The 72,089-nt window shown below is 36.6% G+C and overlaps 1 pseudogene; it reads left to right on the forward strand.

Annotated features, from left to right (window-relative positions):
* The first annotated feature begins 21,349 nt into the window (after positions 1-21,349).
* On the forward strand, positions 21,350-31,438 carry LOC119505182 (annotated as a pseudogene).
* The last annotated feature ends 40,651 nt before the right edge of the window (positions 31,439-72,089 follow it).

Raw genomic sequence — 72,089 nt, forward strand, 5'->3', positions numbered from 1 at the left:
ATCTCCAGGAACACCTGGGAGATTTGATTATTAATGCCACCCTCCCTCCCTAACCACTCAGACACATGCCACACATTCAGGGTGGGCAGCACCAACTACACATGCAAACTTGGTGCACCAATTGGACACCCACAAGACTCACACCCCCACTCACCACAAAGACAAAGTTGGGGAGAATTGTCTGAGGGGAAAATGTGGCTCATGGATGCCACCTGCTGATTACTTAAAGTGCACTCCACCAAGCTGTAGAGCTGACAAATTAGGCATAAGGGTTTGAATCAGTCTACATATACTAAAAGAACGCTATCAAGCTAAGCAAATGTTAAGAGGCCAAAAACAACAGAAAATTTTAAAGCACATGAAAAAAAAACAGATGATATGGACAACCCAAACACAAACACACAAATCAAAAGATCAGAGGAAACACAGTAGCTGAAGGAATTAATCAAAGAACTAAAGAAAAACAATGAAAGAATGGCACAGGATATATAGGACATGAAGAAGACCTTAAAAAAGCATAAAGAAGAAATTGCAAGAATAAATAAAAATAAATGATCTTATGGAAATAAAAGGAACTGTTGATCAAATTAAGATTCTGGATACTCATAGTAAAAGACTAGAGGAAGCTGAACAGTGAATCAGTGACCTTGAAGAAGACAGAACAGAAAATGAAAGAACAAAAAAATGGGGAAAAATTGAAAAAATTGAAATGGACCTCAGGGATATCATAGATAATATAAAATGTCCTAATATGAGAATCATTGGTGTCTCAGAAGAGGAAGAGAAGGGTAAAATTCTAGGAAGAGTATTCAAAGAAATTGGGGAAAACTTCCCTAACCTTCTAAACACCATGAATACACAAATCAAAAATGCCCAGCAAACTCCAAATAGAATAAATCCAAATAAACCCACTCCAAGATATATTCTGATCAGATTGCCAAATACTGAGGAGAAGGAGTGAGTTCCAAAAGCAGCAAGAGAAAAGCAATTCACCATTTACAAAGGAAACAGCATAACACTAAGTACTGACTACTCAGCAGCCACCATGGAGGTGAGAAGTCAGTGGCATGACATATTTAAAATTCTGAGAGAGAAAAATTGCCAACCAAGAATTCTTTATCCAGCAAAGCTCTCCTTCAAATTTGCGGGACAGCTTAAATTTTTCACAGACAAATGTTGAGAGAATTTGCTAACAAGAGACCTGCCAAACAAGAGACACTAAAGGGAGCCAAACCAACAGAGAAACAAAGAAAGGAGAGAGAGATTTGGAGAAAAGTTCAGTACTAAACAGATTCAGTATCAGTATGTTTAAGGACATTAAGAGAGAGAGGGAAAAATATATCTGACAAACATAAACCAAAGGGTAGGATGACTGATTCAAGAAATGCAATCCCAGTAATAACAGTGAATGTAAATGGATTAAACTCCCTAATTAAAATATATAGACTGGCAGAATGGATCAAAAATATGAACTATCAATTTGTTGCATACAAGAGACTCATCTTAGACACAGGGATGTAAAGAAATTGAAAGTGAAAGATGGAAAAATATTTCATGCAAGCTACAGCCAAAAGAAAGCAGGAGTAGCAATATTAACATAAATAAAATATACTTTAAATAGACAAGGCCACTGCATACTAATAAAAGGGGCAATTAAACAAGAAGAAACAACAATCAGAAATATTTATGCACCCAATCAAGGTGCCACAAAATACATGAGAAAAACCCTGGCAAAACTAAAGGAAACAAATGATATTTCCTCAATAATTGTGGGAGATTTCAACACATCACTCTCTCCTATAGAGAGATTAACCAGACAGAAGAACAATAAGGAAATTGAAAACCTAAACAATGTGATAAATGAATTGAATTTAAAGACATATATAGAACATTACATCCCAAATCAACAGGATACACATTCTTTTCCAGTGCTCACAGAATGTTCTCCAGAATAGATCATATTCTGGGACATAAAACAAGTCTCAATAAATTTTAAAAAATTGACATTATTCAAAGCATATTCTCTGACAACAATGGAATACAATTAAAAGTCAATGAACATCAGAGACTTAGATAATTCACAAATACTTGGAGGTTAAACAACACATTCCAAAACAATCAGTGGGTTAAAGAAGAAACAGTAAGAGAAATTGCTAAATATAAGAGGCAAATGCAAATGAGAACACAACATATCATAACATATGGGATGCAGCAAAAGTGGTACTGAGGGGGAGATTTACAGCACTAAATGCATACATCAGAAAGGAAGAAAGAGCTAAAATCAAAGAACTAATGGAGCAACTGAAGAAGATAGAAAATGAACAGCAAACCAATCCTAAACTAAGTAGAAGAAAAGAAATAAGGATTAAAGCAGAAATAAATGGCATAGAGAAAAAAAACAGAGAGGACAAATAACACCAAAAGTTTGTTATTTGAGAAGATCAACAAGATTTACAAGCACCTAACTAGTCTGACAAAATAAAAAAGAGAGAAGACCTATATAAACAAAATAATGAATGAGAAAGGTGACATTAATGTCACCCAAAGAAATGAAAAAAATTATGAGGATACTATGAACAACTGTATGCTAACAAACTGGATAATGTTAGGAAATGGACAAATTCCTGGAAACATATGAAAAACCTAGACTAACCAGAATACAAATAGAAGACCTAACCAACCAATCACAAACAAAGACATCCAACCAATCATCAAAAACTTGTCACAAATAAATGCCCAGGACCAGAGGGTTTCACAGGGGAATTATAACAAACTTTCCAAGAAGCACTGACAACAATCTTACTTAAATTCATTCAAAACATCAAAGAAAATGGAATACTACCTAACACATTTTATGAAACTAGCATCAATCTAATACCAAAACCAGGCAAAGATACTGCAAAAAAAGGAAGACTTCAGGTCAATCTCCCTAATGAATATAGATGTAAAAATTCTCAACAAAATACTTGCAAATTGAATTCAAAGACACATTAAAAAAATCATACATCATGACCAAGCGGGTTTCATTCCAGGCATGCATGGATGGTTCAACATAAGACAATCAATCAGTGTATTACAGCATATTAACAAATCAAAAGAGAAAAAGCAAATCATCTCAATTGATGCTGAAAAAGCATTTGACAAAATCCAACATCCCTTTTTCATAAAAACACATCAAAATGTAGGAATTGAAGGAAATTTCCTCAATATGATAAAGAGCATATATGAAAAACCCACAGCCAGCATAGTACTCAGTGGTGAGAGACTGGAAGCCTTCCTTCTAAGATCAGGAATGAGAAGAGAATGCCTGCTGTCACCACTGTTATATAATATCATGCTAGAAGTACTAGCCAGGGCAATCCAGCAAGACAAAAAATAAAAGCCATCCAAATTGGAAAGAAAGAAGTAAAACTGTCATTATTTGCAGATGATGTGATCTTATATCTGGAATACCCTGAAAAACTGACAATACAGTTACTGGAGCTAATAAGCAAATTTAGCCAAGTAGTTGGTTACAAGATTGATGCACATAAGTCAGTAATGTTTCTATATGCTGGAAATGAATAAAGTGAAGAAGAACTCAAGAAAAAGATACCAATTTCAATAGCAACTATAAAATCAAGTACCTAGGAATAAACTTAACCAAAGATGTAAAAGCCGTATACAAAGAAAACTACATAACTCTACTAAAAGAAATAGAAGGGGACCTTAGAAGATGGAAAAAAATAGTCCATGTTCATGGAAGGAAGACTAAATGTCTTTAAGATGGCAATTCTACCCAAACTCAGCTACAGATTCAATGCAATACCAATCAGAATTCCAACAACCTAATTTGCAGACTTGGAGAAGCTAGTAATCAAATTTATTTGGAAAGAGAAGATGCCTCAAATTGCTAAAAACACTCTAAAAAGAAAAACCAAGTGGGAGGACTTACACTCCCTGACTTTGAAGCTTATTATAAAGCCACAGTAGTCCAAACAGCCTGGTACTGGCACAAAGATAGACATACTGATCAATGGAATTGAGTTGAGAATGCAGAGACAGTCCCCCAGATCTATAGCTGACTTATCTTTTATAAGGCCCCCAAAGCCACTGAATTGGGACATAACAGTCTTTTCAACAAACGGGGCTGGGAGAGTTCAATATCCATACCCAAAAGATTGAAAGAGTTCCCCTACTTCACACCCTACACAAAAAATAACTCAAAATGGATCAAAGATCTCAATATAAAAGACAGTACCATAAAACTCGAGAGGATAATGTAGGGAAACATCATCTAGACTTGTATTAAGTGACCATTTCCTAGATCTTACACCCAAAGCACAAGAAACAAAAGAAAATATAGATAAATGGGAATTCCTCAAGCTTAGAAGTTTCTGTATCTCAAAGGAATTTGTCAAAAAGGTGAAGAGGCAGCCAACTCAATGGGAAAAAAATTGGAAAACATACCTGACAAAAAACTGATATCTTGCATATATATAGAAATCATACAAATCAATCACAATAGTACAGACAACCCAATTATGAAATGGGCAAAAGATATGAAAAGACAGTTCTCTGAAGAGGAAATACAAATGGCCAAGAAACACATGAAAAAATGCCCAGCTTCACTATTAGAGAGATGCAAATTAAGACCACAATGAGATACCCTATCACACCAATTAGAATGGCTTCCATTAAGCAAACAGGAAACTACAAATGCAGGAGAGGATGTGGAGAAATTGGAATTCTTATTCATTGTTGATGGGACTGTATAGTGGTCCAGCCACTCTGGAATACAGTCTGGCAGTTCCTTAGAAAACTAGAAATGGTTACCCTTTGATCCAACAACTGCACTTCTCAGTATACACCCAGAAGCTCAATGACATGAACAGATATCTGCATGCCAATTCATAGCAGCATTATTCACAATTGTCAAGAGATGGAAACAAACCAAATGTCCTTCAACAGACGAGTGAATAAATAAAATGTGGTATATACACATGATGGAACAGTATGCGGCAGTAAGAAAGAATGACATCGTGAAACATGTGAAAACATGGATGAGCCTTGAAGACATAATGCTGAATGAAATAAGCCAGGCATAAAAAGAGAAATATTATATGCTACCACTAATGTGAACATTGAAAAATGTAAAATAAATGGTTTATAATGTAGAATATAGGGGAACCAGTGACAGAGAGCAATTAGTGTAGGGGAAATGATAACCCAGTAAGAACAAATAAGGTATAATGGGTAAAATTAGCATTCTGGGAATGCCCAGGAATGGCTTTGGTTTGTTAATTTCTGGTAGATATGGTAGGAACAAGTTCACAGAAATGTTGCTATATTAGATTATTTTCTTGGGGTAAAGTAGGAACATGTTGGAAGTAAAGTAGTTATTTTAGGTTAGTTGTCTTTTTCTTACTCCCTTGTTTTGGTTTGTTTGAAATGCTTCTTGTATTTTTTAATTTTTTTATATAGTTAATAGTTAATTTAAAAAAAGTTAATTAAAAAAACAAAATCAATGAAAAAATTATGCAGAGCTCCCCTGAGGAGCTGGTGGAGAATGCAGGGGTGTTGGACTTTCCCACCTCGGGGGTTGCTGATATGCTCACAGATATAGGGGCCTGGTGGTTTGATGGGCTGAGCCCTCTACCACAGTACTTGCCCTTGAGAAGACTGTTGCTGTAAATGAGAGGCTAGGCCTGCCTATAACTGTGCCTAAGTATCTCCTCCTGAATGCCTTTTTGTTGCTCAGATGTGGCCCTCTAACTCTACCTAAGCAAACTTGGCAGGTGAAATCACTGCTCTCCCCCTTATGTGTGATCTGACACCCAGGGGAGTAAATCTCCCTGGCAATGTGGAACATGCCTCCCAGGGAGGAATCTAGACCCAGCATCATGGGATGGAGAACATCTTCTTGACCAAAAGGGGGATGTGAAATGACATGAAATAAGCTTCAGTGGCAGAGAGATTCCAAAAGGAGCTTAGTTCACTCTGGTGGGCATTCTTATGCACAATATAAACACACTTTTTAGGTTCTAATGATTTGGAATAGCTACCAGTAATACCTGAAGCTATCAAACTACAACCCAGGACTCTTGAATCTTGAAGATGATTGTATAAAAATGTAGCTTATGAGGGGTGACAATGTGATTGGGAAAGCCATATGGACCACACTCCCCTTTGTCCAGTGTATGGATGGATGAGAAGAAAAATGGGGGGGGGAGGCACCCAGTGTTCTTTTTCCTTAATTTTTAATTTTTCTTCTTATTATTTTTGGGTGTGTGGTAATGACAATGTTCAAAAATTAATTTTGGTGATGAATGCACAACTATATAATGCTACTGTGAACAACTGAATGTATGCTTTGTATTATTGCCTGGTATGTGAATATATCTCAATAAAACTGAATTTAAAAAAAGGAAAAATGCATATGAATGTAAGGGTACTATATGAGAACTGTGTAATATCTGCATGATTTTTGTATAAATATGCAACTGTATCAATTAAGATAAAAATAGTAATGAGTATTTTAAATTTCTATTTTACTCAGATGAATTTGACTTTTTCTTGCTTATGTTATCATAGGAATTGAATTCTTTGCTACTGCATCAGTTTTTGTTATGAGTTCATTGTTTTATTTCCACGAGTGGTCAGTTATCCCAATAATTTTTGTATTAGCTATCAAGTTTTCCAAATCATTTATAAAGTTGCAGTTAATTTTATATGTGTGAATGTTAATATAATCTTTTTAGTAAACTTTCCATTCTTATCTATGGATTTCTTTATTGTAGAAAAAGAACAAACATATTATATTGAAATACATTAAATTTTCCTTATGTTCTTGGTCAGAAAAGTCAAACACCATCAATATTATATGCTTTAAACTAATGTATTGGTTTATGATATCTGAGAAGCATAGCTTACATAATTATATTTGTTTTTTTTTAAAAAAGTCCTAGTGGCCATTTCATGCTTTTGTTCTCCCTCAACTTCATAGGACCTTCACAATATTTTTAGCTTCAAAATATGACTATGTTTCATAAAGATTGAGATCAAATAAACTTATTGAAATATCCATAAAATTTAATCTCTGAACATAAGAATACACTTATCCCCCTTTGCTAAGTAAAAGATATACATATTTAGAAATACAAGCTTTTATTATTCAGTTACTTTATCATTATGAGAACAAAGTTATATGTTGACTCTTTTACCATGTCTCCTTGGGGCTTACACACATATAATCATTGTTTCCTACAGAGTAAGTGTGGCTGACTAAAGGCATGCGATATTTTCACAGACTATAAAAACATCAATAAGAGAGGAAAATTTTTGTCATAATCAAGAAACCCCCTTCTTTGCAAAAAGTATAGTGTTCATTCATTTTATCTGCAATAGGTAATCATTCACTTTGTCCAACAAAAGAAATAAATCCAAAGAATTGCAAGAATTCTCTTTGGAGAGAAGCTATATATACCATAATGGTTTCTCACATTTTACTTTTTTAATTCATTTTCTGTGACTCTTCTTGTTGTAAAGTCAATAGCACAGAAAATGGTTCTGATGAAGGGGCAAAGGTCATGGCCAATTGGGGAGGCTACTAAAAGGGAATTCCTTGAATTTGGCTATTTGCTTCAATTATTTGTTTGTCTATTTGTATATTTGTTTTGTCAACTGCTAATGGTCAATAGGAGACAATATGAGCTATAATAATCCCTAAAATCTCCTATGAGACTTTTGCCCCTTTCTTAATGAACATCGGCATGTAATTCCCAATCTTAGACATCTCTTTACTTCTATTTCCAATAAGTTTCACTGAGTTGTATATGTGAGCATATATGAACTTCACCATCTTGTATATTTCCTTTTTCCTATACTCTTATTGTGGCAATATGAATGTTTTTGTCAACACAGAATCTATATATATATATATATATATACACAGCATTTTTTATTCTTTTAAGGCCAGAATTTTGGAATTTCAGCTTATTAAATTCACTCTAAATTTCAGTCAAATTTGGTACCACCAAATTTTGTGGTATTAATTAAATTTAAATTAAATAATTTAAATAAAATATTAGCTTCTCAATCATAGAAGTTCTATTTCTGCTCTTGCAGAAAGTAAGCTTGCACAGTGCTGTTGATAATCTAGTGCTATGAAAAGGAATGTCCCTACTTTCTGCTCCTTGGGATACTCATTCCCTTTATATTGTTCTGTGGCATCATTTTTCCTAGAACCTGGGCCTTTCCCTCAGCAAGCACATGTTTGAGATCAACCCTGGAGGTCATTTAAGTTCTGCTTTTAGTAGCTATCTCTGCTGAGACTGTTACTAAACTTATATTGCTTTGCATACCTTTTCAGCCAGATAGAGAATTGAAAATATATCTTTCATGAAACTTTGTTGCCTGACTTACCACTTGCTCCCTTTTGCCAAGTTATGTACCAGTTAGTGTTTTAGAATTTATGAAAAAAAAATACTAAGGAAAAATCACTGTAAGGTGTATAATTTGGTAATAATAATCTGATGATCTGTCGTCTGGAGAAAAAGGCATCAAAGATGCTCTAAGAAATGTAATTTTGTGTAAAATCTCCTTATAGTATAAATATTTTTTCTTTTGATCTCATGTAGTAGAGAGACTATGGGCTTATGGAAATATTTCAAATTCAGGTGATTCATCAACTGGATTAATAAATTTTGGTAACATATTACCAAAATGTAAACCAAATGAAATTTTGTAAGCTATGCTTCTCGGATGTCATAAAGCAATACAATAGCTAGCAGAATCAAAATCAATGTTGAAATATTGATTTGAAAATAGACAGGTACCAGGAAAATTCCAGATATCTTGGTTGCTGCAGATAAATGCCTTCAAATGATGTCACAGATATAAATTAGTCCTCAGTGATTCAGACCTTGTGGTATTTTGTTCTAATTTGTCTTTCCAGGATTAGGAAATACCTAAGTTGAACTAAATGCTTTGAAACCTTATTTGGCAGATCCAGAAATTAAACCCAATTACAATGGAGGTACTCTGACCAGAAGACAAAATGCATGATGTAATAAATACAATACACTTAGTCAACCACAGACACCTGCCACCCATTTGTTACCCAAATTTATTAATCCAGGTTATGAATCATCTAGATTTGAAATATTTCCATAAACCCATAGTCTTTCTGGGCTGGATACTTACCCTCTTATCTGTGGCTCTGGCTGCTCATTCTTTGTGGCTTTCTGGGCTGGACACTCACCTGTTTTTCTGCAGCTCTGACTACCCCTTCGCTGGTGGCTTTCTCACCCACTTGTATGTGGCTCTGGCTGCTTGTTCCTGATGGCGTTATGGGCTGGACACTCACTTATCTATCTCTCTTGAATTTTTGAAGTTAATACTGTCCTGAGGTAGACAGTTTTCTAACTTGTCAAAATATCCACTACTTCTCTGTCTCTTTTTTCACCTCTTATTAATTGTATTATATGCCCTTTTCTGTAACTGCCTTATTTCACGTATTATAATGTCTGAGAGAGTCTTTCATTTTGTTCCTTGTAGAAATTTGTCCATTTAATTTAAATTTTAAAATTGATTGGCTAGAGTTGTTCATAAGATTTTTGTTTCCTCTGCATTCCCTCATCAATGGTATTCCTTTTTTTTCATTTATGATATTGGATATTTCTGTCATCCTTCAACCAGCAAAGAGTGATCTTCTGGAAACCTAAGTTTTGGCTTTGTTTCTCTCTTTGTTAAATGCTTATTTTCTATTTTCTGAATTTCCAGCCCATAAAGCCATGGGGAATGAGCAGCCAAAGCCACAGGCAAGCAGGTGAGTGCCTGGCCCAGAAGGCTGCCAGTAACAAGCAGCCAGAGCCACAGATGAGTGGGTGAGTGATTGAACAAGAAAGCTTCTGTGGAAAGGGCAGCCAGAGCTTCAGATGAGCACAGTAGGTGCCCTTGGCATGCATCTTAGTACCTGTCATGGGTGATAACCCTACACAGCCCTGTGACCAAATGTCTTGTGCCAGAACTGGCCATTGCAACAGGCAACAAGTGCAGAAGGGGGTAGATTTCCATGCTTCATGCAGCCATCTGTGCAGCTGGCTGGGAGACAGCCCTTCACAGTGCCACAGCTGAAGCTTCCTTGAAGGAATTCAAGATGCAGTGGTCTTTTGATGGCATCCACTCTTCCTCCATGGAAGTTGAGGGTGTGCACAGCCTAGAGACAGAGTGCTACATGGAAGTGCCAGGAACCCTCCCCCAATCCCAAGGAAACATGGGTTCCCCACAGATAGGAACTGTGGGACATTTGAACTAGAAGGGGAGACATCCAGGACTTAAGCCACAGAATATGACACATGCAGCTCTGGGAAAGCCCAGGATAACTGTGTCCTAGAATCATCTCCATGCCAAATTGCATAGGGCACACACACCACCCACAAAATGCTGGTGGTCCCCACTGTACACAGAAAATTGGTGCACTGATAGGGCTTCCACATTATCTGGGCCCCCATTTAGTACATAGACAAAGTTGGGGAGAATGGGCTTTAGGATAATAGGTACCTCAGGAGAGCCATCTGCTGATAGGTCAGGGGAAATGCACTCCATCAAGCTGTAACTTTGTCAAACTATAGACAAGTTTTCCAATAAGCCTGCATATACTGAAAGAACCCTATCAAGATAAGCAAATGCCAAGAGGTCAAAAACAACAAAAAATTATAAAGCACATGAAGAAACCAGAAGATATGGATAATCCAAATACCCAAATTAAAAAGCCAGAGGAGACACAGAATTTGGAGCAATTAGTCAAAGAAGTACTCACAAACATCAATACCATGGCTCAGGATACAAAGTATATGGCCAAGACCCTAGAAGAGCATAAAGAAAAATTTTCAAGCATAAATACAAACAATAGGGGACCTTATGGAAATAAAGGTTCTATTGATCAAAATAAAAATATTCTTGAAACCCAAAAGGCCAGAGTTGAAGAGGTAGAGGGGAGAATAAGTGAACTCAAAAATAGTGTGATGGAAAGTGAGAGTAGAAAAGAAAGAATGGTGAAAAAAATTGCAGTAGATCTCAGAGAAATGATGGGCAACATGAAGACCAAAAATATAAGAATCATTGGCATTCCAGAAGGGAAAATAAGAGCAAAGGGCTAGGGACATTGTTAGGGAGAACTTCCCAACCTTCTAAATGACATAAATATTAAAATCAAAGATTCCCAGTGGGCTCCAAATAGAATAGATCCAAATAAACCCACTGAAAAATGTATTGTGATCAGTTTGTCTAATCCTGAAGAGGAGAAAGTTCTGAAATCAGCAAGAGAGAATGGGTTACCACATGCAAGGGAAACAATATAAGACAAACTAGTGACTACTTAGCAGACACCATAGAGGTGAGAAAGCCAAGAATACTCTATCCAACAAAGCCATGCTTCAAATTTAAGGGAGAGCTTAAAATTTTCAAAGACAAACAAATGCTGAGAGATTTTGCTGACAAGAGACCCACCCTACAAGAAATACTAAAGGGAGCTCTACTGGCTGAGAAAAATTAAAGGAGAGGGAGTTCTGGAGAAGGGAACAGAACTGAATGGTTTTAGTAAGAATATCATAAAGGAAATAGAGAGAGGAAAAATACATTTGTCAAATACATGCAGAAAGATAAGTTGGCTGAGTCAAGAATTGCCTTCACTATAATAACATTGATATGAATGAATTCAACTACTCAATTAAAAGATATAGATTGGCAGAATGAATTAAAAATGTGAACCATCAATATATTGCTTAGAGGAGACTCATCTTAAACCCAGAGACACAAAGAATTTGAAAGTAAAAGGATGGAAAATCAATATTCCATGCAAGCTTCAGACAAATAAAGCAGGGATAGCAATATTAATCTCAGATAAAGTAGACTTACGTGCAAGAATTCCATAAGAGACAAAGAAGGACACCATACACTAATAAAGGGGACAATTTAACAAGAAGAAACAGCAATCATGAATGTTTAGGCACCAAATCAAGGTACTCCAAAATACATAAGACATACATTGGCAAAACTGAAGGAAGCAATAGATGTCTCCACAATAATTGTGGGAGACTTCAATAGATCACTCTCTTCTAGAGATAAGTCAACCAGGCCAAGGACCAGTAAAGAAACTGAGAACCTAAACAATGTGATAAATTAATTAGACTTAATAGACATATGTAGAGCACTATATCCCAAATCACCAGGTTTCACATTCTTCTCTAATGCTCATGGAACTTTCTCCAGGATAGATCATATGCTGGGACATAAAAAAGCCTCAATAAATTTAAAAATATTGAAGTTATTCAGAGCACATTCTCTGATCACAATGGAATACAATGCGGAGTAAATAATCATCAAAGGACTGCAACATTCACAAACATCTGGAGTTTAAACAACATACTCCTAAACAATCAGTGGGTTAAAGGAGAAATTGCAAGGGAAATTGCTAAATATCTAGCAATGAATGAAAACAAGATCACAACATATCAAAACTTATGGGATGCAGCAAAGTTGGTATTGAAGGGAAATTTAGAGCTTAAAATGCATGCTTTAAAAAAGGAAAAAAGAGCTAAAATCAAAGATCTAATGGAATAACTGAAAAAGCTACAAAATGAACACCAAACTAATCCTAAACCAAGTAGAAGAAAAGAAATAATAAGGATTAAAATGGAAATAAATGATATAGAGAACAACAACAATAGAGAATAAATAAAACCAAAAGTTGGTCCTTTGAGAAGATTAACAAGATTGAAAATCCCTTAGCTAGACAGACAAAGTCAAAAAGAAAGAAGATCCATATAAATAAAATAATAAATGGGAGAGGGGACACAAATTGTAAAAACTCATAAGAGGACAGTCTGAACACTCTACAGCAAGAAATTAGATAATTTAAAGGAAATGGACAATTTCCTGGAAACACATGAGCAACCTAGACAGATCAGACAAGAAACAGAAAACCTCAACAAACCAATTGTAAGCAAAGAGATGCAATCAGTTCATCAAAAAGTTTCCCACAAATAAAAGCCCAGGGCCAGATGAATTCACAGGGGAATTCTACCAAACTTTCCAAAAAGAACTGACACCAATCTCACTTAAACTCTTTCAAAAAATTGAGAACATGGAGCACTACCTAACTCATTTGATGAAGCCAACATCACAATAATAACAAAAAACAGATGAAGATAGAACAAGAAAGGAAAACTACAGACCAATCTCCTTCACGAATATAGAAGCAAAAGTTCTCAACAAAATGCTTTCAAATCAAATCCAAAAATGTATTTAAAAAATCATACATGACCAAGTGGAGTTCATTCCAGTCATGCAAGGATGGTTCAAGATAAGAAAATCAATCAATGTACTACAGCACGTTAACAAATCAAAAAAGAAAAATCATATGATCATCTCAAAAGATGATGAAAAAGCATTTGTCAAAATCCAAAATCCCTTTTTGATAAAAACACTTCAAAACATAGGAATTGAAGGAAACTTCCTCAATATGATAAAGAGCATATATGAAAAACCCACAGCCAGCATAGTACTCAATGGAGAGAGGTGGAAAGCCTTCCCTCTAAAATCAGGAACAAGACAAGGATGCCTGCTACAACCACTGTTATTCAACATTGTGCTGGAAGTGCTAGCCAGGGTAATCCAGAAAGACAAAGAAATAAAAGGCATCCAAATTGGAAAGGAAGAAGTAAAACTATTATTTTCAGATGATATGATCTTGTATTTGGGAAACACTAAGAAATCAACAAAAGAGCTACATGAGACAATAAACACATTTAGCAATGTGGTGGGATACAAGATTAATGTACATAAGTCAGTAATGTTCCTATACTCTAGAAATGACCTAACTGAAGGGACACTCAAGCAAAAGATTCCATTCTCAATAGCAGCTAAAAAACTCAAGTACCTAGGTATAAACTTAACTAAAAATGTAAAAGACCTCTACACAGAAAATTACATAACTTTACTAAAATAAATGGAAAGGAACCTAAAGTGATGGAAAAATATTGTGTTTACGGATAGGAAGGTTAAATGCTAAGATGTCAATCCTACCCAAACACATCTACAGTTTCAATGCAATGCCAGTCAAGACTTGGAAAAGCTAGTTATCAAATTTATTTGGAAAGGAAATATGCCTTGAATTCCTAAAAATACTCTAAAAAAGAAAAATGAAGTGGGAGGACTTAGACTTCCTGACTTTGAATCTTACTATAAGGCCACAGTTTTCAAACCAGCATGGTATTGGCACAAAGATAGACATACTGATCAATGGAGTTGAATTGGTAACTCAGAAGTAGACCTTCAGATCTGTGGTTGATTTATATTTGATAAGGATCCCAAATCCACTGAACTGGGGCATACCAGTCTCTTCAAAAAATGGGGCTGGGAGAACTGGATATCTATATACAAAAGAATGAAAGAGGACCCCAACCTCACACCTTACACAAAAATTAACTCAAAGTGGATCAAATTCCTCAATATAAGAGACAGTATCATAAAACATTTAGAACATAATGTGGGGAAACCCCTTCATGACCTAGTATTAGGAGGTAACTTCTTAGACATTATTTGCAAAGCACAAGTAATGAAAGAAAAAAAAATAGATACATGGAATTCCTCAAAATTAAAAGCTTTTGTGCCTCAAAGGACTTTGTCTAAAAGGTTAAGAGGCAGCCAACTCAAGGGGAAAAATTATTTGGGAAACATGTATCTGAAAAATACTGATATTTGCATATACAAAGAAATCTTTCAACTCAATGACAATAGTACAAACAACTGAATTATAAAATGGGCAAAGTATATTAAAAGACATTTCTCTGAAGAGGAAATACAAATCTCTAAGAAACACATGAAAAACTGTTCATCTTCACTAGCTATTAGGGAAATACAAATCAAGAACACAATGTTATCTCAAAACAATTAGAATGGCTGACATTAACAAACAGGAAACCACAAATGCGGGAGAGGATTTGGAGAAATTGGAATTCTTATTCATTGTTGGTGGGACTGTATAATGGTTCAGCCACTCTGCAGAACAGTCTGCAGTTCCTTAGAAAACTAGAAGTTGAATTATCCAACCTTTCAGCAATTTCACTTTTTGGTGTATATACAGAAGATCTGAAAGCAGTGACATAAACAGATATTTGCACACTCTTGTTCATAGTGGAATTGTTCACAATTGCCAAGAAATGGAAATAAATAAAATGTCCTTCAACAGATGAGTGGATAAAGAAAATGTGGTATATACACATGATGCAGTAGTTTGCAGCAGTAAGAAGGAACAAGGCTGTAAAACATATGACAGCATGGATGAACCTTGAACATATAATGCTAAGTGAAATAAATCAGACACAAAAGGAAAGATTATTATATGTTACCACTAATGTAAACTCTATGAAAAATGTAAAATAGTGTCTTATATTGTAAAACATAGAGGACCCAGAAGTAGAAAGCAACTAGTGAAGGGGGATGTTAATCTAATAAGAACGTATAGGTCATTGAGGGTAATCTTAAAGATATTGGAATGCTCAGGAATGACTATGGTTTAATTTTCTTGGGGCATGGTAGGAACATGTTGGAAGCAGTTTAAGTTATTTGTTTTTGTTGTTACTTTGTTTTGTTTGAAATGTTTTTTTAATTCTTTTGATAAACAAAGTTTAAAAAAATAAATGAATAATAGTGAGGGATGGGGAATATGGGATTTTGGGATGTAATTTTTTACTTTAACTTTTATTCTTATTCTTTTTTTATGTGGTAATGAAAATGCTTACAAATTGATTGTGGTGATGAATGCACAACTATATAAGGTTACTATGAACACTTATTGTACACTGTGGATGATTGTAAGGTATGTAAATATATCTCAATAAAATTGAAATTTAAAAAATCAAGAGAACTTACTTGAATGGTGGAGATATTCCATAGTTGATCTGGGTGCTGTTTCCAAGGATATATTCATTGAACTGTACACATAAGATATAATTTATGTATTTTAGATCAATACGAAAGGTGAAGAAAAATTAATTCCTCTGAGAAAACTCTGAGAATTTTGAAGACTCTCTATTTCCTCCCTATATACTTTTCACATGAAATGGCCTTTTTTTTTGCAGATTATGGCAAATAATTGTTTGCTAAATTGTTTAATTTCCTCTATAAATTCTAATTTGTTTACATAGAATTAATTCTCTTGTAAGATCTTCAGATCTTGATGACTCCACTTTGTGTTTCTAATTTTTTTCTTGATTAGATCAGAAGAAAATTTATTCTATATTATTATATCATTGATTAATTCCAAAGGAGGAGCTAATAATTATTTTTCTCTCCTTGTTTTCTAATTGCATAAATACAATGGTGTGCTGGGTTGGATGTATTATGCCCCCACAAAAGTCATGTTCTTTTAATACAATCTTGTGGGATCTTTGGATGAGGTTGTTTCCATTGAGATAAGACTCACCCAACTGTAGGTGAGATATTTTAATTAGATATTTCCTTGGAGGCATGGCCATGCCCATTCTGTGTGAGATCACTGGAGTCCTTTAAAAGGCTCAGGAAGAGAGATAGGAGTGGGAGCTAACAAATATGCTTAGAGATGCTTGGAGATGTTGGCAGAAGAACATTTGGAGACACTAAGCTAAGAGATGAAGCCCAGAGTTTGTCCCAGAGAAGGTAAGAGAGGACCCCCAGATGCTTAGACAGAAAAATCCTGGGAGAAATAAACAGACACACAGGAGCTGAGTGAGAGGAACTAAGACATCTCAGAGACATTTTGGAGAAAGCCATTTTGAAACACAATTCAAGAGTAAAGGACCAGCAGATGCCAGTCATATGACTTCCCAGCTGACAGAGGTGTTTCCAGACATCATCAGCCTTTCCTCAATGAAGGTGTCCTCTTATTGATGCTTTAGTTTGGACCCTTTTATGGCCCTAGAACTGTAAATTTGCAACCTAATAAATCCCCTTTATAAAAGTCAATCCATTTCTGGTATCTTGCATAACAGCATTTCTAGCAAACAGAACAAATGTTACTCTTTATTACTTTCACTTTCCTTCATTTTTTTCTATCATTTTCTTTTTCTAACAGGTTGATGCAGAATATTGTTTTTTTTCTCATATTTTATTACTATTAGAACAAGTATTAAAGTGCATGTTTTGTTCTCTTTGAGGTTTGCTTAACTTCTATTATGTAGTTTCCAATATATATGTTTATAATTGTTTCTAGACATTCTATATATGTTCTATGAGAGTTCATAGGGCAGTTTATAGTTCAGAACAAGGCTTCACAAGCAAGGCATTATTGCCATTTTAGAACATGTCATTCTTTGTTGTGGGGGACTAACCTGAACACTGTAGGATGTTGTAGTGGTGGAAGCTATGTGTCCCAGAAAAACATGTTTTTAAACTTATTTTATTCTTGCAGATGTGTATCCCTTGTCAACAGGAAATTTTAGTGAGATTACTCCAGTTAAGGTGTGCCCACACAGAATGCGGATGGGTCTTAATACTTTTACTGGAAGCTTTTATAAGAAGAATGAAATTCAGACACATAGGGAGAAAGCCACAAGTTCCATCCAGAAGCTGGAAGTCAATGGAAGCCAGAGAAGTGAGGTAAGGCCAACATGTTTCTTGCTATGTGACAGAAAAGCCAAGTACCAAGGATTACAATAAGCCAGCTCCAGAATGCCATGGCCTCTTGGGAGAAAAAATTGAATTGATGTTGCTTTGATGATGCCTTGATTTTGGACTTCTAGCCTCAAAACTGTGAGCCCATACTTTCATGTTGATTAAGCTAACAGGTTGCATGTTATCTAGGTTAAAAGAATTTGATAGCCTGAAGTAAAAATGTTTTGGACTTTACAGACCAAATGCACAAAGAACATTTTAACCCTAAAGTTTATACTAATAAAATGTTGGCAAAGCTGTGATATGATAAGGCATGAAGCAACCATAGAACATCTGATCAAGATGTGAAACCCAAAAGAATGTATGACAAGATGAATTTAATTTTGAACATATGCAAATGTAATTTCTCTGCTAAGATAGAATTAACAGAGTATACCCAATTTCTCTCTAGTAATTAAGGACCAAGTGGTCCTGTAGGGTTTCAGGTCTTAATATAATAGTAAGCAGAAATTCAATCACCACTAAAAACTTTCTAGAAGGTATTCAAAGCAAATTTATGCATGTAATTTGACACCATTTTATACTAGCTTTCATTCTCTATTTAATTTTTTATAGCCATACCCTTCTCTTATATTCTTTCACTAAAATAAGATAGTAAATGTTACACATGAGATTAAGACCTTGGAGCAGTACTTTAGCTGCATCCCACAAATCATGGTGGTTGTATTTTCATTTTATTTCAAATCAAAATAATTCCTCTTGAGCACATGGATTCTTTAGATGTTTTCTATTTAATTTTGAAGTGTAGAGAGGTTTTCATTTTGTCTTTCTATTATTGATTTTAAGTTTGATTTCATTATTGTCAGATAACATATTTCATGTGATTCCAATTCTGTTAAATTTCTTAAGGTTTGTTGTACTAACCAGGACATGTTCTAGCTTTGTGGATATTCCATGTTAACTTGAGAGGAATATGTGTTTTGCTGTTGTTGGTGCAGTGTTTTAGTACTGTCCCTTAGATACTAGTTAGTAGATGGCAGTGTTCAGATTTCTTATATACTATTAGATTTTCTTTATACTAACTATTGCTGAGAGAGAAGGTTTGAAATCTCTAAATATAATTGTGGATTCATTAATTTCTCCTTTCAATTCTGGTAGTTTTTACTTCATATGCTTTACATCCCTCATCTTAAGATTAATTCTTTTTCATACATTTTATCATTATGCAATGCCTCATATATTCTTCATAGTTTATTTGTGATAATAGATCTACTCCAGTGTTTAAAATTAGTGTTTGCTTTGTATATTTTTCTTACTTTCACTGTTAGCTAACCTGTAGCATTATAATTGAAGTGAGTATTTTTGTTGTCACCACATGCTTGAGTGATTTTGTAAATCTATTTTGAGAATTTCTGCCTTTCAATTAGTAATACTGGACCTTTTTCATTTGATGTAATTATAGATATATGCAGATACAGATAACCCTTTATTATGTTTTATATGTAAATTTAAAATCATTTTTGTAGAAATTATTTTAATATAAAATTCATGTACATAAATTAAAAATAGAAAATATGACAACTAAGACACTCTGTCATGTATACATTCCTGAATTTGTCTTGAAAAAATTCCTATCCAAACAGTAACAATTTACTAACCAAAGGGGACAAGCAACTGAGTATCTTTCCTATTTATTTGTGACTCCAATAAATCTGTGTGTGACACATGACAGGGAATCAGAACCAATAGGATATATATTATGAGATTTTTCTATAAGAATTGGCTCAAGTGACTACAGGGAATGGCAAGTCCAAATACCATAGCACGGGCCACAAGCTGGGCACACCAATGAAGTTTTCCCATAAATTCCCCAGTAGAAGCTAGCCTGTAGCTTCTGAAGTAGGGATGGAAATTTTCCTTTCTGACTGCTGAAATCATCACTTCTCCTTTGGAGTACTTCAACTAATTGGATGAGACATCTCTTATTGTTGAAGGCAATCTCTAAGTTGATTGTGGATATAATTCATCATAGATTCAGTTACCTTACTGATGATTTATGTCCACAAAATATTCTCACCATAACAATCAGTTGAGTGCTTGCTTGACCAAACAACTGGACATCATTACCTGGCCAAGGTGACACATTACCTTAACCATACCATCAAAACAGTGGATTTAAAATCTTGACTCCTAGGCTTCAAATCCCAAGAAGACCAAGGTCTCCTAGGAAAACAAGCAACTTATCCCCATTTTTGGCCAGTTATATCACAGTCTAATTAGCCACCTGGGAACTCCAGGATATGCACACATCTTATGATCCTTTAAATCTAAACATTTAAGGGGGGAGAAAATGCAGTTTCATACAGAATTAGTATCTAGAAAGCACTAAAGTAATACAAGACAATCATGTTCATCCAGGACCAATTTTCCAAGGGGGGTTGTTTTGTGAGTATGAATAACATTATTCCAAACCCTGCCCCAGGTCTACATTTCATAAAGAATGCCCTAAAGGGAGAGATGAATTCAGAGACTCTACAAAATTCTAGAGGGTGAGCTAATTTCAGTCCTTCATTATTAATAGCTTCTTTACACCTTGGGCTTGTCACTTGCTGCAGTCCAAATGAGAGCAGAGTACTAGGGAAAGACATGATCAATTTGAAAATATACTTTGCCAGTTGGTTATTCCACCTGCTCCTTTCTCCTTAATATAAGATGATATACTAGGAGGTGACTCCACACTCATATAGTTGGGACAATTTTCAAATAAATTCAATGCAGTATATTTTACCAAGTCTGTGTCTGACAAGCTAGAATATCCTTACTAATCTTTATTTTTCCATTGACTAGATAAGTCATATTTGCCCTTTATAAGTCCTAAAATTCTGATCATATCTGATCCTGTCTGATATTTTCACTTGGTAATTGAAATACTAATTCCATTATTGTAGCTCATAGAGAACAAGGCCCACTACCATTTTCAAGGGGTAAAGAGGGGGATTAGATATGATATTTGGAAAGTTTTCCAACAGCACTCTCAAATACAAGCCCACAAATATACAGATAATCCATTTATAGTTCCTATACTATATAAATGTGTGCATATACATACATGTACAGACATATTGATATAACTCTACACAGTTATAGATTTTAAAGGATGGATTTACCCCGTGTGTACCAATATACATTTTCTTTATTTTGTCATCTAAATTCCTTGCAACATTTTACACAGCTCTGAAAAATATAGGGCATTTCCCTATTCTTGAAAATTTAAATATTTTCTTCTGGGAATCAAGAACAGAGACACATTTACCTAAGTATTAAAAAAGCTTTATAGGTAAAGGAAAACATAATTTGTTGATCATTTTGGTAAAGAAATTTAACTCTTGCATGTTCAGAATATGCTCCAAAATAATTACCTCTGCTTTCCAGTGTCTGAAGACACAGCAATGAAATAGCCCTTCTGTGTTCATGCCCAACTCACTGGCAGATATATTAATGTTTATATTATAATTTTTAACCCCAAATATTTTAAAAGGAATCTATTTCACATGTTAGAACTACTCCATGTGGTATTGATAACCCTAAGCACATGATTCATAACAGAATAGCATTAAGGCCCCAGCAGAAGAAAACAGGTGGAGGTCTGTGAATGAGAATGTTGTGTTGTGTTTTAATTTTCTGTTTCTGTAGCATAACTGAGAAATTTACCAACATGACTATCATAAAAGAATTCATGCTTATGGGATTCCCTGATGACTGGTTGGTACAGAGACTCTATGCCACACTCTTCTTGCTCACCTACCTGGCAGCAGTGATGGGAAATCTCCTCATTATCACCCTCACCACTATTGACCAGCATCTCCAAGTTCCCATGTATTTCTTCCTGAAGAATTTGTCCTTGATTGATATCTGCTTCATCTGTGTCACTCTCCCTAAATCCATCATGAACTCTGACCAACAGCAATTCCATCTCCTTCCTAGGTTGTGCCATGCAACTTTATCTTGTTTTTGTTTTGGTGGTACAGAGTTTGCCCTTCTAATAGTGATGTCCTATGACCACTATGCTGTCATCTGCCATTCTCTGTGCTATGAGACCATTGTTCATAGAGATGCCTGTGTGGAGATGGTGACAGCATCATGACTCAGTGAATGTGTCTATGATTCCATTCATGTAGCAGGTACATTCTCTGTCAGTTTCTGTGGGTCCAATATATTGCATCCATTCTTCTGTGATGTTCCATCACTGCTTACATTTGCTTGCTCTAGGGAACATATTTTAGAAGAAGCATTTATTATTTTTAGCTGTTGTTTTGCTTTTCTGTGTTTTATTTTAGTGGTTGTTTCGTATGTTCTAAGAATCCCAACTGCAAAGGGCAGACTAAAAATTCTTTCAACCTGCCTGCCCCACCTCACTGTGGTGACATTGTTCCTGTTTTCAGGGATTTCTACATATTTAGCAAAAAATTCAAATCTTCACTGAAATTGTTGATGTCTGTGCTTTATGCTGTGTTACCCCATACTCTGAATCCTCTCATCTATAGCCTGAGGAAAAAGGACATTCAGATGGCATTAGGAAAAGTGTGTCCGGCGCTTCTCCGCCCCGCCTCGAGTCCTCGGTCGGCCGGCGATGGGGACCAGAGAGATAAGGGGAGAGAGGGTGCGGACAACGTACCCGGAGCACTTGTGATCACTCAGGACTCGCGGTGGTAAAGCAGATAAACTTTTAATGGGACTAGGCAATCATCATCTTTACAGGTTCCACCCGGGGCGAGACACCTCGGGGGAGAACAACCTCGATGCGGCCGTCAGGTACGGCTCCTTGTGGGCTGTCTCCCCGAGCTTTGCCCGGGAACTTTCTTATAAACCTTGCGTGTATCCAATGGGCTAACGCCACGCACACAAGCATGATTGGTGAATACAGCGGGTGGTTACATACATCAGAAGCCGGAAGCAGGATGTGGGCGCCATCCTGGCACCACTCGATGGGCGGGGGGAACTCAAGGGCAGGCTGCAGCTTGTCTACTAGGCCAAATCCGGAAGGTGGCTGCTCACAAAAGTGATAGCTTATAAACATAAAAAATAACTTCTTGATTTTGAGATTCAATATTTAATTTAAATGAATTACTTTTCCAAATAAAGAGATGCTATAAATTATACTATTTCTAGTCAACATATTTAAAAATATATGTTATCTAAGACTATAACACATCAAAAATTTATTATTTTATGGGTAGCAAATGAGTAGCCTGGAAATTCTTGACTCAATGGTTCTCTTTTGAGTATCCATTTCATATCACTATCTTCTGCTCGGGAGCAAAATTTAGATTTATTATGTCCACTTTCAGTGTTTCCAAATACACTGCAACCTCCCAATCTTTCTGGGTTGTCACAAAAAAGCAATTTTTACTTCTTTTCTGGAAGTAAATTTTATTTTTAAGGAGACAGTAGTTAAAATGAGGATGCATAAATATTTGACTTTATGGGTTCTGTTGGTTCATGCTATTAAGTATTTACTTGAAGTGTTTAGAACAGAACCCTCATAGGACTGATCAAATTGTTGTGATCTCTGGTCACTTAAGTATTAAGACTACCCAAATGTGGTGACAAAAACATTCTTATTAAAATCCAGATTCATTACAAAAATCCACAGGAATGTTTTGTAATAACATAGTATGTCACACAGTCCTGAAGTCATTCTGAACATGACTCATTTCCATATATGTATCCATCAAGTAGTCCATATCCTAATACAATGCCCTACCACAAATTTCCATGCTTTCCTTTTCTTTCTTCTTAATTTATTTACTTCTATTCTGCTATTCCTTCCTTCTTCCATACTTTCTTTCCTGGACTTTATTATTTACATTTCCTGTTTCTCTTGTTTATTCCTTTCTTCATCTTTTGTCCTTGAATTTTTGTTCTATCATTTAAGTATAGACTGTTCATGTCCTCACTTAATTATAAGCTCCTTTCACAGTTTCATGCTACTCATTTTATTCCCAAACAGAATATCCTACTCCTGACATTAAAAACTCACATTACTTTACTTCTATATTCCTTTTGGTGACTGTGGTGTGGATATGACCACTGCTGACTGTGTGTCCCAGTATCACGTTTAGCTGTGAGACCTTGTGACATATATGAACGTGTTGTTACCCAGGTATAAAAATATTTTCCTTTCTTTTTCCTTCCCCAACCCTGTCATTGACTAAGAAATTCATTATGTCTCTGAGCATTATTCAAATATACTTCAGGTAAGAATATTTTACCACAAATATTGAAAGTTCATGCTTCTTTATCTGGGCACATATGTTTATTCTCATATCTTAAATTTACAATTAATTTTACAAATATAATTGGCTATTTTAGGTACTATTGGTCTTTCATTCAAATAATTTTCTCCCAGCATATTCTGCATTTCAGTTAGTGGTCATTATGTCTTTCCTACTGATCTGTGTGTGATTTGGTGAGATTCTGGCTTCTTTTTTTTCTTCTAAAAACCAACTGTTATAGTGCAGAAAATTAATTTTTCTCTGTTCTCAAAATATATCAAGGAATTGAACACTTCTTGTACGTTACACTGTTATCACTGTGGGCCACACCTCAATACTGTTTTGAGATTGTTGCCACAGTCTCTGACTCAGTAATCTTGCTTCCTCTCTCAATTGATTTCACTCACCCTCAGTCAAGCAGCCACTATACCTTGTAGGATCATGAGTAATGACACTCAAACCAAAGTCCTCCCAATGTCCTCCAATGCTATCCACTGTCAGTTCTTCACTTTCGTCTCCATCTTGAATTCTCCTACTCATCACATCCTTCAGGTACCAGTGTCCTCTTTGCTCCTGCCTTAGGTACTCTTTACTCTTGATGCTCTCTCTGGCAGCAACATTTTCCTCTGTACATCTGCTATGTTGCATCTTCACTCTTCCAAATAACACTTTGTAAAATTCTGAATGAACAAACCCTGTGTTTGTATGTACAGAAACATATGTATATGTGTGTGTGTGTGTGTGTGTGTGTGTGTGTGTGTGTGTGTGTGTGTGTGTGTGCCTGCTACCCCTAGTAAAGCACCTGGACTGAAGATTTAACTGATCTAACATGCAATGAAACCAGTTCTCTTGTGTAGAGATGATGCTTACACTTCAGAATAAATCTACATCTGATCTAATGCTCTGAGCTGGGTTTAGACCAGGTTAATCTTCTATGAGCTTCCTTCAAGTGATGAATTTCCATGAATTTAGGTTCTGGTCAGGCAGAGGCTACTGGTTTTTATAATCATGACATTGAGTTAACAACCACAGTGAACCTGCATCTCTATGCTTAAAGATCAAGTTATAAATACAATTAAAATGTATTTTATACAGTTTTGAAAGGGGTCCTTTAGCACCTCTAAATACAGTGGTGTTAGGTTGGAGTCATTCAGGAATCCACACAATGCAGTGAGTCATGGTTTAAGTAGAGAGTTTAAAATTTACTAGGGGAAGAAAGCAGAAGAAAGCAGGTGGAGCCAGCAAAAAGGAAGAAAGAAAAATGGCCCCAGCTCTCTGTCTGAGAGCAGCATTTTTAAAGGAAAAAAACCACCTGAAGAGGGAAAGGCGCCCTGTGCTTTGAGTGGATGAGGACTTATCAATTTCTGGGCTGAATGGTTGTTAGGGTTTGGATACAGTATTCTCCTTAGAAAAGCAGCTGCATTATCTATCTAGGGAGATCAGGCCTTTCTGGTTGTTCATCTTATGGACATATATGACCTTGCCTTACCCACCTTTGAGACACCACTGTGGCTGGAACAGCCTTGAACAGCCTTCATTCTTTAGTTTATGGGGCACCTGGTTTTCTGCGAGATAAGCAGCAGGGCCCCTGGATCAGACATTCCTTCCATATGTTAGACTCTTTTTTCTGGGGTCTGACATTCCAGCCTTTTATTTTTAATAAAAAATTGGTATGGGTTTTGGTGGAATTTTGGATTAACACTTTAACTTAGCTCAAAGCAAACTTTGTAGGGAATAGGGACATCACACTCTTCTCTTAGCTACTTCTGGCTGGGCATGGATGCCGTTGGGGAAGATTTGCTTTCAACTAAGTTCTAGCATTATTAGATTCATGTTTGGATATCTTTTGCTGGAACTGGCTGGTAGTGAGGCTTTTGCTGAGGCAGGAGCAGATTTTCAAATTTTTGTTGCAGCCATAGTGTGTTTTTGGAGTTTTGCTGGTTAGTCATGGCTGCTATTGACCTATTGATAAATTTAATTGGACATTGTAAGAGGCAAGAAGCAAAAAGGAAAATTAATATAAGGATAATTACTGGCCCTATAAGGGGGAGTAGAATAGCTTGCAGAGGTGTTGAAAAAATGAAAGAAAATTTGAGAGAAGTTTTATTGAATATTTCTTACTTATTAAGACTTACTCAGCAATTAAATTCCTCCTTTTCATGAGACATTTTCTTATTTTTAAGAAACAGTATTCTGTGAGCATCTTCTATAAAAGGGAAAGTGGGCAGAAGTGTTTTTCTTGTAGCTGATTTTTGCTGAGCAAGGGTGAATAGGTTCTTATATAAATTTGGAAGATGCTCTGGACATAAACTCACAGATAGAATACAGGCAACAACAGGACAAACAAATGACAAGCAGAATAAAAACTATGGTAATAAGGGCTATTTTCAGTTTCATTGTAAATTCATTAACCACTTAGAAAATGCATTTACTTTACTATAATTTTAACATTAGTATTATCTTGCATATGATTTAATATTGAATAGACATTGTTATATTTATTTGGTATATATGTGCAGCACTTAATGATAATGAATACTTAAGTTTCTTTTCCTGAGCTGCATTCAGTGTTAAGTTTACAATACCATACATGCTGGTCACTCATAACAGCAGGCCTTAGTGTTAATTATGTTTTTAGGTTTCAACCACATCACACTGGAAATTACAGCTTTGGGAGGTATATTTTTTGTACAATTGTTATAGTGCAGCATCATTGGTCCTCTGGGAAACAGGACAGTGGGCTCCAGGGTTCCATTGGGCTGTTTTTCAGTGCCCTCTGACACTATGCAGCAGAGCCAGTCTATAGGCAGTGTTCACTGAAAAGCCAAAGTGATTGAGTCTTTTCTGGTAGGCAGAGGCAAAGGTTTTTGCAGTAAAAGGTTTTTGCAGTAACAGCATGTTTCCATCTACTTCTGGAGCATGTGCATGTGATGTAGTTGACACACTTATAACTTTAGGGACCACAGAAATGGGTCTTACCAATAACTCTGATGGGAGAGAGAATGCAGGCACAGTACTAGGAGCTTGGTTTAAACAAGCAAGCACTTTAATTAAAATGGAGGTCTATTTTTTCTTTACTTTTTAGTAGGGTTTTGTTAGATAATGTGTAGAACATGATTTATACACTTGTCTTGCTCCTTTTCAAAAGTGTTTTTTTGCTGTTTTTGAAGATGAAGCTTTGACTTGTAGCTAACTGCAAGCACTTGTAGGGAAGCATCAGAATAAAACAATGCAACTTACAAGGAAATTTGGCTGTTTTTATGACAGATAACACTTTAAAAATAATTGAAATTATAACTAGCAGTACTACATTGTTGTTTGATGTTATGTACATCAGTAACCAAAAGATTAGAAGTTTTTAATTGTTATAACATTGTTTAAACATTTCTTCTGCAACTTATAACATATTACATGAATTTAATCATGTTTTAGTAGTTTATTTTTTTCAAGGAGAAAGAAAAAATTCTTTGTAACTGTTGGTAAGAAAAACATATTCTTTAGGGTTTGACCTTGAGAGAGTAAAATGTTAGAAGTTATTAGGTTTGAAGCAGTATTTTTTTAATTGAAGTTAAGGAAAAGACTTAGCTCTTTTAAAAGTGAGAAAACAGTATTTTTAAACAACCAAGGACATGATAAAGTTAACATAGAGTGCAATAAGTTTTTTTGATAGAACAGACTTTTTGCCGTTTACATTGATTATTTAGGAAAATGTTTTATAACATTTTACTAAAAAATAATATAGGTTTAAACTTGTTAGAATATTGCTAAATAATTAAAACATTTTTAGTTAATGCATCCTGAAATACAGTAATAAACAATTTTTGGCAAGGATTAATGGAATGTATATGTGTTACATTGTTTCTCTTAAAAATACACACAATGATTTAACTTTGCATGAATTTTGAAATTCATGAAAGTATTTTGTTTTCTTAAATTTCTGTAGGATATTGGCTCTATGAATATGCTGATTACTATATTACTGAAAAAGCGTACAGAATAAGCTTTATAATCTTCTATAACAACTATTAAATTAGAGTATTTGAGAGGGTTTTGCTATTTGCCATTTTATGGCTGCCTTTTATGCTCACCTTTTTTATGTGCTGTAAGGCAGCTTCCTTGCTAGGTTTGGGACATATTAGGAGGATATGGGTTAAAGCTTTTGCTTTTTGATTACAAGGAGAAGGTTTTTTAATTTAATTAACTACTTGGCAAAGTATTGTCTTATTATTATTATTATTATTATTATTAATGTAATATCCTAACAATACTGTTAAATATTTGAGATTTGATGACAAGTTGAAGTGAAGATATTAAGTTTTCTCTATATACTCCAGGTTTACTACAGTGATTACTAAGTAATTGATGGATATATTTATTTGAGGCATGGAGAGCTTAGAAAACAAATAATATTTTTATACATATACAAAGTTTTATTTAATAGAAAATTAGTAAACATAGTTTATTTACTGGCTAAACAAGGCTGTTAAAAGGACCTTGTGCTAGTGTTATGGGTTTGTTTGTTACACTTGAAACCTATGGTTTCTATCAGAAAAGGCCTGAGACTTATCAGGTCATCGTTCAGCCAGTTTGGGTTTTATTAAATAAACTCCTATTCAAATAAGAGTATAGGGACAGACAATAATTTAAAAGTAAAGAGTGCTTAATACAATAATTTAAATAAACAATCAAGGACATAATAATGTTAACATGAAGTCCAGGAAGTTATTTGGATAAAACAGACTTTTGCTTCTTAAACTGAATACTTAGAAAAACACTTCTACAACCTTTTATCAAGAAATAACACCTTAACAAGTTAAGGAAATTTTTTCTTAATAAAAACAGCAGGAGACAGTAATGTGAGGAGCTTGCAGTATGGTGAGGAATGTTTATATTTTGTGAATTGTTAGACACATGCCCACAACACTGAATATTAATTATTACTTCTTTGGGTGGTGGTTAAAATATTTAATGCTATTTTGTTTTATAAAACCGATTTTTTTTAAGTTGTCAGGTTCTATTTTTAAGCCATGTTATTTATGGTTTTACCATTTTTTAGCTTTGACCACAGAAATAATTCTTTTCACAAAATTTTTGCAGGTTTGTGTATCTCTCTTTCAGCCTTTACTACAGAAATAAATTTTCCACTCTACAAACCTTTTGCAACTTTCTGTATCCATTTAGACTCTATCACACATTCCTGTCCATCCAGGCTTTATCCCACATTCCTAAACAATTAGTCATTTAGGACAAGGCCACTTTGCTTTTCCCCTTAATTAGAAAAACATTCTTTATACCTTCTATACAACATGCTATTACCATCAAAATTAAACTTGTTAGAATGATGCTAAATATTTAAAACAAAACATTCTTTATAGAGAGAGGGAGTCAAAGTTCTCATTATCAGATTACTTATTAGAGGTATTATTTTATGACACCGGTTTGACATTTTTGCACTTTTGCTGATTTTTAAATTGTATTAGTTACTTTTGATGTCTTTCTAGCAATTTTAGGTTTTTTGCTAGGACCCCTTTGACTAGGTCTTTTTCAACTTTTCAATTTTAAAAACTAATAGGCTAGCACATTTACATTATTATTTCTCTTATTTAATTGCTTTGGAAGGTTTTGTATTAAAGTAAAGGTGGAAGTTTGCATATTTTTAAACTGTAACTTTTCTTTTAACTTACCGATTTATTTGTCTTTCTTGAGATAGTTTGCTACAGCTAGCCACACCACACATAAAGCCCAGCTGACTGCAGCTACAGATCATTAGCAATTTCAATGACACTCTCCAAACTTAGACCAATTGTTAAGAATAGTTTTTAAGGGAGATGTAGCTGGCAGATTTTTAGAGTTTCCCATGGCTGAACAATAGCAAAAGAAATTATAAAGACAGAACATAGGAGAAGGAGCTGTTTAAATGTAATAGGTTTTTACACAAATGAAAATTGTGCAAACTGCACAAAATTTAAAAAAAGAGCTGCAAATCTGGGGTTATGGTTAGTGGGGCTTAAACCTACTGAGTTTGCATGCATGACCCTTGGATCAACTTAATTAGCTTTACTACACAATAGACTAATTGAAACAAAAGAAAGTAAAGTGAACATAATAAACAAAAGATTACACACTTACCCAGCACAGGGAGTCTCAATTGCAAAGCTACCGTAACTCAGATGCATTTGGTGTTTGTCTGTGGTGGGTGCTTCTACCAGGACTTCCCAGTCCAGGTACTCTAGGAAAAATTTCTGGGCAGCTGGTAGGCACAGAGCTGATGGCTCCCGGGGAGCTCCACAGCTGATGAAACATGGAACAGGGCATTTGAAAACACAGTTTTAAATAGTTAGGCTTGGCTGATCTCACATTAAATAGAGAAATAGGTGTGTTTTTTTTGTTGTTGTTAGGGGAGAGGGAAATCTCTGAGTAAGTGACTTGTGGCTTAGAAAATACTTTTTTATCTTTGGAAACTTTATATCCTTTCTGTTGGAGGTAGTTATGGAGAGTGACTGTTTTTGCAATAAGGCTTCAGGGTAGCTGCACAGTAGGAGGTCTACACATTGAAGCAGCGTACTGGGATGTAAATTTAGAGTTTGTAAATCAGAGGCTAAACATTTTTAGGGATGGGGATAGTTGGATGATAGTAAAACAGCAGGAGACAGTAACTTGAGGAGTTCTCACCTTATTCATTTATCCTCTGGTTGTGCCAGGCATGCATGCTCTGGGCTTCTGCTGCACCCCCTGTCTGGGAGAAGTGGGCTGGAGTGGGATATGAGGAAGGGGCACATAGATGGTGAGCGGGCTGCATGTGGACAGGGTAAGGTGAGGAGGGGCAGTGGCAACAGGATGAGTATGGAGCAGAAGGGGTTAAGGGTGAGGGGAGGGGAGCAGAAGGGGCTAGAGAGGAGTTATGAGGGGGATGGCTTGCAGGGTTAAAGAAACAGAAGCTGCTTAAAGGCTTTTCAGGGTTAACTTTTGTAGAGAGGAAAGCAGAAGACTTAGAATGTTTTTTTATGTGAAGGAGGAGGATTTGGTAGGAGGCGACAGAGTGGCACAAAGTTTGCCAGTACCAAACAGTTTAGAAAGCTTGAGATTAGGAGCTACAGACCATTTGTCATTTTGCTGAATAAAATTATTAAGTTCAGCAAGAATTTGCCAATTGAAAGTGCCATTTTCTGGCTAATGTATTTGTTGTTCTAAAGGATACTGTGGCCAAATTACATTGGTTCTACTTCCCCTTTTATTTGAAGTTTAAACATCTGAGGGGGGTAGATTTAGGAGGAAATTCAGTTTTTGAGCTACTGAAAAGTGACTGTATATTACCCATAATTATTTAAGAAATTTGAGAGGCTTGTGGTTTGTTAGGGAACTTTGCTCATCAGAGGCTTATGGAGATTGCCCATGAGAGACTCATGGCTCCCCCACTCATTTAGATGCTTACTATCTCCCTGGATGAGGCTGACAGGAATTGGGGCTATGCTCATCAGAGGCTTACAGAGATCACCTGTGAGATGCCTGTGGTCCCCCCACTACTTTAGAGGCCTTAAAGAGGCCATCCAAAGTGCTGCTCAAGTGAGACTAATGGCCCAGATCCATAACACCCATCAGAACAACAAAGCAGGCATCCCCAGTTTGTCATTGGGGGTCAGGAAATGCATGCAGTCTTTCACCCAAGGCATCCCGTGGGTTACTTTGACTGCTACAACAGGGAAAGATGCTCATGGAGCATTGGAGAATTTTGACTGAGTGCTCAGGTTTTCCTAGACTTACAAAGTCATGCACCATATTAAAGTGGGAAGAGGTGCCACACTGATGTAGGCTGGGGTGTCCACAGGACATCAAACAAAACTCCCAAGGGGGATCTTGGCAGAAAGACATCACTTACCTACCTAGGGCCAAATCAGTTGTAGATATTTGAAAGCTGTAAGGGTGTGCTGGCATCACATCAAGGTGGTCTGAGTTGATGGTATCAAGCTGCTGAATGCATGGAAATCTGAACAGCTGTAGTTTGGGGAATGGAGTTGACTGAAAGTCTGCCCCCATTGCCCCAAGGGGCCAGGAAACTCAAACCTCAGTTGAACCTCCATCCCAGGCTTTTGGCACCAAATGTTAGGTTGGAGTCATTCAGGAATCCACACAATGCAGCAAGTCTTGGTTTAAGTAGAGAGTTTAAGGTTTATTAGAGGAAGAAAGCAGAAGAAAGCAGGTGGGAACCAGCAAAAAGAGAGAAAGAAAAATGGCTCCAGCTCTCTGAGAGCAGCATTTTTTAAAGGAAAAAAAACATGTGGGGAGGGAAAGGTACCCTGTGCTTTGAGTGGATGAGGGCTTATCAATTTCTGGGCTGATTGGTTGCTAGGGTTCAGACACAGTATTCTCCTTAGAAAAGCAGCTGCATTATCTATCTAGGGAGATCAGTCCTTTCTGGTTGTTCATCTTATGGACATATCTGACTTTGCCTTACCCAACTTTTAGGCACCACTGTGGCTGGAACAGCCTTGAACAGCCTTCATTCTTTAGTTTATGGGGCACCTGGTTTTCTGTGAGATAAGCAGCAGGGCCCCTGGATCAGACATTCCTTCTATATGTTAGACTCTTTTTTCTGGGGTCTGACAAGTGACATTGTCATTGACACTTTGGATTCCTTATTTGATTAAGAAACCTTTATTTCTGCTGCATTTCCTAAGACATTTTCATGAAACTACAGCAATTTTTCCTATAGTACTTCTTTTATACATATTTTATTATTTTGTTTCATAATAATGTAAATGTATCTGTCTAAATACATAGAAAATAATTTATCTAAGTTAACCCATGTTTTAATCTGTGTAGACACCATTACTTATCAGAACAATCTCTTGAATGATAGAATATTTTCACTGTATATTGTATTTTTAATACATGTCAAAATTTCTACAGCCCTTAATCTACTTTTTTAAATAGAGATTGTTTTAGGTTATTGATCTTATAAATAAGTTTTCATTAATTTATTAATATATACAATTTTGTTTATATTTGTGATTTTCAAACTGGTAGATGAAAAATAGAAACTACAGGACAATAAATGTAATTCTTTAACTACTGTGTACTAAAATGTGTAACTCCTAGATCACATCAATTTCCATGACTATCAGCAGAATATAAAGATGTCTGTCTCCCTGCCTTTTAACCAGTTTTAAATTTAGCATTTTTGAAATCATTTTTTGATTAGTAAAGGAAAACGGGTGATGTATTATCACATCATTTTTTCTAAATTTATTTTTTCCATTTTTATATTCCATGTGTATGATTTAATTTATAAATTTTCAGACTAGTCCCTTTGCTCATTTTTCTCTATGGAAATCCTAGTTTTGTTTTTCTCCTTATAATTGCATATGGTATATTTGTATGTTAAATATATAACATTCATATATTTTGAGAAACACTATTCCTTTTCAGTGTGTCATTTTTGTATATGGTGCACATTAAGAAATAAAAAGATACATTGATTTCAAATATCTCAGAATAACTTTCTATAGTTCCTTCTTCATATTGATTAAAAATATGCCCCCAGATATGTTTTAATCCAACTGTGTTCTTTGGAAATCTATAAACTTCTGGCTAGTTCACACCAAACATGTTAGTAGAAATTTTAGAAATAGCCCAAAATGAAGATTTTTTACCTTGCTGTCTAGTGGTTTAGTTAGCAATTTTAGGACATGTAGTCTTGAATAATTATCAGCTTTTCTTTATTGTATTTTTTTATCTCACTGACTTCAATTTGCAAGAACTTAAACAACTGGAATTAGGGAGAATGACTCCAGGGTTTTTGTTAACTACTATTGTTTTCCCATCAAATTGTTTTATTTTAAGCAAGATATTTTGAGTCACAGCTGCAATCTGCAATTCCTTTTCAGCATTCTCCAGTTTAGCCCTGTGGTGAATTAGTTTCTGTGATAAGAACCTTTCCTTGCATTGCCATTTAGGGGATGGAGAGTGAAGGGAAGGGAATGCATTTTAAACAAAATCCTGTTCTTCTCCAAAGGGCATTCTCTTCTCTTTTCTGATACTTAAAGTACACTGAGAGGTAAAAAGAGGAGAAATCTATATGCAGATATATTTACATCTAAATAGTTATGCATTACATTTACAATTTTCTTTCATTTGTGATGAATGATACCAGTTTTCTAGGTACAATGGCTATATATATATATATATATATATATATATACACACACACATATATATGCATATACATATATATATCCTGTATATATACATATACATATATATATATATATATATATATATATATATATATATATACACACACACACACACACACACATACATATATCCTGTAAAACAAAGTTACTTATAAATGAAAGTGAGTTGATTTGGGAAAAAAATAAATAGTAAGATGGTACATAGATATTTCAAGTTACAAGGGTGACATAATTCTGACTGAAGTTTGGGAATCTGGTTGAGGACAATGGAGCTCCTGAGAACATGAGGTATCAGGAGAAAAGCCATTCTTGAGACAGTTTAATTGGTCTACATTAGCAAAAATTGGGGATTGTGGGGAGAGGGGAGAACAGAAGTGAGACAAATTCAACATATAGAATGCAGATGGAATCTAAGAAAAAGCCTATCCTACTTTAAATAATTTGTGTTCTCTCTTGTTCAATATTTCTTTCCTCCCAAAACTTCCAGAAACCACAGACCAGGTGAATGGGTCTTGACTTTATCAAGTATGTTGTGTGGTCAAATTCAGAAGAGAATTCCACATCAAAATCACAATTTGCCAGAATTTCATCAAAGCCAAAGCAGAGAAATTAAAAGACCCAGAGTGGGGAACATTGATACCATAAATGGCAGTGGATTCTTTGCTTGATGTGTTCAAATTAATTCCTGAGACACTGGGGTTTCAAAGAGAGTGTTTATTGCTAGGCATGAAGCAGGAGGTCAGACAGCCTATTGGCCCTAGATTGTCTCCTTCTCTATTCTTTTTCTGTTTCTTTTTATAAAGAATATATATTTAATTAATTCAATGACAGAATACTCTCTACAGGCTAGGTACTTCAGAGATCCATTTTAGATCTTTATTTTTGTTGATTTATTTTTAAATATTTTTAATTAGAGAAGTTGCATGTTCATGGAAAAATCATGTAAAAAGTAAAGGATTCCCACATACTTACATCCCTATTGTCAACACCTTGCACTAGTGTGGAACCTTTGTCACAACTGATGAAAGAATGTTGCATTAGGGTTTATTTTCCCCATATAGCATCCTTTCATCAATAACTTGCATTAGTGTGGTATATTTGTTGCAATTTAACAAAGAACATTTAAATTATTATACTATTAACTACAGTCCATCACTTAAAATAAAGTTCTCTCTGTTGTCTAGTCTCATGTTTAATCTATTAATTTTTATTCTAGTTACAAATATATGATCTGCAATTAACCACTTTTAACCACATTCCCATATATAATACAGTGCTGCTAATTACACTCACAATGTTTTGCTACCATCACCACTATTTCCAAAAGTTTACAATCAACCTAAATAGAAATAGTGTACAAATTAAGCATTAACTCTCCATTGGCTATCCCAACTCAGTCCCTGGTAATCTATATTCTACATTCTATCATTAAGAGTTTTCTTATCCTAACTATTTCATAACAGTGAATTCATGTAATATATGTCCTTTTGTACCTGGCATGTTTCATTCAACACAATGTCTTCAATGTTCATCCTTGTTGTCTCATGAGCCAAAATAGCATTTCCTTTTAATGCTGAATAATATTCTGTTATATGTATATACCACATATTTTCTATCCATTCTTTGGCTGTGTTATTTCCAAATTTTGGCAATTGTGAATAATCCCACTTTGAACATATGTATGCAAATAAATGTTAAAATATTTTGGGTAAATACCTATTAGAGGAATTGATGGGTCATATTGGTAATTCTGGAGTTAGCTTTCTGAAGACTGGCAAAGCATCTTCCACAGTGGGGCACCATTTTACCTTCCTAACAGCAACGAATGAGCATTCCTGTTTCTCCACATCTTCTCCAACACTTGTAATTTTCTGTTTTTTAAATTGTAGCCATCATAGTGAGTGTGAAATGATATCTCATTTTTGTTTTGGTTTGCATTTCTCTAATAGTTTGTCATGTTGAGTATCTTTCAATGTGCTTTTTAGTCATTTGTATATCCTCTTTGGAGAAATGTCTATTCAAGTCTTTTGTCCAGTTTTAATTGGGTTCTTTGTCTTTTTATTGTTGAGTTGTCTTTTTTCTTTATATATTCTAGATATTGAACACTTATTGGATATATATAGTTTCCAAATATTTTCTCCCATTGTTTAGGTTGTCTTGTTGCTGCCATGTTTTGGTCCTTTCATGCACATTTTTTTCATTTTGATGAGTTCCCATTTTTCTATTTTTTCATTTGTTGCTTGTGCTTTGGGTAGGAAGTCTAAGAAGACATTGCCTACTGCAAGATCCTGAAGATGCTTCCCTACATTTTATTATAGGAGTTATATTGTCCTAGTTCTTACATTTAGGACTTGATTCTTTCTGTGAGCCCTCTATTATTTTGCATATGGATATTCAGTTTTTCCAGCACCATTTACAGATGAAATCATTCTTTTCCAGTTGAGTGGACTTGTCTGACTTGTCAAAAATCAATTGACCATAGATGTGAGGCTCTATTTATGAACTCTCTGTTCAATACCATTCATCTAGTTGTCTATCATTGTGCCAGTACCTTGTGTGTTTTTTTAAAATAAATCTATCTTTTTTATAAGCTCTAATGTCAGGAAGTTTGAGTTCTCCAACTTCATTCTTTCTCAATATGTTTTTGGCTATTTGGGGTCCCTTACACTCTTAAAGCCATCGGATGATTAACTTTTCCATTTCTGAAAAGTAAACTTTTGGTATTTTGATGGAGACTGTGTTGAATCTGAAAATCCTTTTTGGTAGAATTGACATCTTAAAAATATTTTCTCTACAAATATGTGAGCATGAAATATCCTTCCATTTATTTAGATCTTTGATTTCTTTTAGCAAAGTTCCATAACGTTCCATGTATAGGTCCTTTGCATCCTACATTAAATTTAGTCCTAAATATTTGATTCTTTTAGTTGCTATTGTAAATAGAATTTTTTTCTTTATTTTCTCCTCAGATTGCTCATTAATAGTATATGGAAATACTACTGAGTTTTACATGTTGATCTTGTACCCTGTGTTTTGCTGAAATCATTTATTACCTCAAGTAGATTTGTTTTAGTTTATCAGGATTTTTTTACATAATATCATATCATCTCCAGTAGTGAAATTTTACATCTTACTGTCCAATTTGTATGCATTTTATTTATATTTCTTGCCCACCTTCCCTGGTTAGATATTTGAATTCAAAGTTGAACAGTGGTGACAATGGCCATCTTAGTGTTGTTCCAGATCTTACAGCAAATGCTTTAATTCTTTCACAATTGAGTATGATGATAGTTGTGTGTTTTTCATATGCCCTTTATCATGTTGAGGAAGTTACCTTCTATTCCAAGTGTTCTATGTATTTTATTAAGAAGGGGTAGCTTTTTCTGTGTCAATTGAGATGATCAAGGGTTATTTTCCCAACATTTTGTTAATGTGGTGCTTTACATTAATTAATTTTCTTATGTTGAACCTCCCTTACATATCTAGTACAAAATACACTTGGTCTTGGTGTATAATTCTTTAATTTGCTCTTGGATACCATTTGCAAGTGTTCCATTCAGGATTGCTTCATCTATATTCATAAGAGCAATTGGCTTATAATTTCCTTTTCTTGTAATATCTTTATCTGTCTATGGTATTAGGGTGATGTTAGCCTCTTTAATTTCTTGGAAGAGTTTGAGCAGGTTTGATATCAATTCTTCTTAGAATGATTATACTTCACCTGTCAAGTCTTGAAGCCATCTAGTCCTGAAATTTTATTTGTTGGGAAGTTTTTATGACTGATTCAATATCTTTCTTTCAATTGTTCTATCGAGATCATCTTTTATTTCTGGTGTTCATGTGTTTCTAGGAATTTGTCCATTTCATCCTTGTTGTCTAAGATTTCGGCATACTGTTGTCCATACCATCCTCTTGTGATCACTTTTACATATGTGGTGTAAATAGTAATGTTTCCCATCTGATTTTTTATTTGATTTGTTTACATCTTCTCTCTTTTCCATTTGTCAGTCCAGCTAATGGTTTGTCAGTTTTATAGATCATTCCAAAAACAAACAAATTTTGGTTTGTTTAATGCTCTCTATTCTTTGTAATCACAGTTTTATTTATTTATGATCTTCTCTTTACCATTTATTTCCTTCTGTTTTCTTTAATTGCAGTTTACTGTTCTTTTTCTATTTTATTCAGGTTAATAATTAGGCCTTTGGTTTTTGCTCTTTCTTCTTTTTTTAAGAAAATCATTTATGGAAATAAATTTCCCTCTCAGCACTGCCTTTGTTGCACCCTGTAAGTTTGATATACTGTATTCTCATTTTCATTTTTCTCAAGTAATTTACTGATTTCCCTTGAAATTTTGTTTTGACCCACCCATTTTGATCCACACTCATTTACAATTGTGTTATTTAATTTCCATATATTTGTGAGTTTTCCAATTCTGTGCCTGTTATTGATTTCCAGTTTCATTCTGTTATGGTCAGAGAGGATGTTTTGTATAATTACAGCCTTTTAAATATATTAAGACTTGTTTTTTTGGCCCAACATGTGGTCTATCATGAAGAATGATCTGTTTACACTTGTGTTCTAGTTTGCTAATGCTGCAGAATGCAAAACACCAGAGATGGATTGGCTTTTATAAAAAGGAGGTTTATTTGGCTATACAATTACAGTCTTAAGGTCATAAAGTGTCCAAGGTAAGACATCAGTAATCGGGTACCTTCACTGGAAGATGGCCAATGGCATCTGGAAAACCTGTTAGCTGGGAAGCCACATGGCTGGCGTCTGCTCCAAAGTTCTGGTTTCAAAATGGCTTTCTCCCAGGACGTTCCTCTCTAGCAAGCTTGCTCCTCTTCAAAATGTCACCCACAGCTGCACTGAGTTCCATCCCCCTGAGTCAGCACGTTTATATGGCTCCTCTCATCAAGGCCCACCTTGAATGGGTAGGGCCATGCCTCCATGGAAATATCCCATCAGTTATCATCTACAGTTGGGTGGGGCGCATCTCCATGCAAACAACCTAATCCAGACATTCCAACTTAATTCCCACTCTTATATCTGCCCCACAAGCTTGCATCAAAGAATATGGCTTTTTCTGGGGGACATAATACATTCAAACTGGCACAACTTGATAAGAATGTATATCTTGCTATTTTGAGGAAATAATGTTCTGTATACATCCAAGTATAGTTTGTTATCATATTATTCAAGTTCTCTGTTTCTTTATTGATCTTCCATTTAGATAGTTTACCTATTGATGAAAGTGTATTGAAGTATCCAACAATTATTGTAGCAGGATTCATTTCTTCTCTCAGTTTTGCTACTGTAAGCATAATGTGTTTTGGGGCACTGTGGTTAGGTGCAAATATAATTGTGATTTTATTTCTTCTTCATGTACTGACCCTTTTATTAATAATAGTGTTCATCATTGTCTTTAAAACTTTTAAATTGTCATTAAATCATCTGGTTTAATGTCTGTTTTGTCCAATATTACTATAGCTACCCCAACTTTATATTTGGTTACTATTGACATGGACTATCATTTTCCATCCTTTCACTTTCCACCCATTTGTGTCTTTGGGTCTAAGGTGAGTCTTCTAAACAACATATAGATGATCATGCTTTTTATCCATTCTGCCAATCTGCATCTTTGGGGAGCTTCATTCATTAACATTCAGTGTTATTTATATAAAAGCATTAGTTACTTCAGCCTTTTCTTGTTCAATTGTATTCTGAGTGTTTTAACAAATAAAGGGTTATATATTGAGGATACAGTACTACTTGGTTTTGCATTTACCCTTTAAGTTACTTTTCATGGTGATTTTTGTTTCTTCCCATTTTTCCAAGCCACAATCTCCTATCTTTTCCATTCAATGTTCAATGTATAAAAAATGCTTTAGTAATTCTATAGGGCAGATCTCTGATTGATGGACTCTCACAGTTTCTTTTTTACCATGAAGATTTTAAACTCTTCTTTATTTCTTTTTTAATTCAACTTTATTTTGATATATTAACATACCATACAATCCATCAGAAATATACACTCAATGGCTCATAGTATCATTACATAGCTGTGAGTTGATCACCATTATCAATTTTAGAACATCTTCATTACTCCAGAAAAAAAGAAATAAAAAGAAACAAAACCCCAAACATCCCATACACTTTATTTGTCCTATTCTTTTTTTAAAGAGTTATATCCACACACCATACATTCCATTCTAAGGGTAAAATCAATGACTCTTGGTAGAATCACATAGTTATGCATTCATGACCACTGTCCTTATGAAAATGTATCCATTACTTCTGAAGAGAAAACTCTAATATCCCTTATATTCCTGTATTATTGACATATATCTTTGGTATAATGTCTTTCTTACGATTAATGAAAAATTACTATAATGTTACTGTTAACTATAGACCATAGTTTGCATTAATTGTATTTTCCCCATGCCACCCTTTGTTAACACCTTGTTATAGTGATGTATGTTGTTTCTAGTTTGTGTACAAACTTTTGTATTTGTACAGTTAACCACTATCACTGTCCATTCAAGGTTTCACTAAGTTATACATCCCCAGTTTTTATCATTTTTCTTTCCTTCTGTTATATTCATGACCCTCACCTTCTTCTTTCAACCATACTGACATTCAGCTTTGTTATTTACACTTACAGAATTGTGCTACTGTAACAAAATATTGTTCCACCCATTTCTGAACATTGGCAATCAAATTTATTATATATTCTTTACTCCTTAAGCATTGGTTGCCCAATCTCTGTCTTGTTTCTAGATAGCCTCTGCTCTCCAATTTAACTCTCAGAGTTTTCTAATTATATTTGGTTCAAATTAGTGAGATCATACATTTGTCCTTTTATTTCTTACTTATTTCACTCAACATAATGTACTCAAAGTTCATTCCTATCATTGCATGCATCACAACTTCACTCCTTCCTGCCTCTGCACAATATTCCATTGTCTATTTGCCCTTCCACTCATCAGTTGAAGGACCACCTCCATCTATTGGCCATCATTAATAATGCCACCATAGATATCAGTGTGCAAATGTCTAATCATATCTCTGCTTCCAGTTCTTCCAAGGATATACCTAGAAAGAGGATTTCTGGATCACATGGTAATTTTAAATGTAGCTTTGTGAGGAAACACCACAGTGCCTCCAGAGCAGCTCCTCAATTCTACTTCTCCAACAACCATGAATAAGTATACCTTTTTCTTCACATCTCCATCACTTGCAGTTTTCTGTTTATTTTTTAAACAGTTTTATTCACACACTATACAATTCAGCCCAAGTGTACAATGGCTCCTGATATAATCACAGTTATGCATTCACCACCACAATCTAAATGAGAACATTCCCATTTTTTTCTGAAAAGAAAGAAGAAAATAAAAAAATTCCATACCCTTCCTTTATATCCCCTACTATTGATATTTAGATTTGGCATAGTGTCTTTCTTACAATTAATGAAAAAATATTCCAATGTTACTGTCAATTATAGACATTTTTACATGACTTGCATTTTCCATATATATCATCTCATATTAACACCTTGTAATAGATATATACATTTTTATAGTTCATGTAAAACTTATTCTTATATTTATGCAATTAGTCAACATCATCATCCACTCTAACTTTTGCTAAGGTACACATTTCCAGTTTTTATACCTTAGCTTTAATGCTGGTGACATAGATGCCCCTAGCCTTCCTCTTTCAACTGTATTCACACTCAACTTTGTTCTTCACATTTACAATGTTGTGCTACCATCACAGAATATTGGACTGTCCATTTCTGAACCTTTACAATCAAGCTTACTCAACATTCTCTACTCCTTAAGCATCAATTTCATGATCTCTGCCCTCTTTCTATCTTCAGAAAATCTGTGCTCTCTAATTTAACACTCAGATTTTCCTCATTATAGTTCATTCATATTAGTGATATACAGTATTTGACATTTTGTTTCTGGTTAATTTAACTCAACATAATATCCTTAAGGTTCATCCACATTGTTGCATACATCAAGACTTCATTCCCCTTGCAACTGCATAATATTCTATTGTATGTATACACAACAGTTTGTTTATCCACTAAGTTGATTGCCATTTAGACTGTTCCCATCTACTGACAATCAAGAATAATGCTGCTATAAATATCACTGTGCAAGTATCTACTCATCTCCCTGCTTCTCATTCCTCCATGTACATAACTAGTAATTGGATTGTTGGAAAATACATCAATTCTATACTTATCTTTGTGGAGAACAACCAAACTGTCATCCAGAGCTGTTGAACTGTACTACATTCATACCTAGAGCAAATTTATGTACCTGTTTCTCCACATCCTCTCCATCACTTGTCATTTTCTGCCCATTTGAGTAGGTGTCAGATGGTATCTCCTTGTGGTTTTTAATTGCATTTCCCTCATACCAAGTAAAATTGAACATTTCTTCATATGCCTTTCAGACAATTGTATTTCCTCTTTGAAACAATGTCTATTCATGTCTTTTGCCCAGGTTTTAAATTGGTTTGTCAGATCTTGTTATATATTTTGGATATTAAACCCTTATCTGATATGTTTCCAAACACTTTCTCCTTTTGGGTATGCTACCTTTTAACTTTCTTTACAAAGTCCTTTGATGCACAAATGTACTCAATTTTCAGGATATCCCATTTATCTATTTCATCTTTCATTGCTTACACTTTAGTGGTAACATCCAGGAAAACATTTTCTTCTAAGATTTTTATGAACTTTACTACAATTTTTAGGTATTTGAACCATTTTGAGTTAAGGTTTGTATAAGGTATGAGATAGGTTTCCTCTTTCATTCTTTTGGATATGTATATCTGGCTCTACCAGCACCATTTGTTGAAGAGGCTTTTCTCTCCCAGTTGATTGCATTTGACTGCCTTATCAAAAATCAATTGTCTGGAGAGGATCTAAGATGGTAGCATAGAGAGGAATCAAACCTAGATAGTACCCCTGGAATGACTAATTAAAAGCAGGATCAACTAGTAAATAATCCAGAATAACTGCGGGGGAAAAAACGTGACCATCCACTCATCATGCACCAACTGAATTGGGAGGAAGTTCCAAGATCACAGAATAAAATGTAAGTAAAAACTGTGGTTCCAAGCTGGGAGACCCCTCCACCCACAACCCAAGCTGCAAAGCCTCAAAGTGCTAGAGAGACACTCTCATCCAGCAAGCAAATATAGCTCAGCTGAGCTTCAACTAGGGTTTTAATTAGCAAGTGTGGACTGCTCACTACAAGCTATGAAACCCCAAGAAGCAGACAGAGGATGTGGGTGATGACTGACCTTGGATAGCTGGAGGATCACTGTGGACTAGCCCTGAAGGGGATTTTTGGTCCCTGTTTCAGCAAACTGGAGAAATACTCAGCCATTTTCACTTCCCAGTCTTCTGACCCAGACAAGGGTAGAGATAGTACAGGCAGAGAGAAACCATTGAAATGCTAATGCCCTCTCCCTTGGAGGTCTATCTTCTCTAAGAGGAAAGGGGTGGTGCCCAGCTCTACTACCCACATTTCATTCAGAACCAGACCCCAGAGACTGGGGGAAAACAGCCATGGACCAAACTCCTTACACCAGTCTGGAGTTACAGGCTGACAGGCACCACCTGCTGGGCAGAAAAGCACAGTGACATGAGGCCTCACAGGTTGTACCAATATTCTAAGAAACATGCTGATACTGAATATTTCTTCCTTCTGGGACCTGAGCTGATTCTGGTCTGGGAAAACCTGATTGGGGTAACCAAGGAAACTATGCCTAGACAACAGAAAACTACAACTTACACTAAGAAAAATGAAGTTATGGCCCAGCCAAAGGAACAAACTTACACTTCAACTGAGATCCAGGAATTGAAACAAGTAATAAGGTAATCCAAAAAGTTTAGGGAAGATATGGTGAAAGAGTTGAACTCTATAATGGAAAAACTGGGTGTACATAAGGTAGAAATTGAAAGTTCAAAAACCAACTGGCAGAATCTATGGAAATGAAAGGCACAACAGAAGAGATGAAAGACACAATGGAAACATACAACAGCAGATCTCAAGAGGTAGAAGAAAACACTCAGGAATTGCAGAACAAGGCACCTGAAAACTTACACACAAAAGAACACATAGAGAAAAGAATGGAAAAATATGAGCAATGTCTCTGGGAACTTAAGGTTGAAAAATTCAAGAATATATATGTCATTGGTGTCCCAGAAGGAGAAGAGAAGGGAAAAGGGGCAAAAGCATTAATTGAGGAAATAATCAGTGAAAATTTCCCTTCTCTTATGAAAGACATAAAATTACAGATCCAAGAAGTGCAGCACACACCAAACAGAATAAATCTAAATAGCCTTATGCCAATACACATAACAATGATATTTCAAAATGTCAAAGATAAGGAGAGAATCCTGAAAGCAGCAAGAGAAAAGTGATCCATCACATACAAAGGAAACTTGATAAGACTATGTGTGGATTTCTCAATAGAAACCATGGAGGCAAGAAGGAAGTGGCCTGATATAGTTAAGATACTGAAAAAGAAAAACCACCAACCAAGAATCCTATACCCAGCAAAACTGTCCTTCAAACATGAGTGAGAGCTTAAAATATTCTCAGACAAACAGACATTGACAGAGTTTGTGAACAAGATATCTGCTCTACAGGAAACAGTAAATGAAGCACTGCAGACAGAAAGGAAAAGACAGGAGTGAGAGGTTTGGAAGACAATTTTGGGAGACAGTAGCACAACAATGTAAGTACAGTGAACAAAGATGACAGTGAGTATGGTTAAAAGAGGAAGGCTAAAACCAAGTGAAGGAGAACCTAAGATGGCAGCTAGGAGAGACAGGGCAAAAAAACACCTCCCTGAAAAATACTAGATAAAAGCCAGAAAGTTATCCAGAACACCAGTTCCAGTGATATACCAGCTGGACAAGGTCTGTTAAATCCTCAGGGACTGTGCACTTGGTGAAGCTAAGAGTCTGCTTTCTGAAAAGAGTAAGTCTGCTGAATATCAGGCAGCCATGCTGTGGTGTGGGGAAACCATGGGTTGGCATTTGGAGGCAGACTAGTTCTTTTTTTATAAAACCCAAAAGTGGCTGCAGATACAGCAGTGAGAACTGCACAGTGAAGCATGGCAGGAATGGGCTGTGCGATTGCCTCAATATCTGGCATGGATGACAGCCTTTTGTGAACCCACTGCTAATTGTCTTTGTGCATGGCAGGCAGAGGTGAGCCAGAAGGGGATAATAATCACACCACTTACAGCCATCTTTCCAGTAGCCTGGGAATGCTCCTGCCTGGTGCCAGAGCCACAGCCCAGAGCTGCACCAAAAAACCAGTGTGACAGGAAGTGTTTCCATCATCAAGCACACATGCCAAAATATCAGGCATGGACATTAGTCTTTTGTGCACCCACAGCTAAATGTCCCAGAGTTGGGAAGGCAGAGCTGTGTGAAAAGGGGGAAATTAACATGCCCCATACAGCCATCTTTACAGCAGACTGGGAAAGCACCTACATGGCCTGGTGGCCCAGAACTTCCCTTGAGGGATGGCATCCACTTGTGATGCAGCACAGCCTTCCCTCAACAGAGGCCATAGAAGGATATTGTTTGGAAGAGGGACCCACTCAGAAATCCCAGGGACCATATGCTAATATCAAGGACTTGTGGGTCAGCAGCAGAGACAATCTGTGGTGAGAGTGAAATGAAGGTTTAGACTCTTGCAATAGCCTTAAATATCCAGGAACACATGGGAGATTTGATTATTAAAGCTTCCCTCCCTCCCTAACTGCTCAGACACATGCCCCACATTCAGGGCAGACAACACAAACAACACACCAAAATTGGTGCACCAATTGGACCCCACAAGAATCAGACCCCCACACATCACAAAGACAAAGTTGGGGAGAACTGACTTGAGGGGAATAGGTGACTCATGGATGCAATCTGCTGGTTAGTAGAGAAAGTGTACTCCAGCAAGTTGTAGATCTGCCAATTCGAGATTATGCTTTGAATAAGCCTACCTATCCTAAAAGGACCCTATCAAGTAAAGCAAATGCCAAGAGGCCAAAAAAAAAAAAAAAAAAAAAAAAAAAACCAGAAAATTTTAAAGCATATGAAAAAACCAGATGATGTGGATAACCAAAACCCAAACACCCAGATCAAAAGTCCAGAGGAGACACAATACTTGGAGCAATTAATCAAAGAACTAAAGACAAACAACAAGAGCATGGCACAGGATATAAAGGACATGAAGAAGACCCTAGAAGAGCATAAAGAAGAAATTGCAAGAGTAAATAAAAAAATAGATGATCTTATGGAAATATAAGAAACTGTTGACCAAATTATAAAGATTCTGGATACTCATAGTACAAGAATAGAGTAAGCTTAACAACATAGCCATGACCTCAAGGGCTACAGAATGGAAAATGAAAGAACAAAAGAAAGAATGGGGAAAAAATGAAAAAATTTAAATGGACCATAGGGATATGATAGACAAAGTAAAACATCCAAATATAAGATTCATTGATGTCTCAGAAGGGAAAGAGATTGGTAAAAGTCTAGGTCTAGAAAGAGTATTCAAAGAATTTGTTGGGGAAAACTTCCAAACCTTCTACACAATATAAATACACAAAGTATAAATGCCCAGTGAACTCCAAATAGAATAAATCCAAATAAACCAACTCCAAGACACATTCTGATCAGACTGTCAAATACTGAGGAGGAGCAAATACTGAAACCAGCAAGAGAAAAGAAATTCACCTCATACAAATGAAACAACATAAGAGTAAGTAGTGACTACTCAGTGGCCACCATGGAGGTAAGAAGACAGTGGCATGACATATTTAAAATTCTGAGAGAGAAAAATTTCCCACCAAGAATACTTTATCGAGCAAAGCTCTCCTTCAAATTTGAGGGAGAGCTTAAATTTTTCACAGACAAACAAATCCTGAGAGAGTTTCTAATAAAGAACTGCCCTACTCCATATACTAAAGGGAGTCCTACTGACAGAGAAACAAAGAAAGGAGAGAGAGAGATGCAGAAAGATGCAGTATTAAGAGATTCAATATTGGTTCATTAAAGACAATAAGAGAGAGAGGGAAAAATATACCTGACAAACATAAACCAAAGGATAGATTGGATGATTCAAAAAAATGCATTCACAGTAATAATGTTGAATGTAAATGGATTAAACTCCCCAATTAAGAGACATAGGTTGGCAGAATGGATCAAAAAATATGACCCATCAAAACCAGAGATTCATCTTAGACACAGGGACACAAAGAAATTGAAAGTGAAAGGATGGGAAAAATATTTCATGCAAGCTACAGCCAAAAGAAAGCAGGAGTAGCAATATTAATCTCAGATAAAATAGACTTTAAATGCAAGGATGTTATGAGAGACAAGGAAGGCCACTACATACTAATAAAAGGGGAAATTCAACAAATAGGAATAGCAATCATAAATGTTTATGCACCCAATCATGGTGCCAAAAAAAGCATGAGACAAACACTGGCAAAATTAAAGGAAGCAATGGATGTTTCATAAGGGCAAGTACCATGATAGAGTGCTTGGCACATCAACACATCAGTCTCTCCAATTGACTGGTCAACCAGACAGAAGACCCATAAGGAAATTGAAAACCTAAACAATTGGATAAATGAATTTGATTTAACAGACATATATAGAACATTACATCCCAGATTGCCAGGATACACATTCTTTTCTAGAGATCATGGAACTTTCTCCAGATTAGACCATATGATGGGACATGAAACAAGCCTCAAAATATTTAAAAATATTGAAATTATTCAAAGCACATGCTCTGACCACAATGGAATACAATTAGAAGTCAATAATCATCATAGACTTAGAAAAGTCACATACACCAGGAGGTTAAACAACACACTCCTAAAATAAATGGTTTATAATGTAGAATGTAGGAGAACTAGCAACAGAGAGATTGGTGAAGGGAGAATGATAACCCAATAAGAACAGATAAGTTATCATGGGTGTTTAACATTCTGTGAATGCCCAGGAATGACTATGGTTTGTTAATTTCTAGTGAGTGTGGTGGGAACAAGTTCACAGAAATGTTGCCATATTGGGTTATTTTCTTGGGGTAGAGTAGGAACAGGTTGGACTCCCTTGTTATGGTTTGTTTGAAATGTTTTTTTATTGTATGTTTTTAAAAGTTTTTTTGATATAGTTGATTGAAAAATAGTTTATCAAAAAAACAATGAAAAAATATGCAGAGACCCCTTGAGGAGCTGATGGAGAATGCAGCAGTGTTGGGATCCCCCACCTCAATGGTTGCTGATGTGCTCACAGACATAGGTACTGGTAGTTTGATGGGCTGAGCCCTCTACCACAGGACTTGCCCCTGGGAACACTGTTGCTGCAAAAGGAGAGGATAGGCCTTCCTACAGTTGTGCCTAAGAGCCTCCTCCTGAATTCCTCTATGTTGCTCAGATGTGGCCCTCTGTCTATAGCTAAGCCAAATTGGCAGGTGAAGTCACTGCAACCCCCTCTATGTGTGATCTGACTCCCAGGGGAGTGAATCCCCCTGGCAATGTGGAATAACTTCTGGGGAGGAATGTAGACCTGGCATGGTGGGATGGAGAATATCTTCTTGACCAGAAGGGGGATATGAAAAGTAATGAAATAATCTTCAGTGGCAGAGAGATTCCAAAAGGAGCCAAGAGGTCACTCTGGCAGGCACTCTTATGCACAATATAGACAACTCTTTTTTAGGTTCTAATGAATCGAAATAGCTAGCAATAAACACCTGAAACTATCAAACTACAACCCAGAACCCATGCATCTTGAATATGACTGTATAAAAATGCAGCTTGAGGGGTGATAATGTGATTGGGAAAGCCATATGTACCACACTCCCCTTTGTCCAGTGTGTGGGTGGATGAGTAGAAAAATGGGGGAAGAAAAAAAGAGAAGGAGAAAAAGGTAAAAAAAAAAAAAAAAATGTGAGACACCGGAACAAAAGACAAAAGATAAAGACTGGGACTTTACAATGCAGAGAACCCTGGGAGTGATGTCCCTCATAGGGGGGAAGGCAGCAAGATCACCTGCTAAGGTGGCTTAACTAGAGAGAGAGGGCCACATCTGTGCAAAAGAAGTCATTCAGTGGAAGACTCTTAGGGACAATTATATGCAAGTTTAGCCTCTCCTTTGCAGTAATGAGATTCATAATGGCAAGTCTCATGATAGAGTGCTTGACACATCAAACTGCCAGTCCACAATCTTTGTGAGAACATCAGCATCATCCAGGTGAGGAAGCCCCACACTTTTGCATTTTTCCCCAGCTTCTCAGGGTGCCCTGCCTATACGTCTTTATTCTCTACCCAAATAACTTTAGGATTTGTCACTATTTCACTCTAACCTATACAAACCTATGATATTTCACTTCCTGTTCAAAGTTCCATGTAATTTTGGTGTTTGAACAAACTGAATGTAGAGGTTATACTGTTTAGAAAATATAGGTCTGCACCAAATAAGTATCTCTTCCTTTGGTCTCACATGGAAGTTGAAGTTTTAACACACAGTCAGTTTCAACCCTTTGGCCCAATTTTTCCCTAGTCTTTGGCAGATCTACTTCATTCGTATCTCTAATTGAATACTGGGCCCTTTTTCACCTTTTTTAACAGTTGCTGTAGGCACTAATAGTGACATTCATATCTGCCAAGCTCTAGCTCTGAGTTTCAGGTGTCACACAGATACTCAATGTTCCAGAGTCCTATCAGGTTATAAACAAAGGGATCAGCATCTCAGACTTTGGTGACAGCCCTTGCAATTCAGGAATAGATTTGACTGCTCTCAGAGCTTATAATCTAGGGACCACTACAGTAATTGTTCCCCTGTTAGTTGTGTTGTAAGGTTCAATTCTGAGTTTACACCTTTTAGTTAGCCCATATTGGTGAGGCACTACAGTGCTTGCCTTTGTTTCTGGCATAGTTCACTCAAAATGCTGTGTATAGTATCCATTCATCTCATTGCATATCTCACAGCTTCAATGCTTCTCATAATTCCTCAATATTCCATTGTATGCATCCACCACAGTTTACCATGCTGTGCCTCAGTCTATGTACACTTAGGCCACCTCCACTCATTGCAAATCATGAATACTGCCTCCATAATCACCAGTGTGCAAATGTCCATTCTTGTCTCTCCTTTCAGATCTTCCAATTATATACCCCATAATGAGGTTGCAGGACATTATGTCCCCCACATACTTAGCTTCTTGTGGAACCACAACACTGACCTTGAGAAATGCTACACCATTCTGCCTCACAGTTGTTGGGTAGTTGGGTACATCCTTCTCTCCATGTTTTCTCCAACACTTCTAGTGCTATTTATATTTTTCCTACAATTTTATAGATTTATATTCACATATACATTTGTCCACAGTGTATGTTCAATTGTTCATGGTATCATCATAAATTTGTACATTTTTCACAACAATCAGCACTTGAACATATTGATTACTACAAAATAAAGCTTTTTTCAGCAAATAATAAAAAGATGATAAAAAGAAAAATAACATGACATACAATATGATATAATAGTAAGGACAGAAAAGAACATAACTACCGAGAATCCCATATCCCTCCCTTATATGCCCCTCTCATACACATTTACCTTTGGTATATTGACTTTGCTACACCCAGTGGAAGCATAATGCAATGCTACTGTTGATTCTAGACTCCAGTTTGCTTTGATTATATTTTTTCCCAAATATCATCCCTTTCCAACACTCTGCATGGTTGACATTCATTTGTTCCCCCACATATACAAATATTTTTATGTTTGTACATTTAGTAACAATCATTGGCCACTTCAGTTTTTGCCAAGTTATACAGCCCCAGTCTTTATCATCTATCTTAACCTCTGGTGTCATAAATTCCCCTATCCCACCTATTTCAGCTTTACTCACAGACATATTTGTTCATTGTACTTATGATATTTTGCTACCATCATACAGCATTATGCTCTCTATTTCTGGATCTATACAATCAATCCTGGCAAACATTCTGTAGTCCTTCAGCATCAAATGACCATTCTCTACCCACTTTCCAACTCCTGGTAGCTTGTGTTATCAGCTTTTAACTCTCAAATATGTTCATCAATTTTAGTTCATATGAGTGAGACCATAATATCTGTCCCTTTGTTTCTGGCTAAATTCACACAACATAATATCCTCAAGGTTCATCCACCTTATTATGTGTCCCATGCCTTGTTCTGACTTATAGCTGCATAATATTGCATCATGTGTATATACCACAGTTTGTTTATCCACCCATCCATTGATGGATATTTGGGTTGCTTCCATCTCTTGGCAATCATGAATAATGTCACAATAAACATCTGTTTACAAATGTCCATTTGTGTCTTAATTTTCAGTTCCTCTGAGCATATATGTAGCAATGAAATAGCTGGCTCATATGGCAAATCTATACTTAGCTTCCTCAGGGACTGCCACACTGTCTTCCAGAGAGCTTTCACCATTATTCATTCCCACAAACAATAAATAATTGTGCCTTTTTATCCACATCATCTCCAGCACTTGTAATTTTCTTTCTTTGGGGTAATCACCATTCTGCTAAATGTGAGATGATTTCTCATTTCATTTATTTCTGCTCTAAACTTAATTATTCCTTCCCTTCTGTTTGCTTTGGGGTTAGTTTGCTGTTCTTTCTCTAATTCCTCAGGTGAACTGTTAATTCCTCAATATTTGATCTCTCTTCTCTTTTAATGTACGAATTTAGGGCAATAGATTTCCCTCTCAGCACTGCCTTTGCTGCATCCCATAAGTTTTGATATGTTGTGTTTTCATTGTCATTTGCCTTGAGGTATTTGATAATTTCTCTTCTAATTTCCCTTCCTCCTTCACCCACTTGTTTCTAAGAGGGTGTTGATTAGCTTCCAAATATTTGTGAATTTACGACCTTCTTTCTGTTATTTATCTCCAACTTCATTCCTTTATGGTTTGAGAAAGTGTTTGTATAATATCACTGTTTTTTAATTTTGTTGATACTTGCTTTGTGACCCAACATGTTTCTATCCTAGAGAATGTTCTATGAGAACTTGAGAAAAAAGTGTATCCTGCTGTGGTTGGATGTAGTGTTCCATACATGTCTGTCAAGTCTCATTCATTTATTGAACAATTCAACATCTCTGTCTATTGATCTTCTGTCTAGATATTCTACCCATTTATGAAAGTAGTCTATTGAAGTCCCAACTAATATTGTAGATCTATCTACAGCTCCTTTTAGTGTTCTTAGTGTTTTGCCTCAAGAATTTTGGGGCCTTCTGGCTAGGTGCATAAATATTTATGATTGTTATGTTTTCTTGATGAATTGCCCCCTTTATTAATATATAGTGTCCTTTTTTGCTTCTTTGAATTGTTTTACTTTTGAAGTCTGTTCTGTCTGATATTAATATAGCTACTCCCATTTTTTTCTGGTTGTTACTTCTGTGAAATATCTTTACCAACCTTTCACTTTCAGTCTATTTTTGTTCTTGTGCCTAAAGTGAGTCTCTTGTAGACAGCATAGAGATGGGTCATGTTTTTTAACCCATTCTGCCAGTCTGGGTCTTTTTATTGGGGAGTTTAATCCATTAACATTTAGTGTTATTACTGTAAGGGAAGTATTTTCTCCTACCAATATTTCTTGGGTTTTGTATGGCATACCTTATTTTTCCTCTCTCTCCTTTTACCTTTCCTGATAATCTTCATTTCTACACTTTTCTCCAACTCTCTCTCTATTGTCTTTTCCTATCATCCTGTACAACTCCCTTTATTATTTCTTGTAGCACTGGTCTCTTTTTCACAAACTCTCTCACTGTCTGTCTGAAAATATTTTAATCTCTCCCTCATTTTTGAAGGACAGTTTTACCTGATATAGAATTCTTGGTTGGCAGTTTTTCTCTTTCAGTATCTTAAATATATTATGCCACAAGTGTTCTTACCTTCATTTCTCTTGGGAGAAATCTGTACCTGGACTTATCAAACATCCCTTGTATGTGATGAATTGCTTTTCACTTCCTGCTTTCAGAAGTCTCTCTTTGTCTTTCACATTGGACAATCTGATCAGTAAGTATCTTGGAGTAGTTCTTTTTGGATGTATTCTGTTTGGGGATGCTGTACTTCTTGAATCTGTAATTTTCTGTCTTTCATGAGATGGGAAATTTTCAGTGAATATTTCTTCTATTATTCTTTTGGAAACTTTTCCCCTCCTCCTCTCTTTCTGTGATATCCATATCACGTATACTCATGTGTTTCATATAGTCACTAAGCTCCCTAAGACCCTGTTCATATTTTTCCATTTTTTCACCTTTTCTTTCATATGTATGGATTCAAATGTCTTGTATTCCAGTTCACTGTTTCTTTCTTCTCCCTGTTCATATCTATTGTTGTGTCCCTCCATTTGTGTTTTTCATCTCCTCTGTGGCATTCATTTCTCTAAGTTATGCCATTTGATTTTTCAAGTTTAAAAATTCTTCTTTATTGTCATCCAGTGTTTTCTTTATATCCTTCATCTATTTTGCCATATCTTCCCTTAATCCATTGAATTGTTCTAGCATTAGTTGCCTCAACTCCTGTGTCTCACTTGAACTATTAGTTTGTTCCTTTGTTCCTTTGGCTGATCTATATTTTCATGTTCCTAGAATGGCTTGTTATCTTAAGTTGTCTAGGCATCTTATTTTCCTGATTAGTTTATTCTGGAGCTTGTCTTCACTCTTCTATCTAGGGGTTTCTTTTTGGTTGGCTTTGTTCTCTGACTTTGTTGTTGAGTTCAAATTATTTTAGACTCTAACTTAGGTTCTGTTTAGTTGATCAGAATCTTTCACCTCTTATTTTTCTGTTTCTTGCCCTGCATCTATATAACATTTTTGTGAGAGTGTCTCTTCAGATATGAACAACTCAAGTCAGGCTTTCCCAGTCTATGACAGGCCTAAGTCTCAAGAGGAGGATACACAGTTTCCCTGAGAATGAGAGCCTCCTGTGAGGCCTCTAGAATTGATGCTTTTCCTATCCTGTCTGGCAGGTGGATTTCACCAGCCCACAGCTCCCCCTGCAGTGTAAGGAGGTAAGGAAGCTTTAGTTTTCCCAGTGACTCTGATCCTGTCAGGGGCATGGCTGACTGAATCTGGAATCTGAATTCCAGCCCCTGGAGTCTGAGCTCTCAGAAAGAGAGCTGCCATTTGAGCTGGACCTCCCTCAACTCTCCCAATCCTAGGAACTCCAATTGTCTCCCTGGGGCACTATTCCCATTCTCCCCTCTCCTCTTTGTGACAACTCCAGCTTAATTGCCTTGGTCAGCCTGAGTTGCCAATTAAAGATGAGAGGTGGAGTCCTTCTTTGGTAGTGAATCTGTAATTCAAAGAAGTTCTGGGTACTCTTGTTTCTCCCCCAAGAACAGCCTAGACCTTCAACTCTAGCTTTCTGATAGAAAACTAGCCACATATATTACTTTTAGATTAAAAAAATAGAAAAGAAAAACAAGAAACAGAAAAAAGGAGTCCTCTTTAAAAAGCCTTTCCCCAGCCTGGACATTTTGTCAATGTCATAGTAGAGCATTTAAAGATTTACTTTGGGCTACTGTCTGATAATTACTCTCCAACAGCTTCATTCCACCACTGCCAGGGTGCTATAGAAGTGCAAAAACATAAGAAGTCAGTGAGAAAGAAGAAGGGACAAAAGTAGGGGGAAAAGTCTTTTTTGGGATCAGGGAATGGGTGCCTGCTTTTATGTGCCCCCCTCTCAGAGCCCAGCTATCCTTTAGCACCCCCAGCTCCAAAAATTAGCTAGTTTGTTTATTCTGCAGTTGAGTTTGGGTTGTGCCAACTTTCTTGTCCTCAGCAGATTGTTGTTTTTTTTTTTCCTTTCAGGGAGCCAGCTGCAAGACAGTAAATGGGGTCTGGGTGGGGAGGGTTTCCAGACCCTGGTCTGGGGAACTTACAATGTTTGCTGCAATCTCAGTTGTTTCTCTGGTTACAAACTTGTGCTCCAATGCATGACTTGGTCACTGGGGACCCTGAAAAACACTGTTTCATACAGTTCTTTGTAATTACAAGCTGCCAGTAGAGGAAAGACTAAATTCCATGCCTCACCTCCCTGGCATCTTGCCTGCTCACAAATTTTTTAAATCAAGAAGGATATTGAATTTTGTCAAATGCCTCTTTGCATCAATGGAGATGATTATGTGTTTCTTCCCTTCAATTTTTGATAGGGTGTATTACATTAATTGATTTTTTTAGGTTGAATCAACCTTGTATACTTGGAATAAAGCCCATTTGATCATGGTGTATAATTCTTTAAATGAGCTGCTGGATTCAACTTGCACATATTTTGTTGAGGATTTTGCAGATCATTAGAGAAATTGTTCTGTAATTTTCTCCCAGTGTCTTTGTCTGGCTTTCAGACTAGGGTGATGTTTGCTTCATAGAATGAGATAGGGAGATTTCCCTCCTCTTCATTTTATTTCAGAAGAATTTGATCAGGATTGGTCCTAATTCCTCCTGGAATGCTTTGGCAGAATTTACATGTGAAGCCATCTGTTCCTGGACTTTTCTTTCTTGGGAGGTTTTTGATGACTGTTTCATTCTCTTGTGATTCATTTGTTTAGGGCTTCTGTTTCTTCTCAAGTCAGTGTTGGTTATTCATTTGTTTCTACAAACTTGTCCAAGAACTTGTCTAAGAATTTGTTGTCATACAATTGTCTTAGACTCCACCTATTTTCTCTTTTATTCTTGTGTGGAGAGTTGTAATGTCCCCCTCCCATTTCTGATTTTATCTATAAATATTTTTTTTCTTTTTAATTTAGCTCTGGTCCATTGATTTTTTTGATTATCTCTAAGAACCAACTTCTGGTTCTGGTGATTGTCTCTATTGCTTTTTTTTTCTGTTTTTTTGTTTTTTTTTTTTTTGTCTATCAATTTCACTTATTTCTGCTCTCATATTTGTAATTTATTTCCTCCTGCTTGCTTTGGGTTTACTTTTCTATTTTTTTCTAGATCCCTCAGGTATGCTCTTTTTCTTTTTTTAATATAGGCATTTATGGTTATAAATTTCTCTGTCAGCACTTCTGTCTCTGCATCTCTTAAGTTTTGATTTATTCTCACTTTCATTTGCCTTCAAGATATTTACTGATTTCTCTTGTAATTTATTTATGGGCCCACTTATGTGTTGTTTAGTCTCCATATATTTGTGAATTTCCCAGTTCTCCTCATGTATTGATTTCCAAGCTTCATTCCATGATGGTTTGAGAAAGTGTTTTGTATAATGTCAATCTTCTAAATTTATTGAGACCTGCATTGGAATCCAACATGTTTTCTTTCTTGGAGAATGATCCATGAGCACTTGAGAAGAATGCATATCATGGTGTTGTGGGGTGCAAAGTTCTTTAAATGTCACGTAATTCTAGCTCATTTACTATATTATTCAAGATTTCTGTTTCCTTATTGATGCTTTGTCTAGAAGATTTATCCACTGATGAGAGTAGTGTATAAAAGTCTGAAATAATTGTATATATGTCCTAAATCTGCCTTCATGTTCTCATTGTTTGTCTCATGTATTTTGGGACACTCTATCTAGGTGCATAAACATGTATGATTGCTATTTCTTCTTGATCTACTGCCCCTTATATTAATACATATCTTCATTCTTTGACTCTTTTAACTGTTTTACATTTAAATTACAATTTGTCTGATATTAGTATAGCTATCCCTACTCTATTCTGTATCCCACTGGTGTGGAATATTTTCTTCCAACCTTTCACTTTCAACCTAGTTTTTTTTTTGCTTCAGTCTATAGTGAGTCTCTTGTAGACAACATACAGATTGATCCTGTTTTTTCACATTCTGCCAGTCTATGTCTTTAGGGAGTTTAACCCATTAATAATCAATGTTATTACTGTAAAGGCAATAGTGTCTTCAACCATTTTTCCTTTGTTTTACATATGTTGTGATGGTTAGGTTCATGTTTCTACTTGGTCAGGTGATGATACCCAGGTGTCTGGTCAAGCAAGCACTGGCCTAACCATTGCAGCAAGGATATTTATGGCTGCTTTACAAACCAGAAGTCTGGTTTGTTAAATCATCAGGCAATTGGCTGCAGCTGTGACTAATGAAATCAATGAAGGATGTGTCTTCCACAATGAGAGAATGCAGTCAGCTGGATTTAATCAATTCAGTTGAAGACTTTTACATGAGACAGAGGAACTTCTTCTTCTTCAGCTGACCAGCAAAGCATTTTCTGATGAATTTGTTGAAGTTGCCAGTTTGTTGCCTTGAGAGTTCATCAAACACCTTCATTGGAGTTGCCAGTTTGTTGCCTGCCCTACAGAATTTGGAATCATGCATACCTAGTTTCCTGAGACACTTTTATAAATCTTATATGTATAGATATCTCTTGTTGATTCTGTTTCCTTAGAGAATCCTAACTAATTCACTTGTTACTGGGAGTGGTTCTTGAGAAACAAAATCTTAAAATGGGCTTTTACAATTTGTTTCCTACTCTGATTAGATTGAAAGGTACTAATGACTCCATTTCTAGTAATCAAGATGGCACTGACAGTCCATAGCATGAGTTGGCAATGGAGAAATGCAGAATAGCACTGTTTAATTCTCTTAATCATACTTTTATATGAAACAAGGCTTTGCGTTACAGTGTGTTTTTGACACCTTCACAGAGTTTTTCAGCTTTAGGAAGTATAATGATGTTGGCTGGTTGTTCTTAGATATGCTGGATAAAGTTATAAGGAAAAGGGACAAGCTAAAGGCTTAAAATTTGAAACTTAGTCACCATATGACTGCTGCAACGCTTTCTGTGCATGCCCTGAAAGAAAATCTTATTTACTGTGGCTGAAGACTTGAAATTTCTGAAAACCAGAGTCTCATTGTTCAAGTAGCAGATTTACTGCATAAACTAAAATCTCAACCTTGCAGGGTGTCTGCTGTTAAAGCAAAGGCATTGATGGGAAAAGAATGTGATCCTGAAACTTGGGATGGGGACATATGGATTGATAATAATGGCAGGGAGGACATTGGAACCCTCCCTGCTAATTCATTGTTAGATATACCTGTAGTGGTCTGTCCTAAGGAAACAGCCTCCCCCACCTACAGTCTGCCCTAATGAAATAGCTTCCCAACCACCAGTCTTCCATGAGGAGCCTGCCATCCAAACTCAACCTAAAGAGATTAACCCTTCTGTGCTGGCTAAACCTGTAATCACCTCCCCTGAGGAAACAGACCTCACTCCTCAGTCTGGGGGGGTTAATACTGTTTTATGAGATGAAACTGCAACAGAATTTCCTGAGGTAAATGGCTTGAGGGATACTTCTAATTCTTTTCATGTCCCACTCCCACCACCAGTCTTTGCTTGAAGACCTATAACTAAAGTCCAAACAGGTCCTGAAGGGTGAGGTACAAAGTGTGATCCATGAGGAAGTATGATATACTCCAAAAGAACTGTATGAATTTTCCAAATTGTAAAGACAGAAACCAGGGGAATATGTGTGGGAATGGATATTAAGGGTATGGGATATTGGTGGAAGAAATATAAAGTTGGATCAAGCTGAATTTACTGATATGGGCCCACTAAGCCAAGATCCTACATTAAATGTTGTAGCTCAAGGGGAAAGAAAGGGCATTAAAAGTCTATTTGGGTGGTTGGCTGAAACATGGATCAAAAGGTGGCTGGAATTACCTGAGGTTGAAATGCCAGAACTGCTCTGGTATAATGTAGAGGAGGGTATTCAAAGTCTTAGATTGGAATATTAGAGTAGATTTATCATGGAAGACCTCACAGATCCCTGGAATGTCCAGAGAACACACCTTCTACCAGGACTGTGAGGAATACATTTGTGAGACTAGCTCCATCATCCCTGAAGAGCTCTGTAGTCACTCTTCTCTGTAGGTCAGTTATTACTGTAGGAACTGCTGTCATTGAGCTGGAATCCTTAAACACAGTGGGGTTGATTGGATCTCAAGTTGGCAGAAGCCACTTGGCTGCAGTTAATCCCAAAGACAAGGTGGGCATAGCTACCATAATGGAAAACAGGCTCAAAGTGGCAGTCAAAATAATCTCACTTGCAGATACTTATGGCAAAGTCTAGTAGATCATGGAGTACCTAGTAGTAAAATAGATGGGCAATTGACTAAATTCTTATTTGAACTATATAAGCAGAAGAATTATAGGACATGTGAACAAAAGTCTCCCTTGAATTAACAAAAACAGAGAGTCACAGCCCATTAATCAATTCCCAGACTTGAGACAGTTTACAGATCCACAGCCCCTTGAATGAAGGGAAGGCCATGTATCATTGGGGAAGGACCCTATTACACTGCCAAAAATTTATACTGTTAATCTTCCAGCCTTCCCCATGGGAACCTATGGTCTTTTACCAGAGTTACTGTGCATTGGGGAAAGGGAAATTATCAGATATTTCATGAATTATTAGACACTGGTTTAGAAGTGACATTAATTCCAAGAGACACAAAATGTCACTCTGGTCCACTAGAGTTGAGGTTTATGAAAGTCAGGTGATCAACAGAGTTTTAGCTCAGGTCCATCTCACATTGGGTCCAGTAGGTCCACAGACCCATTCTGAGATTATTTCCCCAATGTCAGAATGCATAATTCAAATAGATATACTCAGGAACTGACAGAATCCTCACATTGGTTACCTGAATCCTGGAGTGAGGGATATTATGTTGGGAAAGACCAAGTGGAAGCCACTAGAACTTCCCCTGCCTAGCAAAATAGTAAACCAGAAGCAATACTGGATTCCTGGGTGGAATGCAGAGATTAATGCCATTCTTAAGGACTTGAAGGATGCAGGGGTGGGGATTCCCACCACAACCATATTCAACTCTCCTATTTGGCTTGTGCATAAAACAGATGGGTCTTGGAGGATGTCTATGGATTATCATAAGTTTAGCCAGTTGGTGACTCCAATTGCAGCTGCTGTTCCTGATGTGGAATCATTGCTTGAGCAAATCTACACATCCCCTGGTACACTGTATGCAGCTATTCATCTGGCAAATGCTTTATTCTCAAGAGCTGTTAATACAGACCACTAAAAATTGTTTGCATTCACCTGGAAAGGCCAGCAGTTTACATCTACTGTGCTACCTCAGGGTGATACCAACTCTCCAGCCCCATGTCACAATATTGTCCACAGGGATCTTGATCATTCTCCCTTCCACAAGGCATAACACAGGCTCATATATTGATAATATCATGTTGATAGGATGTAGTGACCAAGAAATACCAAATACTCTAGATTTGTTTATAAGGTATTTGTGTGGCAGAGGATGGGAGATCCAACAAAAATACAGGGGTCTTCTACCTCAGTAAAATTTCTAGGTGTCCAGTGCTGTGGGGCATGTCAAGATATCCATTCTAAGGTGAAGGATAAGCTGTTTCTTCTGGTCCCTGCTACAACCCAAAAAGAGGCACAATGCTTAGTTGGCCTCTTTGGATTTTGGAGACAATGTATTCTTGATTTGGGTGTGCTACTCCAGCCCATTTACCAAGTGGTCAGAAAAGCTTCTAGTTTTGAGTGGGGACCAGAACAATATGAGGCTCTGTGAGAGGTCCAGGCTGCTGTGTAAGCTGCTTTGCCACTTGGACCATGTGATCCAGCTGACCAAATGATCAGCTGTAAGTGTCAGTGGCAAATAGAGATGCTGTTTGGAGTCTTTGGAAGGCTTCTATAGGAGAATCACAATTCAGGCCATTAGAATTTTGGAGTAAAGCTTTACCATCCTCTACAGATATCTACTCTCCATTTGAGAAACAGCCGTTGGCCTGCTACTGGACCTTAATAGAGACATAATGCTTAAGCATGGACCACCAATTACCATGAGACCTGAGTTAGTGATCATGAGCTGGGTGTTGTCTGACCTGTCAAGCCATATATTTGGGCATGAACATGAGCATTCCATCATAAAATGGAAATGGTTTATATGAGATAGAGCTTGAGTGGATCCTGATGGCACTAGCAAATTACATGAGGAAGTGATCCAAATGCCCATGTCCCCAACTCCTTCCATCTTATGTTCTCTCTCCGAGCCCACAGTTATGGCATCTTGGGGAATGCCTTACAATCAGTGCACCAAAGAAGAGAAATCTCAGGTCTGGTTTATGGATGGTTCTGCATGATATGCAGGCACCTCCTGAAAGTTGACAGCTGTGGCACTTCAGCCCCTTTCTTGGATGTCCCTGAAGGAGAGCAGTGAGGGGAAATCCTCCCAGTGGGGAGAACTGGGAGCACTGCACCTGGTTGTTCACTTGCTTTGAAGGAGAACTGACCAGAGGTGTGTTTGTATACAGATTCATGGGCTGTTGCTAATGGTTTGGCTTGATGGTCATGTACTTGGAAATAACATCATTGGAAGATTGGTGACAAAGAAATCTAGGGAAAGGGTATGTGGATAGACCTTTCTGAGTGGGCAAAAATCATAAAAATATTTGTGTCCCATATGAATGCTCACCAGAGGGTGACTTCTGAAGAAGATTTTAATAACCAAGTGGATAAAATGACCCATTTGGTGGATACCAATCAGCTTCTTTCCCCAGCCTCTCCTCTCATTGACTAATGGGCTCATGAAAAAATTGGTTATGGTGGTAGGGATGGAGGTTATGCATGAGCTCAGCAACATGGACTTCCTCTCACCAAGGCTGATCTGGCCACCAACAGTACTGACTGCCCAATCTGCCAGTAACAGAGATCCACATTCCTTCCCTGATATGGCACCATTCACTGAGGTGATCAGCCTTCTACCTGCTGACAGGTTGATTACATTGGAGCACTTCCATCATGGAAGGGGCAGCAAATTGTTCTTATTGGAATAGACACATACTCTGTATATGGGTTTGCATTTCCTGCATGAAATGCTTCTGCCACAACTGCCATCCATGGACTTACATAATTTCTTATCCACCATAATGTTACTCCACACAGCATTGCTTTTGACCAAAGAACCCACTTCACAGCAAATGAAGTAAGGGAATGGGCACATGCTCATGGAATTCTCTGGTCTTACCATGTTCCCCAGCATCCAGAGGCAGCTAGGTTGATATAATGGTGGAATGCCTGTTGAATACTCAATTACAGTGTCAACTAGGTGGTAATACCTTGCAGTGTTGGGGCAGTGTTCTCCAGGAGGCTGTGTATGCTCTGAATCAGCATCCACTCTATGGTGCTGTTTTTTCCAAAGACAGGATTCATGGACCCAGGAATCAAGGGATGGAAACAGGAGTGGAACAATTCGTTATCACTCCTAGTGATCTACTAGGTAAATTTTTGCTTCCTGTCCCTGTAAGTTTAAGCTCTGCTGGTCTACAAGTCTTCTTTCCAAAAGGAGGAGTGCTTTCACCAGGAAGAACCACAATACTCCCATCGAACTGGAAGTTAAGAGTGCCACCTGGTCACTTTGGGATTCTTATGCCTCTGAATCAACAGGCAAGGAAGGGATTACTGTAGTGGCTGGGGTGATCTATCCTATCAAGGGGAAAAAGCACTGCACCTACAAAATGGAGGTAAAGAACAATTTTCCTGGAATACAGGAGATCCCCTAGGGCATCTCTTAGTATTACCATGCCCTGTGATTAAAGTCAATGAAAAACTGCAACAACCCAATCCAGGCAGAACTACCAATGTTCAAGAAACTTCAGGAATCAAGGTTTTGGTCACCCCACCATGAAAAGAGCCATGGCTAGCTGAAGTGCTTGCTGAGGGTAAAGGGAACATGAAAAGGGTAGTTGAAGAAGGTAATGATAAATATGAACTATGACCACATTACCAGTTACAGATTGTTTTGTTATGACTGTTTGTATTTGTCTGTAAAACATTATCTTTGTTTTCTTCTCAGTTTTATCCCCTTATCATATAACATGAGCTATATTATTCACTTTGCTGTATTTAAGTTAATGGAAATCAATCTTAAGGGTTAATGTCACCCAAGGATGTGCACCGTATTCTGCAGAGATTTAGTGTGTTTTTGGTTGTATGCTGGACAGTGGAATACTGTTATGCAAAATTTATCTTTTATTGTTCTCTACTTAAAGTTGATGTATGATTTTAGGTGATGTGTCTAAGTGCCCAGCTGCCAAGTGGTGGATTGTGATGGTTAGGTTCATGTGTCAACTTGGCCTGGTGATGATACCCAGGTGTCTGTTCAACCAGGCACTGCCCTAAGTGTTGCTGCAATGACTTTTGTGACTGCTTGATAAACCAGAAGGCTGGTTTGTTAAATCATCAGTCAATTGGCTGCAGCTGTGACTGATGAAGTCATGGAAGGGTGTGTCTTCCACAATGAGAGAATGCAGACAGCTGGATTTAATCCAATCACTGAAGACTTTTAAGCAAGACAGAGAGGTCCTTCTTCTTTGGCTGACCACTGAAGCATTTCCTGAGGAGTTCACCAAAGTTGCCAGTTTGTTTCCTGAGGGGTTCATCAAACATCTTCAGTGGATTTGCCAGTTTGCTGCCTGCCTTATGGAATTTGGATCTGTGAATACCCAGAGTTGTGTGAAACACTTTTATAGATCTTATATTTATAGACATCTCTTGTTGACTCTGTTTCCCCTGGGAACCCAAACTAATACATATGTCATAACTTATTTTTCTCTTTTTACCCTTTTAGTTACCCTTGATGATAATCTGAATTTCTGCACTCTCCTCCAAATTTCACTCCCTTATTTTCATATCAGCTTGTAGCCCTCCCTTTATTATTCCTTGTATAGAAGGTCTCTTGTTGACAAACTCTCTCTCTGTCAATTTGTCTGAAAATATTTTAAACTCTCCCTTATTTTTGAAGGACTGATTTTCCAGATATAGAATTCTTGGCAGCTTTTCTCTTCCAATATCTTAAGTATACAATACCACTGTCTTCTCACCCTCATTCTTTCTACTAAGAAATTTGCACATGGTTTTATTGAACATCCCTTGTATGTTATGGATCACATTTCTCCTGCTGCTTTCAGAATTCTTTCTCTTTGGGATTTGACAATCAGATTAGTAAGTCTTAGAGTATGTCTGTTTGGATATATTGTGTTTGTGGTTGGTTGCACTTCTTGGACCTATAATTTGTTACATTTCATAATGGGTGGGAAATTTTCAATGATAATTTCCTCAATTATTATTCCCCTTTTCCTTTCTTGTCTCCTTCTGGGACATCCACAAAATATATATTCATATTCTTCATGTTGTCATTCAATTCCCAGATACCCTGTATATTTTTTCCATTCTTTCCATATCTGTTCTTTTTTCTGTATGACAAGATCACAGACTCATTCTTCTGGCTCTTCAAATCTGTTGTATGTCTCCATTGTATTTTTTTAAGTCTTCTATTTTGCCTTTCATCCCAGTAATGTGATATATTTTTTGCAAGCTGCTAAGTTCCTCTTTATGGTCCCCAATTGTCTTCTTTATATCCTTCATCTCTTTTGCCACATTTCCCTTGAATTGATTCAGAAGAGTTCTTTGAACATTCTTAATTAGCTGTTTCAGCTCCTCTATATCATTTGAAGTTTTAGTTTTTCCTTTGTCTGGGCCATGTCTTTGTGCTTCCTAGTATGACTTGTGATTATTTCCCTGGTGTAGAGATCTCTCATTTTCTTGATTAGTTTATTCTGAGATAAACTTCTCTCCTTTGCCTACAGTTTTCTTTTTGGTTGGTTTTGTGCTCTATTCTTTGACATTTGGTTCAACATATTCTAGAACTTTAACATAATTTGTGTTTAACTGTTCAGAATTTTCTTCTACTCTTATTTATTTGATTCTTGCCCTGCATATTTGGAATAATTTTTGAGATTGCCCTGTTTATGCAGTTGTTTCACCCCAAGGTTTAATCTTTCTCTCTCTTCTTCCTCCTTAGTGGATATTTATCTGTTTTTTTTTTTTTTTAATTTCCTCCTTATATTTTTAATATGCTTTTTATTATTTCCAGCAATTTCACCTTGAGGCCAAAATTTGGAAGGACTGTCACCTGGAAATGATGTACCCTAATCAGTTTTTCCTAGATAAGAGGGGTCTAATATTCATGAAGATGACATAGATCAGTATCAAGGTTCCTGGGGATGAGACCCAGCAGCAAACCAGTCTTTTCTGTGAAGTCTCCTGATTCTGGACTTTTCTTGTCCTGTCCAGCAGATGTCACTCAACACATTGCTCCCTACAGGTCTACAGTGATGCTGTGCCTTTAATTCTCAGCTTAACCTGCTCCAGCCAGTAGTGTACTTGAGGCAGAGGCTGCAGGGAAAATGTGTTGAAACTGTTTCTGTTTTCCCTGCCCCTGTGGAATTAATATTCTATATAACTGTCACCACCTGTGCTGAGTCTTGTCCCCCTTTTGGAGAGAAGCTGCTCTTCATACCCCTGTTCCCAGCAGGGCAGAAAAGTTACCATGGCTCTCCAGCATCCCCAGTTTTTCTCCTGCCAGTGTGTGTTACAGCAAAAGTCTGGGTGCCAATTTTTGTGGTTAAATTCTTTCTGATACCCTAGCGTCTGATATCTATATTCTCTAAATGACAGCTGTCACTTGTGCTGGGCTGTCTCACACCTTTTCTTTGGGAAAATACACCATTAGGAAAATATTTCCACCCTTGATCAGTTACTTTGTCTCTCAGTCAACCCTACTTCTGCCCTGCTTGGGGCAGGGCTGAAAATAGATAATGCTAACTTCTTTCTTTAATGCGCTGCTTTCAAAAAGAAGGCATTGTTCTCAGAACTGGACTCCAGTACTCTGGGTTCACCAATTAATATCTCAATTTGTACCTGAATCTATTTCCCTCTTTTATTGTGGTACAGCCCTCTCTCAGCAATATGAGCTTAGCCACCTCTAGAAATCTCTGTCTTTTCCTCAGCCCTTCCTTCTCCCTGATAGGAGAGAAGCAGAAACAGAATTCCTATTTTCTTTACTGATTGTAAATATATCTATGCTTAGAGCTGGTATTCAGCAGTCTGAATTTGTTAAGAAAATCTGCAATTACTTCCTGGCCAAATTCCCTTTCCCTTGCTCCAATGGAAGAGGTCTTCTGTTTCCAACCAGGGAGTGAATCCTGAGTCACCCTGCCATACCAGTGTGGGAGGGGCAGTGGCCTCCATTGCATGGAAGAATATATTTACAACACTTTACTGCAAATATCAGTAGTACTTTTCCACTCTTTCCTGTCTGGTGAATGATGTGTGTCTGCTCTCCAGCATCCATCATATTGTTGTTTCAATTTCCTGTTATCTTGTAGCGTCACTGTAGCATGGACTAAACCCTAGAACTCCCTAAGCTGCCATCTTCTTCCTCCACAAATTTCTCCCTTATTTCTGCAGGACAGATTTGCCAGATAAATCATGTTTGCCTGACAGTTTTCTCTTTCCATACTTCAAATATATCATACCACTCACTGCCTTCTAGCCTCTATGGTGTCAAATGAGATATCAGCACTTAATCTTATTGTTGATTCCTTTTATGTTACTAATCACTTTGGCTTGTTGCTTTCAGAATTCTTTCTTTATCTTTGACATTTGATATTCTGATCATTATGTGTCTCAGAATAGTTATATTAGGATTTATTCTGTTTGAGGCATATTGCTGTCCTTGGATATTTTTATGTCTTTCATAAGAGTTGGAATTTTTTCAGGGATTATTTCCACAAACATTCTTTCTGCCCTTTTTCCCTTCTCTTCTCTTTCTGCTGTATCTATGATGCCTATGTTTCCATGCTTCTGGTTCTAAAACAAATACCTAAGGCACTCCTCAAATTTTTCTCATCTTTTCTTTATCTTTTTACTGACTTATGATTTCAGTTGTACTGTCACCTAGTTCACTGTTTCTTCCTTCTGCGTGTTGGAATCTGCTGCCTTTAGTGTATTTTAATCTCCATTTTGTGACTGTTAGCCCCACAATTTCTCTTTTTCTTTTTAAACTTTTAAATTCTTCTTTATGCTCACACCTTGTCTCTTTAATATCCTTTGGCTCAGTAGCTATATTTTGTTTCACCTTCTTGAATTGATTTTGGTATTTTGTTTGATCTTTGAATTGTTTTCCAAATCCTGAGTCTCCACTGGTATTTTTATTTCTTCCCTTACCTGAACCATATCTTCCTGTTTGTTTCTCAATGTGGCCTGCAATCTTTGCTGATTTATAGGGCACTTGATTTATTTTTTGTTGTTGAATTCAGATCTGAAGGTCAGTTTCTCCCTCTTGTCTAGGGTTCTATTATTGATTGAATTTGTGCTAAAGCTCTTCTTTGACACATGGCCCAAATTCTTCTGGACCTTTAGAATATACCTTGTTTAATTGTTCAGATTTTCTCAGCTTTACTTCATCTGATTCTTGCCCTGGAAATGTGGTAAATTTTAAGATTTTACTTTTGTGCAATTGTTAGATTTCCAGAAGAAAGCTTCCTTTATTCTTTTCCTTCAATAGGAATTCTGATCTGATCTGTTTATTTTTGTGCAGAATTTTCTCACTACATCAGAAGATTTGTTTAAGTCTCTCTCTCTCCCTAATTAACTCTTAATTAATTATCAGTTATGGGACCATTCCTGTCTTATAGCAGTTCATATCACCCCCCATCTTTATGATGTCTTTCCGCATTGGGTGTCTTTCCCATTATGATATCCCACTTCAGAGAACCAGATGGGGTCAATCCAGAAAGGAGGGTCAATCCAGAAGGTGCTGTTTTCCATTTACATGTTCCAACCAACACATAATGGATTGAGTGGGTGTACTTTATAAACAGTTCTGCTGCAGTATGTGTGTCTCTTTTACTTTTTCCCCTGAGGACCCCTTTTTATATGGCACTCCTCAGTTTTTGTGTTACACCCTAGAGCTTTGCACATTTGGGTCTCTGTGACTCTATATACATGAAATTATTACTTGCTGCAGTGAGTGGCTTCATAGTCTGCTTCTGTGGCAGAAAGGAACTGGTCAGGTGGTCTCTGTGACTCCCAAGCTGTGCAGGACCAATTGTGGGGCAGGGATCCAGATTTGCAGTTCTTGGACAGAGAACTTCCACTTGATATTGGAGATTATTTTTATTTTCTTTGTTTTAGCATGAGTGGAGTACTTCTGCAATCTCTATCATCCTCCAGATTTCTAAGCAATGCAAGTTTTCCTTTTATTTTTTGTTTCTGAGGGGAAACTTTCCCAGGGGATGTCTTACATTGCCATGTTGATGTCATCACACATATATTTCATTTTTAGTAATATAAAAATTTTACATGATCACAAGGATGAAAGCAGAAACATAACATAAGGGAAAATACCTAAATATAATTTCCTTTTCATCACAAATCTATCTACTTTTAATTACTTACCTCTATAGTCAGTGTTAGATGATAGATGGTATCCATAAATGTTCCCCCATATTTTAATTTTCTGGACTCCTTCATCAATTCAGTTCATTATTTTTAATGTCAGCAGGATTGATATTGAAGATAGACATTTTCACGTTACCATATTGAGATAATGTTAATCAGTACCATGAGCAAGTTTGTCCTTGAACAAGATTTTAAATTTTTATTATTATTTGTAGTGTTTAGAAATACACTTTCTAGCTTTGCTCTCCAATATGGCAGGAGCTTGTGATGGCAATTTTATTCATTAAAATTAACTAAAATCAAAAATTCATTTATTCAATCAGACCAGTCATATTTCAAGGGCTCAATAATGAAACTTGCCTAACAGCTATCATATTGGATAGTGCATTTACAGAACATCATCAACCTTTTAAGTTCTATTGGATAGCTGTTTCTTGGCTTTCTTTAAAAATGATGACTTTCCTGATCTGTTATAATATTAAAAGTCTCAAAGTGGTCTGCAGGGATGTAACTACATTACACCTATAAAACAGAACAAATTTTCCCCTTGAGATGCCTCTATTTTATGTAAGCATGCTGTATTGTGAATGAGCTTTCCAATTTCATGAACCTCTCTGGCAGGAGTATGAAGGAAGCTCCTAGGAATCACAAATTCATTAGTCAGTAGTATCAAAATGATTGTTTGAAAGCAATAAAATTGTCCTTTTCCAGAGTATGGTGGGGGAAAGTCAATAAAATCTCCACTTGATAAAATTTTCAAGTTTGTAGTCATTTTTTGTCTTGCTATTTTTTAACTAAATTTATATTTCAAAGGCAATGAATGGCTAAAATCTGAAAATGGGAAAGATGTGATACAAACAATGCATAATTTTATATTTAAGCACAAATATTCCCTGTAATTTTGGTAATTTTAATTTTTCATTTTGGTTCTTGAGGCCTAGGGCTTGGTAGTTTTCCTTGCAGTTGACAATTCTTTGCTTTTTTTATAGGCTTACTAAATTTGCTTATCCACATCCCTATATTATCTATTGCTATTGATGTGACTAGCTTGTTTTATATTATCTTAGTGGTCCCCATCTTATTCTGGACTCTGAATGAAATAGTACCCATGCACTGAGAGTTTAAATCCCTGATATTTTCATTCTCTGTATCAACACAATCAAAAGTAGCTATAACAACTTACCATCATATTGCTCATCAATAACACTAGGAAATGCAAAGTGGAAGCTATTAGTACTGCCTCCACCTAGAAAATATTAAACAAAAAGCAATATTGTTTTCTAGAGGGATTGTAGAAATTAGTGCCAATATCAAAACTTGAAGGATGCTGGAGTATTGATTTCCACCACATCCACAATCACTTCTTCCATTTTGTCTATGGAGAAACCAGATAAATTTTGGAGGATTATAGTGGAATATCATAAGCTTAACATGATGGTGACTTCAATTGCTGCTGCTTTTTCAGATGTGACATTGTTGCTTGAGAATTTCAACATATCCCCAGGTATCTAGTAGTTAGCTATTGATATGACAAAAGTTTTTATTCTTTATACCTCTTAGTAAGGACTACCAGAAACTAAAATACACCTTCATTGTCCTACTCTGGGGTATAAGAACTCTCCAGCCCTATGGTATAATCTAATCCCTGGGGAAATTGTTCACCTTTGCCTTCTACAAGGCATCACACTGGTCCATTATATTGATGACATTGTGCTGATTGGATCTAGTGAGCAAGGGGTAGCAACTACTCTTGATTTATCCCTAAGTTATTTGCAACCCACAGGACAGGGTAGAAAATAAATCTAGCAAAAATTCCAGGCACTTCTATCTCAGTGAAGTTTCTAGGATTTAGTGATGTGGGACATGTTGATATATCCTTTCTTAAGGTGAAGAATGAGTAATTACTTCTGGATGTTCTCACAACCAAAAGAAAGTGCCATGAATTCTTGTGGTCTGCTGGATTTTGGAGGCAACACCAATGATTCTTATATTTGCCTGCTTTATGTTGTCCATTATATCCTTGAGATCTGTTATGATGTTTTTTTATTTTTCCCCCATTTTTTTTTTGTTCTTTCACTATCCATTCTGCCCTCTTCAAGCTCACTGATTCTCTCCTCAGTTTTCTCTAATCTAGTACTGTGTGTATCCAGAATATTTTTAATTTGATCAGCAGTTTATTTTATGTCCATAAGATATTCTTTTTTTTTAAATTTATTCTTGCAAATTCTTCTTTATGCTCTTCTAGGGTCTTCTTTATATCCCTTATATCCTGTGCCATGATTGCATTGTTTGTCATTAGTTCTTTGATTAATTGCTCCAAGTACTGTGTCTCCTTTGATATTTTGATTTGGGCGTTTGGGTTTCGGTTATCCATACTTTCTGGTTTCTTCATATGCTTTAAAATTTTCTGTTGTTTTTGTCCTGTTGGCATTTGCTTATCTTGATAGGGTTCTTTTAGCATATTCTGGCTTATTTGAACAATTATCTTTAATTTGTCAGAGTTACAGTTGGTGGAATGCACTTTCTCTGACTTACCAGCAGGTGGTGCCCTTAAGCCATCTGTTACACTTCAGCCAGTTCTCCTCAACATTGTCTGTGTGGTGAGTGGTGGTCTGAATCTTGTGGGGGTCCAATCAGTGCACCATATTTCTGTCTGTAGTTGTTGCTGCCCACCCTGAATGTGGGGGGGTGTGTCTTAGCAGTAATGGGGGGACAGCAGCTTTATTAATCAAATCTCCCAGGTGTTTCTGGAGACTTAAAGTTTCAGGAGTCCAAACCTTCAGCTCAGTCTTCCCACAGTCTGTCTCTACTGTGGACCCACAAATCTCTGGTATTGATGTAGGGCTCCTGGGACTTCTGTGCATGTCCTGCTTCCAAGCTGTGCCCTCCAAGGGCCTCCACTAAGGGAAGACTGCACAATGTCAGAGATGAGCACAGTCCCTAAGGGAAGCTCTGGTGCACTGCACCACAAAGGGGCATTCCCAGCCCACTAAGAGGATGGCTGTACAGGGTCTGGTAAATTCCCCTTTCATCAGACTCTGCCTTCCTAGATCTGGAACAATTAGCTGTGGGTGTGCAAAAGGCTATTGTCTATGCCAGATACTGAGGCAGGTGCACAGGGTTTGGAAAGCACTACCCACCATGCTTGACTGTGTGGCATAGTTCTGGGCCATGGTGCCATGCAACCCACTGGAAAAATGTCTGTATAGGGAGTGGTAATTTCCCCCTTTCATGGACTTCTGTCTTCCTTTCTTTAGGAAAATTAGCTGTGGGTGTGGCCATGCCAGATACTGAGGTGGGTGCATGGGGAGTGGAAAGCACCTCCTGCTGCACTTCACTGTGTGGCATAGCTTTGGGCCACAGCACCAGGCAGGGACATTCCCAGCCCACTGAAAAGATGGGGCATGGTAATTTCTCCCTTTCATGGACCTCTGCCTTCCTAGCTCTGGGACAATTAGCTGCAGGTGTGTGAAAGGCTATCATCCACACCAGATACTGAGGTGGGTGCATGGGGTGTGGAAAGCAGTTCCCATCACACTTGACTTCACAGTATATTTCTGGGCCATGGCATCATGTAGAGGCATTCCCAGCCTACTGAAAAGATGAATGTATGGGGCATGGG

Source organism: Choloepus didactylus, chromosome 10, assembly GCF_015220235.1.
Source record: "Choloepus didactylus isolate mChoDid1 chromosome 10, mChoDid1.pri, whole genome shotgun sequence".
Taxonomy (NCBI): domain Eukaryota; kingdom Metazoa; phylum Chordata; class Mammalia; order Pilosa; family Megalonychidae; genus Choloepus; species Choloepus didactylus.